Below are 72,089 nucleotides of genomic sequence, written 5' to 3'. Positions count from 1 at the left end.
GTTGCTTTTCAGTGGGGCGCAGGAAGCCGAGTTCAATCTCCATCCTGCTTTGTATGCATGCCCGCACTTCGCCGCCCATGCTTAGTGCACGAGGAAGGGACGATTTGTCATCCCGCTCAGGAAATTGTTCAGATTTAGTGAAATATGTTCGATATCCTGCTACCCCATTAACCTATCATTTTCACAGTAGCGTTAAGGGTTTTAAACTGAGGACTGATGTACGCATGTGTGTGATCAAGTCAAAGTGGTAATCAATGTAAAAGACATATTCCATTAAATATGTTGAAAAGTTATTATCACTGTAATCACTGTGAATAATCCATAGATTTAGTTTCTCTTAATGTGTGAAACGTTTATATAAGTGCAGAGTCAACAGTGTTGCAGCCGCTATAAATATTTATGAGGACATCAACAAATACAGAATTGTCAGTGTGACTGTGGGCCACTTTGACGCTCAATCTGACAGCTCAGTGTCGTAGGCGGCAATGCCGATTCAGTTCCGTGGGAACATTTAGCAAATTTTATCGTGAAATCTCACCTGCTGGATGATAAGTAGGAGGAAGAGATCAAGGCTGAGCGCCGTTTATCCTTTTTTTTTTTACATTTTTTGCAGTCCAATCCAATCCAAACCAATTGTATTTATGGAGCACATTTAAAAACAACTGCGTTTACTTCTCAAGCATGACAGTACAAGATGTCCTTTCCTCAAATTGCTGGGATTTATTTTTCCAGGTGAAGATATGGCCAGCAGAACACGATAAAAACAAGACTCATGGAGTTTTACCGCTGACACAACTCACTACCATGCCAGTGAAAGGAAATATGTGGCAGATGATAGTTAGCTCAAAAGAGGATTTGTTGTGTCTAGCATGTATATTGCTTTGTCACCATCAAGTTGAATGTATTTGAAAGGAAAACAAACACAATTCACTTCATTTATTATATGTACTAGGGCTGTGCACACATTGGTGGTAACTGCAGACAATCCCTCCCAAATTAATTTAGCACTAGCTAAGTTAGCTGGTATGACAGAACACGGATGGATTTAAAACTGACCGTTGGCCGAAGTACGGAAAGGGATCCTAGAGGTTAAAGTGAGCTATTTTAAACTAAAATGAGAAATGTTTCCAAAGGTTAGCTAGCGCATTGGCCGCGTAGTCTTGGTACACTCTGATATGTTTTCAAAAAAATTGGACAGGCTATGTGGCTTATTAAAGCACTTTAGCCAATGCGCTAAATACGCTAAACCCTTGCCGTTCTAACGAGCCATTTCTTGAATCTGTATCTTCAACCGTTAAGTCGTGAGAGGCTTTTGTTCAAGGGGTGCTTCTCTCATGCAATCTCAATGGAATGTGGGGCGCGTGACGGCTCCAAGTCAAAAATGTGTGTGCGCTCTTAAAGTGACAGTGACATATTTTTAGATTATGGTTAACTTCCACATTTCTTGACCGATTCCAGTCATTTAAATTTTAAACTGTTCAGCTCATTTACATTTTTTGAAATACATTTTCAGGGACAGTGAGATACTTTTAGTTGATGTTCATTATGGTTAACTTCCACATTTCTTGACCGATTCCAGTGGTTTAAATTTTAAACTGTTCAGCTCATTACCAAAGAGTCAGCAGTCCCATTCAAAATTTCCGCGGGAATTTTTCTAGTTTCCATTTAGCATTATAAATCCTTCATTTTTTCGACTATGACGTGTTTTTCTGCAAACGCACAATTAGTAACCCATTCGAGTTGATTCGGGATTCACTGCTTAAACGGTAAACAAATAGCGAATGTGGATTTTTTTTGTGCAAGTACAAGCTCTAATATGTGCCATATTAGTATTTTAACTGAATTTGACTCTACAGACCCTGGTGAACCAGATTAAAGCCTAGACCAAACATCCCAAAAATATAAAATACATAGCCACAACCCAGATGAGTTATAATTACTACAGTAATCCTCATACTTTTCATCTGATGCCATCATCTCTTTTTTTCTATACAATTTGCCAAACATGCTTTATGACCAAATCGCTGCAAATCGAATGGCCTTGCCATCAGCCTTGAAAGTGCATTTTATTATGTGCACTGCAGCAGTAAATACGACGGCTGATCGTAAGCACGGGAACATTGTCCCTTTTAAAATAAGATGAAGATAAAGTTTCATTTTCAAGTGACATCTTCACTCAACAAAAAAACATTTTATGAGATGAACTCAAATATCTAAAACTTCTTCCACATACACAATATCACCATTTCTCTCAAATATTGTTCACAGACCATTCTAAATCTGTGATAGTGAGCACTTCTCCTTTGCCGGGATAATCCATCCCACCTCACAGGTGTGCCATATCAAGATGCTGATTAGACACCATGATTAGTGCACAGGTGTGCCTTAGATCTGTGAGTTCATTTCATAAAAAATTGGAGAAAAAAGACAAGTGTTGCGTTTATATTTTTGTTGAGTATACATACTGTACACCAAAACACTCATGCATAGAAATAGAGAATTAAACTAATCCTACATCCTTCATAATTTATTAGGGCTAGGTTTAAAAATTGATTTTCCTTTTTCAGCCTGATGTTCATAAAACCATGAATTGGTTATTTTAATATCTCTTTTTTCCCATAAATGCACAATAAAAATAGAATGTTAAAGGCTATTTTTTTGGTATCTTACTGTTTTCTTTAAATTTATTGTTCACATGAATTTAAAAGTATTTTCTTACATTAATGAAAAATCGGACTCATTGCACTTTAAGACCATTCAGAATCTTTATTTACAATTATTGAATTATTTAACCAGTTATTGCCCCCGTAAAATTTAATTTATAATTTGTTTGTGGATTTTTTAATCATGTCCTTGATCTTTAAGAAGAATTGATGTTCAATAATTAATCATTATCGATTTAATTGAAGCAGATCGAACCGGAGGGGAAATCGAATCGAACGGAACTCTTGTGAATTGAAATCAAATCGATTGCGAAAATTACAATCGATACCAGCCTTTAATTTACTCACACTACATTGTTATGTTATATTAACAAAGTATTATAATTCGGGGTTCAATGATCTCCAAACTGAAACTCATCCGTTCTTCTTCTTTCCCTGTATTGCAGTTACAGTATCTACAGCTGGTTCAACAAAGACAGAAAATTAAAGATGGTGGAGGTCAAATGTAAAGTGTGTGTAGAGTGCTGAGACATTAGTCTCTGTCAGAGATAAGTTTGCAGGTGGTGTGTGCGAGAATTTAAGTGTTTGGATATGATCCAGCAGGCTGAGAACAAGCTCACCTCCCTCCTACAGACTTCAATGGGTCTTGACTGCTGATAGCAGGAAAGATGGATCGGTAGGATGGGTCGTATTTTTTGCTTAGGGACATTGTCCCTCACCCTTCTGATGGAAAAGATAAACATGACAAATAAGGCCACCACCACTTTTTCTTTTGCAGTTGACTCATTGAAAACTGACACAAAAATTTTTTTGTGTGTGTGCATTTTTCTCAACATTTTTTTTTTTTTTGTCTGTCAAACTCTACTTGAGGTAAAACACAATGACAATCAAATGTTCGACGGCAACGCTGACCACAAAAAAAAATCTGTCAACCGTGGCTCTTGCCAGCAAGCTTATTGCACATCAAATAGAAAGGAAGGGAAAAGGTTTTGAAATATTATTTCTGATGTACATAATCCTCCATGAAAGCAAACAAATCGTTTTAGCAAAACAAGACATCCACGGACATCTGTTTTGACTGATCAGCGCACCTTCCTGTTTCCTGACGTAGGTTTAGTTATAGGGCTTTAAGTATTAGACATATTTTGAAACAAGTATTTTATATGATGTAATCACAGCTGTGGTTTAAATTGTAGTATGAAACTTTGAATAAAATATGTGCACAGCAGTGAGCACAAACTGAGAAACAGCCAAAGATTGGGTTTGTTTCTAACACTCAAGTAGCTAGCAAGCAAGCCAAACTCACGTAGTGTAGACGAGGGTGGCCAGACGTCCGGATTTAGGCCGGACAGTCCTATTTTTCAGTGATGTGAACCCTAAGCCGGATGCTGGTTTGTCCGCCTAAAAATGACCCAACATCAGCCCCGCCCCCCGTTTGTCACAACTGGTCTGTATTGGCCAAGAGTGGCTTCAGTTAAAAATCTCCATTCGTCCATTCCGTTACAAGGCCGTCAAAATTTTCAACATCCTCATCATCCACAAACATTTTTCTTAACAGAATGTCACTGTCGACTCGTTACAATGATTCGAATTCGAAAATTTTATCGGCTAAAAGACCAAAACCCTTAATGGGTTAAAAACACGGTACTGTAAACTAAATAAATTGTCAAAAAGAAGTTTGACTTTTTATTGATATTTTTATACCATTTAGTGCACAAACATGATCTATAAACCATGCAAAACTTTATTGTTAATGAAAATACACCGCGAGTCTGATATGCAGTGTTCCCTCGTTTTCCGCTGGGGTTAGGTTCCAAAAAATATTAGCAATAAATGAAATCCGCGAAGTAGTTTTAGTAGCTTTGTTTTGCACTTATTGTAAATGTTTTAGGGCTCTAAAACCCCTCACCACACATAACCTTAAACACTTTTCTCATTTTCTCATATTTCTCTCTTGTTGAAACATTCTCAATGTTCAAACCTTCATCAATTTTATAAAATTGCCACATTACACAAAGGTGTTCCGGGCATGTCCTACCGGCGGGAGGCCCCGGGGACGACCCAGGACACGCTGGAGAGACTACATCTCTCGGCTGGCCTGGGAACGCCTTGGGATCCCGTCGGAGGAGCTGGGTGAAGTGGCTGGGGAGAGGGAAGTCTGGGCTTCCCTGCTAAAGCTGCTGCACCCGCGACCCGACCCCGGATAAGCGGAATTGAAGACGGAACCAACGGAAAGGCACATAACTGATGAAAAAAAAAAGTAGGCAAAATTGCACTAAAGAAATCAGCAAAACAGCGAGGCCGTGAAAGGTGAACTGGGTTATAGCGAGGGAACACTTTTTTTTTAATTATATTATTATTATTTTAAATATGTCCTCATTTTTTACCTTATGTAAGTGGCCACCCTAAAGTAGACAGATATACAGAAGGTAACAATACTATCATAAACTAATTGCTTTGTGATCTGTTTCTTCTTCGGTACAATAGTTTTGTTTTTTTGTTTTTTTTTCTTCTTCGGTTGTTGCTTGAGGTCTTTCCTGTGCTCTGCTGTTGATATAGCGCCTCCCTGATGGCGCAAGGCTGCAACTGTAGTTAAAATCCGTTGCTGCTGAGCTCAATCAACACAGCTGGAGCGCTGCGGCTGTGTTGAGCGATAATGCTCCCTCATGCCGGAGGCGGCAAACAAATTAGGTGGTGGCGGCCGCCTCTGAATTTTCTACATAGGAAAAACCCTGCTTTGCTCTTTTTAGTGGGTCATTGAGGTATGACCATATTACCCAAGTGTTGGCCTCTCGCAAGATCACAAGACCTTAGTGCAAATGTGTCAGGAGAAACAGGCAGCCTTTTCTTTTGGTTATGAAGCTATGCATTCTTTTTGGAGTATTTTTAATCAAAGAGAAAAAAGAGAAAGAGAGAGAGAGAAGCTTAATGAAAGTAGAGCATGGGCGACCATATTAAAGGCTTTTCCAGACCTATAAAGACAGAGCATCTGCATGACTTTGATCATACCAAAGCAACACAGAATTAATTGGTGAATTTCAAACTCGCTGTGATTATGAGAACATTTGATTTTTTGCCTGCTTGGATAACATTTCTGTACAGTACATGATGGTTGCTTAAGGTTGATCCTTTAAGATTGCGTTTTGAAAAAGGATGTTTGATACCACAATTTTTCAGACCAATAGCAATATGAGTACTCGACGTAACATAACATTTAAAAAAAAAATAAACACCTTCATTCATTAAATGCAGGTGATATGGAAACAACTGTAATGTCCTGGGTTCTTTTTTTTTTCCCAGGAGAGCTCAGTATTGTTCAGTTTGACATCATCATTGCTCTCCTTTTTAAAAAAAAAAAAAATTAAAAAAATTTTTGGGGGATTTTTTTTAAATATATATACATATATATATATACATATACACACATATATATATATATATATATATATATATGTATATATATATTTTTTTTTGTATGTGGGTGAGCATGTGCATGTGCGTGCGTGCGTGTGCGTGCGTGCGTGTGTGTTCACCTAAAGCCCATTAAAAAAAAATCCCATACTAATAATATAATATAATAATAAATTGTCAAATGCAGAAACATCAATGTAAGTTATCACGATGTAGTGGCTCTCGCTAACAGACAGTATTAAGTTCTGGGTTCTTTTTTCCCCCCATCGGAGTTAGTGCTTCCCTCCTTTTCACAACTGCTATTAGCTTTTGTTATGCTTTTGCAAAAGTGCCTACTGGTAGACAATCTGTGAATCTCAATTCATCCTCTAATTGGATCAGTCTGGTGGGAGCGCTTGGGCCAAAAATGCAATTGGAGGAGAAAGTTTGCATCTGCAGCACAATAATTGAGAGTTTTTCCCCAGGACTCCCGGGAGGTACAATGTTTTAAATCACGCTGTGGTTCGTCAATGATGACTAGAAAAGCGTTGCACCCTACGAGCCCAGCGACTTCGAGCCTCCTTTGTCATGTTTGCTTAATAGTCTTTTGAGTTCTTGCTGAATAAAAACGGAAGAAGATTGCATACAAATTGTGCTCAGTAGAGTAATGAAAGGCAACATTCCAATCATGGAATTATAAGAAATAAATCTAGAGTTGGTGAAAATGTTTTTGTTGATTAAACAGCTTTCCGTGGGCCTTGACTTCACATATGCAATTATGTTGCTATTCTACACAGCAAGAGAGAGAAAAAACACAATTGGCCAATAGCAATTATAATATAAGGTTCAGCAAATTTGCAGAACTTGCCTAATGGGCCATTGTCACGCTCTTTTGTTGTGTTCTAATGAACTTGTGCAAGTTATTTGCGCAAAATTTGACTGATGCAAAATTTCACAGGATATTAAACAGGAGCTCAGACTCAGCATTTTTCCCCAAAGGACATTGAAATGTCCTTGTCATGACTGACTTGTGCGACTGTAAAGAAGCCACACGGAATGAGAAATCACGTTGGAGGGTTTCCAAGCGTCTGTGGATTTTGAATTAGTTCTCCAAGCTCAAAAGGAATCACTTGCTGGAGCTTGCCAATTATTTCACTGCCGACACTTTTGCCACCATCACTTTGCAAACGGCAGGCTCACATATAACACATGCATACTTATGACATTCACATTGTTGTTGTTGTTTTTTTCAAATGACTGTTGAACTAGCATAGTTTGAAGCTCACCCATGACCCTAATGAGGACAATGTTTAACAATATGCCCCCTGAAACAGACGGTTCCGAATGTGCTTGTCTTTACAAGGTCCACACACCTTATTAGGCGTATTAACAGCAGTAATGAAAACTCCCAAAAGATCAAGTGTAACCCGACGGTCCAATATAGAGCGAGTGCACACGGCTATCTGCGGCTGTATTAACGTCAACTTAAAATAGAGCTGTAACAAACCATTCATAAAATGAGAACAGCCTTCGTTAAAACCACTTGATAGAGGGGATGCTTGCCTGAATTCATTAAATTCAGCGGCTGGTCCTTAAGAATACTGATGAACTTGAGCTTTTTAGTCAGACTTTGTTAGTGGGCACAGCAAACCGGAGTTTTAATCATGTCGCAATTAATTGAGCCCGTGGCGAATGTGTTTATCTACAGTATATTATGCGCTATAAACATTCTCTTTCCTATTTTGCGGAAAGATAAAATGTGGTGTTAATTGCAACCTCATCCCGATTGTTATTCATTTCCATATGTGTGTACGTAACTTTATCAGTTATGAGTGCAGCGAAGCAACTTTTGGTGAGTTGATTTTTTGCTTTCCAAAATCTTTTTCAACACAGTGAAAGCTTTTTGATATATGTGATCATTAGGATCCTAAATCTTGAATGCATGAATGACTCCATTGTAGCACGCTTTAAATCTATTGTACAAAAGTGCAACTTTAAAGTTCTTTCCAAAGCATGACGTTGCAATGTGTCTAATTGTCAACTTTGTGAACGCAGTTCTTGCACAGGAACATTTTCACTGGGTTCTATCTGAAATTTACAGGCCAATCGGTGGAGGCTGGTGTCTTTGGATCTCATTCTGCTTCGTCTGTCCTTCCTTCTTTTCCTCAGTCTCTCCTTTGGTCTCTTGAGGTCTCCCTGATTGGTTGGAATTTGGATGTTTCTGGGGTTGGTGAAGGACTCTGGTTGGTGGCCTGGTGGGTGGTGTCTGGTCGGTGCTGGATTTCACTTTCCTTTCTTTTCTTTGGTCCTTCCTCGGTTCTCCTGACAGCCTCGCGGCTCTGGCTGGGTTCTGAAGTGTTCAGTTTAGGTGAACAGTATGGGATTTTTTAATAGGTTTTAGGTGCACTAATGAATACACGCACGTGCACACACACACACACACACACACACGCACACACACACACACACACACACACGCACAAACACACACCCACATACAAAAAAATAAATAAATACAAAAAAAAAAAATAATTAAAAAAATAAAAAATAAAACGGAGAGCAATGATGATGACATGTCAAATGAACAATACTGAGCTCTCCAGAAGAAAATAAAAAGGTTTTAGGTGAACCAATGAATACACACTCACACGCACGCACACACGCACATACACATACTCACCCACATACAAAATAAAAAATTATTTAAAAAAAAAAAAATATATATATATATATATAAAAAAAAAGGAGAGAGTAATGATGATGACATGTCAAATCGGTAAAATTACCGAATGAACAATACTGAGCTCTCCAGAAAAAAAAAAAGAAAAGACATTTACAGGCCAACAAGTCCCGTCTCTACTGTTACAACTCGTAACATTCACCAGGAACGTAGTGTCAAAGCAGCTTCTGTTAAATCCAAGATCATGTATCCTGTGGTCTCAAGATGTCAATGTCAGATTTTCTCCACCACACCCCATCACTCCAATTTCTATACCACTTGTTCTTGTTTGGAATCCAGCCCAGCAATCGCAATCACATAGCACACCTATGGGAAATTTGGAGTCTTCCATGAACCTAAACATTGTATCGGTTTGACGGTTTACCTACCCTATTTTAAAAAGTCAGTGTAAGGAGCTCTTCTTTTCTTTTTTGAGCAGACTAGGCAGGGCATAATATGATTGGCTGTTTTCAAAGTTGAGTTAATTAGCTTTATTTAATCATTAACCCTTTTTTTTCCTTCTTGTGTGCAATCGGACAAGGAGAGAGAGAGTAAGACAAAATACGTCAATCGCAGACGCCTTTTTGCTCTGATTGTGCATTGTCCTAAAATCAAACAAACAAAGAAACAGTGCCAGCGGGTACTAGTTAGCCCAAAGGACAACATGAGTAACCCATCGCTCTGTTCTAAAAATTGCTCACCAGTGATAGGACACTATGACATACTAATAATTAAAAGTAGAGAGGTTCCTTTTTTCAGACTGAGACAATACAAATACTTAACTCTTGGGAAGTCACTGATACCCCACGCCTTAATTAAGGCTTGTATCAGTACTAGCCCATCCCTAATGAAAACACAGGAATGTTAACATGTATTAATTAATTAATTAATTAGTATAAACTTAACATGTGTCTTCTCTACTAAATATTCTATATTTTATTTAAAAATCAAATAGTGTGTCGATTGTGTGGGGGTTGTGTGTTTGGGGGCTGTGGGGGATGTTGATTTTATTTATATATAATAATAATTTAGATAATTTCAAAGTTGTAATTTTAATACTGTGATACCATAATATTATTGCTTACGGTCGTTTATAATCATCGGGATCTAATGTTGGCCTATGCCTAAATGCTTGTTTTTTGGAATGTGGAAAAACACCATCAACGAAGAGCTGAGCTGAAATTTAAACGCAGATCTGTGACATAGACATACCAGCTAACACCAACTCTATGACACTTTGTGTCATGTCAGTGTCATGTGGGATTTCATGTCAGCGTCATAGATAAATGCATTTTCTTGGCTGTTGTCATAAGAGTTGAATCCTGATTAAATCACTGTCATTATATTCACAAATATCTTATATTGCGCCTGACATTGCAGTTTTTCCAGTCATTGTGGTCTTGAGCGGTACACTGGTATTATTCCAGATTTTTTTTTTTTTTGTTAATCATACAAACCAACTTTAGTTCCACAGCATTTAGCACGAGGGAACAATAGCCAACATAGAGAAAAGCAGATAAGATAAGATGATTTGCCCAACACACGTGGTTGCTGTATGTTATCTGGTTGGTCCAGACCATATTTTCACTGTCTTAAATGATGGATGTCAGATTTCTACTCGTCTACTTAATAAATGAAAGCATAAGAAAGAGAGTTGCGGTGGATGATTATTTTGGGGCACTTTTATGGTCCTCGCCCTGCACGGCGCCTGCAAAGTATGATTTGTAGAGAGATTTGAAATGAGACTGGCTGGTGGAGCTGAGACTCGCTCATGATTTACACACACTGTTAAATCACAGGGACAGCAAGCACCCCGCCGCCTCAGTCACATTTTTGCCTTCATGTAGAAGCCCAATCTGAAGCAGAGCGTATGGCAGCAGCCTTGTGCCAGCTTTGCAACGTGAGCCTCTTGTCAGCAATGGTGGATGCCAGTACATGACGTCCACCCCGATCTTACTCCACAAGATACGACGAGAGCCCTCAGAGACAATGAGAAACATTTGTGACAATGGCGAGAGAGAATTTTAGCGAGACCAGGCCAATGTTTACACAACATTCATCGTATGGTTTTATTATTTTTTTCCCCCCATGCCTGAGGGCTCCAACAGATCTTTGTTTGAATTGAACCAATTTTGGTTTCTGTGTGTATGTCTGGTCTAGTTGAAGGTTTGGATTGAAATTGCAGCTTATTTTCTATACCACTTGATCTCATTAAGGTTGCAGATGTGCCAGAGTTTATGCCACCGATCGCGGGTCATGCTCTACATCAGGGGTGCTCAAGTTCGTTTTTGAGCACAGCTGAATCTAATGATCAGCTAATCAGCAAGCTTTGCAGAATCAATCCTGATCATGAATCAGGTGTGTTAGTGGAGAGGAACATGGAAAACAGGCTGGATAGGGGCTCTCGAGGGCCGAACTTGAGCAACAATGCTCTACATAGATAAATAAACAATCATCCACACTCACTCACACACAAGATATGTATGGACATTTAGAGAGTAGAGACTTTAATGAACCTAATATGCATGTTTTGGGGAAGTGGGAGAAAGTTGCAGTTACCCTCCAGTACTCCAACCAAAAGGGCTTAAAGTTAAAGTCAACCTTAGACATTTCTTGACAATATTGTTATATATGATCTCACTAGTCTAAACATGAAATTCTGATTCATATTACACTTGTGGAATAAGAGTTATGATGCAAAATCCAGCCATTTTTATCCATCTTAGAAGGCAGCCATTTTGCCACTTGCTATCAACTGAAGATGACATCAACGTTACTCCGGGCTCAGGCAATGACCAATCACACAATTGATTGTTACCTGAGACAGCTCAGCTTCAGAAAACAGGTGAGCCGTGATTGGTCATTGCCTGAGCCCTGAATAACATTGATGTCATCTTCATTCTACAGCAAGTGGCAAAATGGCCGCCCCCTGAGGTGGATAAAAACGGCTGGATTTTGCTCAACTCATATTCCACTTGCGCAATATTAACCAGAATACCATATTTAGTCCCGTGGGGCTGCATAGAACATATTATTGTCAAAATAAATGTGTGTGTGTGTGGGGGGAAACTTCCTCTTAAAGCTGAGAAACAAACTAGCTAGGTAGCTAGTAGCTACCAACTACTCAACCATGCTGAAAATGTCCATTTTCAAACTGGCGAAAGAAAGAAAAAAAACATGCGACTTGTGCGTGTGTGGGGGGCTATTTCTATATATATATATATATACATATATATATATATATATATATATATATATATATATATATATATACTGTATATATATAATCGCTAAATCGCCATGACAACTGTGTGATTGACATACATATGGCAAACAAACAAATAAGACAAAAAAACAGACGGGACCTGTGTAATATGATACAAAACAATGAGGTTTGTGAAATCTGCTGTGAAGCGGGACCCAAGGATCAAAAACTGGTCTGGTCACTGAAGACATTTAACATTTTCAATTTGATGTTTTACTGTTTTTGAATTTACTTATAGGCATATCAATGTGATATAATCATGAGTGTTTAAAAGAATACAGTGGGATGGTGATTTTGTGAACTTTATTTGATCTTCGTACCCTCAATGCTGTTGGAGGGGGAATGTGCATGATGTTGTCAGAGTCTCTTGTCATTAGGGACTGAAGGTCTGGGGTCAGATTTTGATTACTTCTGTTCCCCCAATCAAGAAGGGGAACTGTATAAAGATGTCTGTTTACCATCAACCTTTGTTCAATCTAGGAGATGACATGTCTGTCCTTTGTTCAATCAAGAGCCGGGAGGAGGAACCTTTTATCTTTTGAGTATAAATGAGTCGATGTTCTGTAAATTGTCACACTCATGGGGGGTCTACGTCGCATTCAGACGTGGATGTCCTAACGGTGTCTTTAGAGGCCTCTAAATAAATTCTTGCAAGAAAACTTCTTCATCAGATCCTGAATACAATTATTTTGGACACGCAAAGATTACACTTAAAATAGTAATCATACAATTCCTTCATCACCCTATATGGAGTCTCAAAACCCAATACAGGTCCACAATTTTGCTGTTGCAGGGCTCAATTGCTTCGTGTTTGGCGAAGACGCGCAAACAATATACATATTTTGTATCCCTTTAGTCATGTGCGGCAACATTGCTTGATGTGCTGCAATCCTAACTGTATTTTTTTTTTTCTAGATAAGCATAACACATTCATCACATGTTAATGGCCATAATGTTGAAAGGCTATTAAAGACATCAATAGATAATAACCTTTTAGTCATGCTTTGACAAGCATGATGTGTAACGTTGGGCACACATGCACACACAAAAGAGTCAACTGGTTAAATTGCACATCAGCAGGGAAAGAATGAAAACGCACAAATATGGGCATTGATTACATGTGCGCCGCACTTTAGGATCCCCACAGCTTCTGCAGTGCGTAAAATCAGTGAGGTTGGGAGCCAATCAGTAATGTTAACATAAAAACAGCAATAAACCCACAGGAACTTGTCAGCAAGTCAGCAGCTCCACTCTGAACTTGATAACAAAGTTCCAGCCCATTGTTTAACTCTCCAGCTGCAACTTTTACGGCTCTGGATGACTCTGTCCACTTTTATAGTTTATAATGTCATTATAGTTATTGCTCGAAGATGCAGTAGACAGCTGTTCTAACAGGAAGCGCAATCTCTTAAAAAGAAAAAGAAAAAAAGCCCAATCTCTTAAAAGAATATGCGGTCGGAGCTCAGCAAAGTTAAATGGCCACTATAGTCGTCCTGTTCAGACAGCTGATGTGATGGAGAGATTTATTATTTCATGTTTTAAAAGAGACTGCTTTTTTTTCTCCACACTTTTTGCACTCATCCTCTATGTAAAAGGTGTAAAGCTGTGCATAACAACTATTTTTTCTGTTGTAGGTGGGTGACCCCACCAGAGACCCAACTACAACATAGTTGGGTCTCTGGAGGGCCTGCCCACACATCAAGTGTGAAAGCAAACAATCAACCAAATCTTTTTTTATTTGCCTATTCCTGTGTGGCTAATTTACATAATAACCACCCACACACCAGACTCCAGCCATTGCGTGACCCCCACTCCCAAAGACCAAAGTATTCAAATAAACAGACTGAGGATTTAGTCCACTATGTTGTACTTTGTTTGTTTTTGTCTTTGCATCTTAATGTGCTTCATGCTTGAATTAAAATGCTTAACTAACAAATGTGTCCCTGCAACAGTTGGACCATTTTTCCAACGTCATCTTTGTCAAGATATTAATTTGTTTTTGTTTTTAAGAAGTTCATTTCCTTACACAAATTGAAGCAGCGAAAGTTCCCAAATTGCTTGGTTTGTCTTTTGCAAACTCAGTAGTTTTCTGCTTCATTTCTCCAGTGTACAATATTACGCGAGGCGCTAAACCAGACTAGGAAGGGAAACTTTTTAATGACGTCAACAAGAGTATGTGTAATTTTGATTAAGTAGACCTTAAAACAAAAATAATTCACATTCTTGAGTTACTGTTAGAATAAATGTACTACTTAAATAACAAATACAAACAATTCAATTACCCCCCCACCCCCCCTACCCCCCAAAAAAAGTAGAGAACACACTTTCTGGTATTATTGTTGGCATTAACCTTAAGACAACATTAAGGAAACAACATTTTATATTAAAAATGTATTTTCCACTTGATTGACATTGTCAGAGAAGTAATAATTGTCAACATGTTTATGGTTGTGGTATGCAGTGATGTGAAACGAACAGCTAATGTTTTGGTATCCATATTAGCTATACAACATAAGAGGCGTCGGATTTAATGTCGGCTTGTTAAAATGATTCATATAACATTATAAACAACATTAAAGCTCTATGAATAGTATCTGTGACTGCCTCCCTTTATATGTAATATGCTATCCATCCATAAAAGAATAAAAAAAAGTGTACATTAAAATGAATAGAAAAAGTTTCAAAGAGTTTATTCATTGTGAGTTGAAAGCTCGATAGTGTGTGTTTGATCTACAATAGATTCGCAAAGAAGTGGGTTATCTGTACAGCAGAGTGGAAATAGCGTTGATTAAAAACGAGCTCCAGCCTCCCACAGTAAGTCCCAATAGTATCACGTGATGGTATTCGTGGCAGCACTACTTACTCAGGATGTCATCAATGGAACAACAAAGCCTCCCTCGCACATCACACCGCCACACCAAGTCATGTTGAAACCGCGCTGAAGCCACAAAGCATCGCCATCTGAACATGGAGCACGATGGAGGAAACATTTACACCTACTGTAGAGCTCACGTTACATTTTCTTCACATTTGTCAATAAAACTTTTTTTGTTTAAATAATCTGGCACATTAGGGCACATTAATTCAACAGAAGCATTCACACTTGTGGAGGCAGAAACTGTGCGGACTCCTCTCTGCAAGTGACGTGGACACATTACAGTCATCTATTTTATATATGCTTGTGGATATTTATATTCATTCAGGGAATTGAATCCATTCCAACTGATCTGTTTGTTTGTCTTAGAAGATGTTTTCACCTCTCGTCTGAGATGGCTTCACAGTTAATTCATGATTTAACTGGAGGGCAAGTATTTTTTGACAGGTAGCTTTGAGGGTTTTTTTCCTTAAAAAAAATAAAAATAAAAAATTTAAACTCCTTTTAAGTTTACTTGTCTTATATTTCTCTGATATTTACATTTGTTTGATGTTCTGAAACATTAAAGTGGAGACTATGCAAATAAGTAAGAATCGGAAAAATGGGCAAATACTTTTTTTCCCACTGCACTGTACGTGAACCTGCGCACAGTGTGGAGGGAAATGAGATTCCTACAGCGGAGCCAGCCGTGGCTCCATGAACTGCAGCGGACTTGGTTCCTGGTTGTCCCTCTCATTTAGATTCAGATTCATTTATTAATCCCTAAAAGTGCAATCCATCCAGTCACAACCTGTCCAAAAAAAACATGAAAACAACAATGACCAAAAGATAGAAACAGGACGAGAAGCCTGGCCTGAGTTTCTGAGAAGGAAAAAATAAAAAATAAATAAGGAAGAGGGAGGGTGAAAATAAGACTCAAACTCAATCTTATTTGTGCAAAATAACCCATTTCTTGAGGCCATGATTTCTAAATAATCAACTTTATCTGCGGAGTGAATACCTCTCCATGATCGTATAATTAAAGTTACACTCACATCATATTAGAATGACATCAAGCTGATTCTGAGCATGTAAATATGACCTCTGTGCTCACGAATCTCTGATTAACTTAATAAGCACCATTTTTGCGTGCTCCTTTTAATTAATATTAATGCGAATGCTTAAATGAGCTGCATAAAATCCCTTTTCTTAATGTCAGCGCTCATCCGTGTCACCTCGACCTCATCTAGCTATGAAGTAACAGCGGGCATCCCTCGGCTGTCACTCACCGTGCTTCATCTTGATTTTCTACCTTCCTGTCACTAATTAGTTTACAGGGACACGGGTTCGCTGAGGAGGAGGACGAGGAGGGGAGCGATTCAATCTCACAAGGTCATTTAGGCGTCAAAGACAGAAGTTTTCACCGACAGCATACAGAAAGAAGGGAACTGATGAGCCGCAACATGCCGATGCTTAGCACTCGTTTGTCTCGCAGTGTTTCAAAATGTATGGTTTAACGAGATTAGAATTAATCCCCCTTGTGACCTGCACACACAAAGACGGAATTGGACAGTCACAACATGGCCATTGTAGAAGTACTGTGTGTGAGAACAAACGGTGGTCTTCCAGACCACCAGCTCTTCTTTGCCTTCATTTCAATCCATTGCATCTGGAATGCACTTATCTTTATGCCTGCTGGGTCCTATACAGACGCTACCCTACTTACAAACATTCGAGTTACGAACAACGGTACATACGAACATGTCTGCGCGCATGTCAAAAAATGTTCGGAAAGAGATGCTGTAAGTTCGATTTTTTATTGCGCACCTTTTTCCGAGTACTGTAGTGCTTCTTTCCGCCGCTAATACCGACGCTTGGCGCTGTGAGAGCTCACCCAGCATTGGAGGCTCAGCAACGTGTCGAGGAGGAGGAAGAAGAAGAAACGCTTGTCGCTCATAGATAAAGCCATCGCACTCTTCGAGCAGCAAGACCCAAATATTGAACGTTGCACAAAGGTTGCAAATCAATTGAATGATGCCATACAGTGCTACCGCATCATTTATGATGAAAAAAGAAGAAAACTGTGCAATCGTCGTTAGATCGCTTCTTTCGGCCAGTTTCTAGTAAATCCTCCAAGGAAGATACTCATCTTCTTCTCCGCGACCCTCAACTTCTTCCTACATTGAAGTTACGGAGGAGGAAGTAACTTTTGAAGCCCATTCCAGCGACGACGAAGAACCTCTCATGATATAAAATCCTCCTCTTCCTCCTCCTCTTCCTCCTCCTCCATCAAATCCTTAAGCATCGAGTACATCTTCCAAAAGTAAGTTAAACTTCATTTTATTTATCTTATTACGTACATGTACATACTGTGTGTGTCTCTCGCTCTCTCTCTCTAACATACGTAGTACAGTACTGTACGTATTCTCTTTAAACATAAATTATAATACAAAATATAGCACTGAAGCAACTTACGAACAAATTCCCCTTACGAACGATCGCTCGGAACGTAACTCGTTCGTAAGTTGGGGAGCGTCTGTATACCGTATGTATATACAACTACAGTACTCATTTTAAATTAGTTGTTGATCTCGGGAAAAATTGCAGAGAGCTGTCTGGAAGGGTCCCCAGGTTCGGCCAGATGAAGTTGGGGTTCAGCATCTAACACCTTAATTTAAATTCGGGAAAATTGAGTCTAAGTAAATTTAAGGTAAATTATTTTGGTGTCAAATTTTAATAATGTTTTTCTAATAGATCGATTTTGAACTATTTCCAATGAGCAATTTAGGACAAACCCTCTCTTTGATTGGTCAATCTGCTATGTGGTCAATTATATTAAGGTATCTATAATATATCTGAAGTTACTATCTTAATGTTGTCATGACTATCATCTAAAGTGTTTGGCAATATTGGAGTCCTCGTTTTTACCCTGTTCAAGCCCATGTCTGATTTTAGTGACTCTCTTCGATGACACTGTTTCGTTTTCATTTGCGGTACTCTTTCTTTGGTTAAACACTCCTTTGATGTTCAATTGGACTTTGATCGTATTGGAATCACACTTCCCGTGGTCTAAACACTCTTTGAGGTTCAACTGGAGTTCAACTGATTATACTGTATTACAATGCAGGATTTTATATTTCTAAAAACACATTTAGAAGTTCAAATATTTATATAAAAGAAAAAAAGACCTATTCAAGGATAAAGAAAAAAGCCAACACAGTGTGAGGAATTAAGAAGGCATGTGAGCACCCCGCAATCAAGAGTTTCTGGATTTTGTTTTTGTAAATCACATTTTTTAATAATGTCATTTTGAGTCAGCATCAACATAGCTCATCTTGATTTGGCAAACATTTCCCACAGATCAAAAACAAAAACATCAAAATATTTTTGATTGTGGCAGTATGCACAACTCCCTTAAGATCACCAGATTTATTCTTCAGTCCACGGGTCTAGCCCTAAGCACTATATATGACAACATATATGACAACCAGTGTTGGGTTTAACGCGTTTCAAAAGTAATGCGTTACAGTAATAAATTAGTTAGTTACTTAGTTATATTAGTTACTGACGCCAGTAACTCATTACAGTTTTGTGAACACAAAAAAATGGTTGCAAATTTTTCTTTTTCTTTTTTTTAATCTCAAAATCATGATTAAATAAATTAATCCCTGATTTAAAAATAAAAATAATAATAAATTGAGTAACTCATTACTCTACACAGATGGTAATATTGTAAAGAAACTAATTACTTTCAAATGCAAGTAACTAGTAATATGAAATATGTTACATTTTGGAAGTAACTCGCCCAACACTGATGACAACAAATGACAATATATGAAAACAACGATCTGGAGTATCACTCAATATTAACTGATAAGTAAATAGAAAGCCCAGTCAATGACGTAATGTCACGTTTTTTTTAGGAAGCAAGTTTAAGTGTAGTGGTTCACCTTTAATGATTCATGTATCACAAACAATACAGGAAACATAACACATGCACACATGAAGGTAAACTTGTTCTCCAAAAAAACATTTTGCAAAGCTTGTTCGTTTTTTTTTGTGTGGTTATTGTTATTGTTTTTTTTCTGTGTGTGTGTTTTTTTTTTAACTACATCACACAATCAGTTGCTAGTAGTGACGTCATCACACATCTACTGTAATTATTGTGGTCGCTTTCTGGGTTCCGTGTAAAAATCAATTCTCAATGTTATTTAAATATTTAAATAATAAGAGGTTCTGAGAGGTCTTGTCTAACTCCTGTTAGGGGAGCTTTCTATGTAATCGTGATGGCCTCCCACAATATGTGGAATGGATGATTAAACCCTCTTTTATATTAAAATGACATCTTTGGATGAGTGCTGTAAATTCCAACAGTCATAAAAAGTCTGAAATGATATATTTCAACAGTGTGTCCAACCCAAACAATTTTAAGCACCTAAAAACTGATATCCATTGAGGGTAAACGTTTAGCTGAATTGCATTCTGTGTTACAAAATGCCATCAGCGGCTCACATTACTCCAGTTGATTGTTCAACCATTCAGCACTCTAAAAAGCGACATTTTGCTTGTATATTGAATATGAATACTGCCTAAATGCGTTGTGTCTACTCGAGCAGCATTATCTGTGTGACGAGTGGAAAATCACATACATACATACATACATACATACATACATACATAGCCATGGTTTCTCCATTTAACTGCAAATTGTTTAGTGAGGAGAAGAGCTGTACAGACTAGCGGACAAGCTGTCTTTTATGCTATGCTGTGAAAATGAAAGATTTGAACTTGAAAGACAGTCCAATAATCACTGACCTTTAAGATTTATTTTTTCGTCCATTCCATTCCATTCCTCCTTAGAGAAAATATCTGGATGGTTTTCTTTTCAACTCCCACCTGTTTTGTTTTCTTGACTTTGAATTCTAATTTGAACATCATATATCAACAGCTACCAACTTTTAAAGATACATATTGTGTCCCCCCCCCCCAAAAAAAAAAAATTCAAACGTTCTCAGGTGTCTTAATATAATAGCATGTCTTTGACAAGTTCTGGTCAAAATATAGCAATTTGACACGCTGACCCTTATAGTTTACCGCTGGACCAATGATGAGCACAGATTTTGTTACCATGACGACATGAGGCTAGGGGCGTCTTCTACTTGAGTGAATAGAGCCCAGATGATAGAAATAGTGAGCACCATAAGGACAAAAAAATATTTTCACAAAACAAAAGATATCCCACAACTGCGTCGGCAACATCACCAAGCAATCAAGTGTGTGTTTGCTGATTAGACAATTGAACAAAATTCAATGCAGCTCTGCTTACATTTAGCTGTGGGGAATGTGGATGTTTCTGCATGTCAATGTTTCAGACAGTATGTGGTCCAATGGCCTGACTGAGCATATCATGGGTGAAGTAACTCAGTTTGTGGGCGGTTACATAATTTTGGGGCGTGAGTGCAAAATGTCTTATTCAGACAATAGGCAAAGGATTTGGGGCCACACCTCTTAATAAAGGCCACTTTTTTTTAGAATTCTATTATTTTAGGCCCACCGTCAGTGAAGGGCTTTTGGAATAGTTGTCAGCTGATGATCAGATTTTAGCATTGAATATTTAGAAATGTACCACTTTAGGAGGTAAAGACATCTAAGAAGTCAATTTTGAGCCAAAGCCTAATCTTGATGCTATTTTCAAGGAGACGGTTCAATTACACTCAACAAATGTCTTCCTGCTGAGAGTATTAACACATTTTTTAAATAAATGAAGCCACTTTTACAGAACACATAAACTGATGTTTCCTTTCACCAACAGCTATTTTTCTTGAAGCCTTTTGGGACTTTGCGGAGCGCCGTAAACAGATGACTGAGAATATCCCTGTAAGCGCGCCTTCTAAATCTTTTATGAGTCAACAGAGCTTTTTAGGAATCTGAAAATATTTACAACTTCCAACGTGAGACAAAGCATTGTATTTAGACATCTGAGAACCAACCGAATTGCCTGTTGCCTCAACGCAAAGTTGCAAGGACTCCTACGAGGGATCTGATTATGCAAATGATTACTTTGTCATTTCAAGTCATATAGACTTGATCTTCGAATAAATTCGCAGATTGTATTAGTCCTGTTGCATGATAATGATTAATATCACAGAGTAAGTTAACCATATTTGTAATGCCTTATGTGTGTTGCCAAAGTTACCCTAAAAAGTAACTTAGTTACTTTACTGATTACGTGATTTAAAATGCATCTTAGTTACTTAACTGATTACTTGATTTTAAAAGTAGCTCAGTTAGATTACAAGTTACTTTAACAGTTACATTCAGAAAAATACTGACAACCCTCCTTAAAGGTGCATTGTGCCGTTTAAAAAGGTAATATCAAAGCTTTTTCTACATCATGCATGCTCCACCAATGCTCAGATGAGTACGAAGAGTTCTGATTGTTTTACTCTGACTGCACCTATCAGCTTTTACCTTCCGTTTATAGTAGAGTGTGCGGACCCTCACACTCCACAGTTTCTTTGGGAAGGTGAGGGGCGGAGTTTTTCTTACCTCATTTGAAGTCAGGTCAACCTGGGCTGTCGCTTTAAGATCGTGTTCGCGCGCGCACCATGAACAAGCCTGACACAGATGTTGCAGTTACGCTGTGGGCCAGAGGTGGCAGTAGTGAGTAAAAAAAGTGACAAACTGCACACAAAAAACAAAAGAAAGTTTGTTTTTTATTAAAAATAAAATGAAGACAACCTTTTTGTGTTTTGTGTGGTTTCACTTACCATAAATGGTCTACTTGTTATTAAAATAAATAAATAACAGTATTTCTAGACTGCATTTAACATAAATATTTTGTTAAATCCATAAAATACAGTCTTTTTTAAATTGACATACTTAACTATTAATGGGTGGATGTTTTAATGGTTAATGGCGTAACTCAACATTAATAATGTACTTCTTGAAGCTTGAATGCATACTGTGCTGCGATCCATGTTTGTTTTTTTGTTTTGGCTTTTTTGACATAGTGCTATTGGTGCTACATAACCTTTTTGTGCAATAAACCTTCATATTTTTGTTTTTAGCTGGCACATACTCAAATAAGTGACAGTACTTCCAGCTTGAAAACACTGATCTAACTGACTCCTTCCTCCATTGCTGTTTAGAACACGTGAGCAGATGATGAAAACTCCCTCAGACGGGAATGTGAATAACCAACACCTTTCACCATTTTAAAGCTGTAAATACCAGTTTCCCAGTCTTACGTGTTTTATAATGTATTGTTGATTGTTAAGTGATTTTAGGGAGTACAAAAGTGTTAGGATTCAGGTGCGTGACAACAGTCTGATTAGTTGACTGGGAATTGTTGGATTAGTCATCACTTGAAATTGTGCACATTTTGGAGTAATGCATTACACGAATTACCGGCATCACTTTCAAGACATTGTGTGAGAAAACCAATTTGTTCTGCAGATTGAACTGGGTAATGGATATTTGCTAACATTCGGCAAATAGTTTCCAATATTTGATATGGCCATCTTGAAACTCTGCAAAATAACTTTCAACACTACTTGGCTTTCTTGTGCGTACTGAATCCAAATTTTTGGTTCAAGCATCCCTTGTCATGTGAACTGACCATCACACTTTGAAATTCACACGGAGCTTTAAATGTGGACCTTTCAGGGTATTTTAAAAATTTATTGCAACATCATCACAGAGAGTTTTGTTGATGCTAAAAAACATCTTTTTCTGCCTCGTCTTCCAAAATCTGCGATCGGTTAGCCCCAATACAAGGAACTCAATATTTGATGAGCATCTATTTCTGTTATTTTTCTGCCCTAACATGAGTTCCATGAAAAATAGATTTGTTTTCCCGGCTGTGCTGCCATCCCAGACTGCCCAAGGTCGAGCTGTGAATTTACTGCTGCCGTTTCTCTTTCTTGCTGGGCGCAGGGCACTACGTTATGTCAGTGTTAATGTGGGCCGGTGCACCCAATATCACTCACAGTTAAACATCAGGGAATGTGATGCACTTACAAAACAAGGATACCTGAATGACTGCGGTATTCATTCAATAGTATGTTGTGGCAGGGTCAGTGCACATGAGCACCTTTTTGAAGATGTTATTTTGGTCCGTCAGTCTATCAATCAATAGGTTGGTTCTTCAGTGTACGAGACATTTCTCTGCATTCACATTTAAAATTCACACGTGTCATCATAAAGTCATTTTAATATTTCATTATAGCTTCTCAATCACAGGGCCAACAAACCCTCCTTTGAGCCGCTTTCTTACAAGCCAATACTTAATTGTTCTATCCCAATGTTCTTTCAGATTCCGGAAGTGGGTCTGATTTGAAATTATTTTAATTGATAAAAATGGTAACTGAATTTATATTAGTTGATGATCTGATGTGGAGGCGTAAATGCCGTAGTCTAATGAGTTATTCATTCAGCAGATGCAAATCACATGCTTCGTAAGCATCAAGTGGACCCACACAATGCGGTGGTAATTGTTTGTTTTTTAATTACAAATTACACTTGTGACATTCAATCTCGAGAAGGAAAAAAAATGAGAGCATGTGCTTGTGTAATGCTTTTAAGTCTTCAAATAAGTGCTGAAACTATTTAAATGAATGTAGGTTAATTGCACACTGTTAATGAGTAAATGTGATTATTGGCTACTTGAGACATTTTTTTCAAACCTCTTTTCACTGACATTGTCAATTGCAGAATTATGTTTGTGGTCACCAGGTTTAATTATCATTCATGCAAATCCGTAATTGGAATACTATAGAGTGAATGTGTTCCTTTGTTTGCACATGCTGTAAACATATACTGCAAGTTTGCATTTACCACAATGTGTTGCTTTTTACAAAAGCAAATTGTCGTCACTGACATAATTATGCACAGATTTAATTGAAAGGTGAGAAATAATGTTCACATTTACTGACATACAGACGCACTGGCACCAGTTACAAAAAATACGTAAGAAATGAATAACAGGCTTCCCCCTATGTGTCAAAATGGCTACTAAAACTTGATTTATACCAATATTTATCAGAAATATGCCTTTTCACTGTTCATTTGTCCATTTATCTTAAAAATGACCAAAAATGAGCTTGCCGACTCCCGTTCTCATTAGCTCAAATATAGAACCAGCTACTTCACCCTTGGGAAGCCAGTGTGCTTTAAATAATGTGAGGAGCCACAAGTGAGAGAGGCTTAAAGATCAAATGTGTGAATTCTATAGAGAATCCTGTTTTTAAATCTAGTTCACACTTCCCAATTAGCTGCTTTATAATTGATCTCCCCGTGCTGTTTGTTGTGAATGGTCCAGTTTCTTTACTTCCCCAATGCGATATACAACACAATTTTATGAGGTAATGTGATTTGTGCTATTTTAAATGGTAGGCAGAAAAAAATGCTAGGAAATAACCGACGTTGAATTAATCCGCCATCCAACTGTTTATTACTTGGGCAGTAAAGCCCTTGAGATATTATTTTTTGTATTGTCTCATGTTACCGGTACTTGGGATTTTTCCTGAAAACTTTGGCCAAGTTCTGAATTATGTCGTTCAAAGCATTTGACTGGTGGTTCCAGTTGGATGGATGGATGGATGGATGGATGGATGGATGGATGGATGGATGGATTGGACCTATCTATCTAGTAGATCGATCGACCACATTTTTTTCATGTTTTATTATTATTTTATTTTTCATGTTTTATTATTATTATTTTTGTATTTATCTGGTGCTCTACCTCATGTTTGTAGCCACTGTCAGTCAAGTAAAAGTTTTAACTGTAGATGCTGTTCTTCTCAGTACACCCACTCAAAACACCGATGGGAGGAATGACATTGCAAAATCACCACTTCAGCAATGAATCGGAAAAAAATGCCTACTTTATTTTGCAGCACAGGTTAATTAAAGACCTGCTGAATTTGACTTCAAAACAAAACACACATTTATTTAACTGTTCCAATGGTTTTGAAATGGCGTGATGCAAACCCTGTTCGTACAGAAGAAGGGCAGTACTTTATCAAAAAGTCACATAGAAAAGACACTTATGTCATCATTTTGAACAGTTATTTTCACATTACTTGGATTCCCTCTTTGTTTGCTCAAGTTTTGATGTAAAGCCCTCGACTACTAAGAAGACTCAAGCAAAACAAATACACACCACATCACACATTAGAATGAAACAGCCAGTTCAAAAATATATACTCTTGTATTACAGTTTTTTCTTGTACCATTGGAAAGATACACACTCAACTGAATTCACAGGAGGAAAGCGCTTCAACAAAGTCACAAGATATAAATTGCAACATGACTGAACTGGAGATGCCGACTAACCATCTTGTGTGCATCAGCATTCGGCGTTTTCAGACGATTGTGCACATGACCTAAAAAGTGTCAAACATTGTGCCCTGCCAGCATCTTGAGGGTCCTGCAGAGCATTTTGTCACGTGTGCTCGCATGTCGTCACCTCGGGCAGGGGTGTCTGGTCCTGGATAACCACTTGGGGAGGGGTGGGGGTAGGGCGGGCATGGGCCAGTGAGTTTTTCTGCAGCTCAACCCCGAAAGCAGGAGGGGCGCTTTGTAACTGTCTCCTGTACTGGACAAAGCTGCAGGTCTTTATGATGATCGCCAGAATGTTCTTTCCTATTAGGATCCCCGACACCCTGGCGTCCCTGTACAAAAGCATGTTGCCGCCACGGATAAAGAGCGTGATTATGTTTATAGTCACCAGGCTCAGGATTGGGTACAGGAGCATCTTATGGGGCACGATGTTGATACCTTGCATGCTGATCTCGCTCAAAGACACACAAGGTAGCACGAGGAGGAGGATATAGCAGTAAAAGAACATCAAGCCCTCCGCCCACAGAGGGAGGCCCTTCTTCTGGGGCTCCCACAGGTTGGCCTGAATGTCCAGAATGTCAAGCAAGTCCACCACTACCCAGAAGAGACGATTGCGGATCTCCTCGCGCTTCTTGAAGGCACGCACGTACTCCATGTGGTCGATGGCCACCAGCACCACAAAGAGCACCGGAATGCAGATGGAGAGCAGCAGAGTTAGCGCCTTCCTGGCCAGAGCGTCGAGGCTCTTCCGGTCAGCCTTATAGTTCTGATACACAAAGTAGACCTTGATCTCCAGCACAAAGATGTAGAGGAACCAAAGGATCATGGCGTACCCTCGCTTGGCCGTGCGCACCTCGGCGCCCACCCACACGGCCACGTAGCGCAGGACGATCAGAAAGCAGATGTCTCCCACCATCACCATGATGCAGATGCCAATCTTGCGCGGGCCGTGGTTCTGCTCCACCAGGTAGGCATCAATCAGCGCCATGCTGCTCATGATGAGGATGGTGGACAGGCACACGTGAGGCTTGTTGGTGGGAGGTGGGGGGACCATCCTTGCTGAGTTCAGGAGGAGGAGCTAAGTCCTGAAGAGGAGTGTCCTCAGTTTGACCAATGAAGACGCAGATAAGATTGTAGTGTTGCCCAAATGATTTCTGCTTTAGCCAGAATCCAGGAAACAAGAGCTACGCAAATCGACTCAGTCACTCTTGTCTTGTGTCCAAGCCACCTGCCAGGTAGACAGAAGCCTTCATTTAGTTAATGACGCTCAACTAGTGTGCCAGAAAGTTAATGGATGTCAGCATGAGACACCCTCATTAAATGCAATGCAACACTTGAACAAATTACTTACATGTCCTACTATTAGGGACAAAACATTACATTGCAGATTCACTTTCAACATCTGTGTTTGCCTAATCTTCAGAGATAAAGATTCATGTCAGTCCTCACTTGAGTCCCCCTTTGTACTTTATCCTAATGACTGGTGCGCAGTCATCCATGAGACTGTGCAGAGAGATCACAAAGCCCATCTGTAATCCACGGGAAAAGAAAGACAAAAGGATCCTCTTCCACTCTGACAGATGTAAATCCAGCACTTATAGATTTTCCTCTTCTTTTTTCAAAGAGCAGTCCCAAAATATTGCCGTTGTAATCCACTTACAGTTCAGACTGCATCAGCAGGAAGCATCTTAATGGTCTCAATCTCAGCCACTGAGGAGAATGGAGGTTATTTATATGTTGTGCTTGTTGAGCGTGCAAAAGCCCAGAAAGTTATTCAGAGTGGAAAGAGCTTTGCAGTAAGTCTGGATTTGAAAATGGGGTTTTTCTCTCAAGGAGTTTTTCTCTCCATCATTCAGCATCAGTGAAGTCAAAAGTACCGGTAGTAATGTCAATCTTGTCTTTCTTACCGAGCCTTTTGACGCCTTCACGGGAGGAAAATGTGCACCAAATGTGCCGCAATCTTTCTCCAGTCAGTTGTGTCTCGCAGAATTTATCAGGCTCGGTTGTCACTGTAAAGGGATCCCCTGAGCCCCCCTTGCAAGATCCCGCAACCTTTTCACTCTGCTGTTCCGGCTTCTTTGCTGTGCCAGGGACACCGGGATCAACAGCGACAGTGTTTGAGTCACCCTCGGCACGCTTTCCCAGCCCCAGCGGCCGCTTTGATACTCCAAAACCTCTGGTCGTTTCCCTGTGCACTTTCCAGCTCTCTCTGCAAAGTCGTAGATGCTCCCTGACGCACGCTCCTGGGGGTTTTCTCTCCTGCTCGTGCTGCCACCCTCCTCTCCCCTCTCCCTCTGCTCAAGTAAAGGCACTTGCTCTGTGGAGGTGATGCTCGGCACACCACAGCTGCAGAGAGAGAGAGAGAGCGAGAGAGAGACTTTTCCATGGGGTGATGAAATGCGGGGGGAGGGAGGACTTTTGCGGCTTAGCTGAATGCACAACTTCTCAGTCTAGCTGTTTTTTTTCTCGCCCCCTCCTCTCCCTCAAATTCTGTCTAGTACTGGTATCCCATTTTCCCAGGCTGTTTCTCGTTTGAGTCTAACAAAAAAGCCCCGTAACCTCCATCATTGAGCAGCTGATTAAGGCACTGTGCATTCTTGTTGCAGAGGTAGCGAATGAGAAGTAATCCTAAGAGGCCGTAATGGGTGAGAAGAGATCCTTTCCAAAAGGAATACATAAATTTGTTTTCCCTGATAACAGCATCCGCAATCAAGGAAACCATGGAATGAATTAGGGAAGGAGGCAGCCAAGATGGGCTCTCTTGACACAGAGATCTCCTATTGATCTGGAGGAAGAGCAGTGTATCAGAAGACTATGGGACAGGAGAGTGAAAAGAAAGAAGATTAATGGGAGGAGGAATTGTGGAAAGATACAATTGTGGTGAGAGAATTAGAAAAGATAAAAAACAGAAGTCATTGAAGCTAACTTACATGATTTTCTTGCGTGGCTGGAAAGGTTTATATGGTCAAAGGATTTGTTGCATACACTTTATCTTTGCCTTAATTGATTTGATCAGGGGCTGGATTTCTTTGTTCACATTGACTTTAAATTGTCCTAGAAAGAAATTTATTTGCTTCTAAGTTTGTTGTCAAGACCACACCAACCGAGACCAAGACATTATCGAAGACAAGACCGAGACAAAACCACGACTGAAAAAAATAAAAACAAACTGTATATATCAAAGAAAAATCACACACACTGTAAAAATCGGCAGTGTGGCACCGGAGCACGGGGTGGCGCTACTTTGTTTTTGTGTGCATGTGTAGCGCTTTTTCAATTTGGGCGGTGAATGTTTTTTTGATTCTGTGGAAGCCTGTAATGTGTGGTGGCGCCGAGCTCATTGTTTTTTTTTTCTTCCTTCTTAATAAAGTAAATCCGTGGACTGCCAGTTCTTTCGTGCTCTCCCGTTTTTTATTTTTTTGCTGTCCCACTGCGCCATCCATGGCCAATAAGCCCGCAGACGTTACAACCAGGGCTGGGCGATAAATCGATTTTGTGAATTAATTTGAGTGTTTTGTTGTGGACGATTAAAAAAAAATATAACAATGTTTTTTCCCCCCTTTCGTTGTGCCGCGCCTGCGGCTTTCGTCCCCATAGGCTTCCGTAGCTTTAGCTCTGCCAGTCATGTCCTCACACACACTCCATACGAGAGGAACACAACAACAGCAAACAAACTACAGCTAAAAAAAAACAGTTTATGATGTTATCATGGAGGAGTTATTTACAGAAGGAAGCATAACAAGAAAGGGGCACAATAAGAGCGATCACCAAAGTGGACACGTTGCACCTCGCTAATGATGTCATGGTCTGTGTTTTGGTTTGTTTTATTGGTCATGTTTTCCTAGTGTGTCTCCCTTTGTCAATGTCTCGTCAAGTTTTATCATGTCCTCCTGTGCTCCTGGTGTTACCCAATCAGTTCCCCAAGCCACGTGTGTCTTGTGCAGGTGTCTCTCGTTGTCTCGTTACTGCGTGTATTTAGTTCCCTGCTTTCATTCAGTCCTTGTCGAGTCATTGTCGCTGTCACACCCATGCTATGTCCTGTCGTCATCATTTCCTTGCTTTGCAGTGTTCCTGTTTGGTTTATTGCTTTGACTTGTGTTTTTGGATATTGTTGATTTTGTTATTTTCGCCAAGTACCTTGTTAGCCTTTTTCTTAATTAAATCCCCTTTTTAACTGCATCCTTGCCTGGCTGCTTTTGCTCCCTGCATTTGGGTCCTCCACCAAACTCCACCCTTCTGACAAATGATATGCCACCCGTGTATACGATGAGGAAGACTCGATTTCACCACTTGCTGAAAACGGAAGAACCCAGTTATGTGCTACTGCTACCTCGCCGCAAGTATATTGCTTAAGTTGCCCCACGGCATTTGCTTAGGCAGTGGTTATTTTGCCGTGACAAATCAAATGCTAGTGATATTTTTGCTCTGAATGGTCCCAATATTGGTCACTCGCCGAAGTGAGGAAATCTTTAGCCTGCCGTAATTGAATATTTTATCCTGATTGCTTATAGATATTTACAAGCTTGTGTGAATAGCACAAATGTGCACGTTTATGTCGTAACATGTACGCTATCTCGTCAAGACGGACTCTCCTTGCAAGCACTTACCGGTATGAAAGACACGCTTACTTTCACTCGCCGTGCCCGTGACGCTTATCAGCCTCTTCGTCGTCTGCGTCATAAAATCCTTATGAAATGTTGTATAGTGGGCTGGTAATGCTGTTAAAAGCCTATTTTCAGTGACAAAACAAATTGAAAAGTAAAAGGAGATCTATAGAAGGGGTAAACTTGGCGAAGCGAACTAATCACGGTAAAATAGCCGATTTGCGGCAGGCACGGGAGAACATGAAAACCCCCAAGTAGGCCAAAGCCCGGACTCGATCTCACGCCGTCAGCATTGGGAGGCGGATGTGCTAACCATTCATCCACCATGTCAACCTTGTTGTAAAATCAATCCTTGTTCTGTAGCTGAGTGCATAAATGAATGTTAGCTGTAATGTTGCCTGTTTATCGGAGAAATGCGATGTGAAGACAATGCAGACTGCCCTTGCGCTAAATATTGTTCTTGTCTTTGCTCCGGTGACAATAAAGGGGCAGCTATTTGCTTCTTCTATAGAGATACCCGCTAAAATCCAACAATCTTTATAGTATTTACCTGTAATCCACATCTATACGTGTCTAAACACCGCTAATTATAGAGCAAATTACTGTACTTTGTTTTTACCCATAATGCACTTTGTTTTACCCATAATGCATTGCTGTATAGTTAAATACTGTAAAAAAAAAAAATTGCTGTAATTTTTTACTGTAGATTTAACAGAAATTTGTTAGTGTATACGTAATGTAACTAGACCAGAGGAACTTTGGTGGTTGACGTTTATTTGAGTGTAGAAGAGTGACAGGGACTAAGAATATGAAGATTTTTACTACATTGCAAATTGAAATAACAGCCCTGGTATGTTTCCGTTGAGGATATTATATTATGGCATGTTTAAGAACTTAACAAGAAAGTCTAATTTGCCTCCCCCCAAAAAAGAGTTATTTAATAGGAAAAATAAAATACCATAATATTTATGAACCTAAAAATACTTTGTATTGGCTGATTGATACCAAAATCTTAAGTATCACAAAGATATTTTAAACATGTTCATGACCTTGACGAGAAATCAACATTCGAAACTTTCGCAAATGTGCGCACCGTCTACGGGCTTTAGCAAACTGGCAATTGGCTAGAAGATCTTTATTAGTGTACAAATTATTTTTGCTGTCTCGTCAAACATTAGAATGATCACAGTATGTGTAGCCTACTCATCATCAATAGTCGCGATGAACATAAGGGTTTCTTTCAAGCCTCTGTTTGCAGTTGCGTTTTTATTGTTACCGTGTGTGGGTGATGCCTTCGGCGCCACACCTGTCGCGAATCGCATCAGTAGTTTTTTGGTGCAACATTGGCAGACAGCCGGTGTCGGACTATTCACTTGCACATCTCTCCATGTGTTCAGTTGAAGTTTGCGCCGCCTATGTATTTTTCTTCTGTGATTGAATATATATCCTGTTTTACGTCTCCGGTACATCACTGTTGCTTTGTTTTGCATTTTTGTTTTTTCCGTAGTTTGTTTCTTTCCCCCGCCGTGGCTCTGTCAACCTATACCTTTGTTTGAAGTTAGAATGAGTTATTTCTCTGTTTGCACTGACATCTGGATGGCACGTTTTTGCTTTCTTGTTAGTTCTTTGTTTTTGGTATCTTCAGTTTTTTTGTTTTGTTTTTTGTGTACTATTCACATCATACAGTACATGTTCTTTTCGGGGGGTTAAATCTTGTTTTCAAATGTTTTTCTGGATCTATACTATATTTTCGGGCCTGCCCACCAACCCGCCCCCCACCTAATAAATATTAACTGCCGCATTTCACCGGCCGCCATGCGCACTTCCTTCCCCCGGCGCCAAAGGTTTCTTCTTTTCTTATTAAGATTGATTTATATATTATTTAACACAAAAAGGAACAAATGTATTTAATCCTTCAGAATAACACTTACCTGAAGTATTTTGCATTCCGCTGAGGTTTCATGTGACATCATGCATGATGATGGTTTGACCTCTGAAAGTTCTGGTCATTTTTCATCTTTATAATTTGGAGTCATGTCTGTATTTCTTCTGAATGAATAGAGGGCAAAAATCCACAGACCAAATCTAAAATGTCTTTCCGTTAGAGTGGGTTGTGCTGTAGCTGCAGAGTGGAGATTAAGTCTCAAAAGTAGAAGTAATGCTAAAAAGAAAGAAATCTATTTTGTCCTTATTGTGTATGTGCAACGCGGGGCTGTCATAGAAATATTCTGACCTTCTGGTGTGTTATAATATTTGTGGCTGATATGAGTGTCCTAAAATGCCTTGCGGTAATAGAGGTTGTTTCACTCTGCAATGCAGAATGATAACACAACTAGTGTCGTTTCGCCAGCTGGGCCAATTAGTGATAATCCCTCCTTAGAGAAACCAAACTGCTTTCATGATGACAGTATGAAGTCATTTACTACTCGCTTCATGAATCGCACGTTCTGAGAGGTCACAAGTATCGCTTTTCTATGCAGTTTGGTGACACTCTTCATCAGTCTGTGACTTAACATCATTGCGAGCAGAAGACGCAGATTTTTAGTTATGCAGATGATCACCGCGGATGCAGTGACAGCCAACATCTGCCATCCTGGTGTCTTCTATCCTCGTGTCTTTATCATTAGAGCGCATGGAGGCCTCATGTCTAAGAAACTGGGACAAATCAAAGCATTTGCTACTTTCTGTTTTTTAATCGCTCTTTACTGAGTCATGATGAATAAGCAAACTAGGATTCGTGCCATTATATATATTTTGGTTTTATGAGTCCAATGACAGGCCCTGGCAGATATTATTCAGTCCAAATGTTAAAATAAGCTAATGTTAGAGAAGGAGGGGGAGTATTTAGGGGGGGGACTGCAGTCTAATAAATGATCACAGGTCATCCCAGCCACTAACAAGAATTTGTCCTTGAGCCAGACGTGTAACTGCTTCCTGTTCAACCATGTACACGGAGTCACTCGAGCTAACGGCATCATTTTAACGTCTAAATTGTAAATTTAAATGACTGGCTGGCTTGTCGGCACCACAGGGGAGCTATCCCTGTCACTATAATAGTTGGACTCTCATAACAGCAGCAGGAGAGATTGATACGCAACCGCCGAAGTCCACGTTTGTTATTCCTTCCACATTGCACCTTGTAATCTATGATTTATGTCTTCATTTACATGCCTTTTTTGATTTACAATAGAGGCCAACACAATGTTAACCTCTCCATTAAAAAGGGCAGTTAACCTGAGCTTCAAAGAAAAGTCTCATCTCTAAAATATCCAAATTTATGCACACTCAGCATTTACTATTTTGTCTTTCTTTACTTTGTGAAGGTTAAACCAAAGGCAGCTGAACTTCTTAAAAGAAGATTCCACTTTGGGTCAAAACAGTCACACCGCAAATAGAAAGGATATCCTTGAGAGGACAACAATGAGTCTTTAATGTGAAGTGAAGCAAGTTTTCCTTGGGAAAGTAGATATCTTTACACAAAAGGTATTCACGGCAATCGTAATTGTAAGAGCCGCACCATCAATTCATATTTGTAAGCCCATTCTATAGCCTTACATACTACTTCCCATATTATAGCCTCCGCTCTGTTTGACAGATACTGTCTGCTTTGAATCATGAGCTGTTCCTTTCTTTCATACGTCTCCTCTTTCTGACACCAGTTGATCTTGTCTCTCCAAAAATGAACACATGAGGCTAATTTAGATTTTTCTGTTCATAAATGTTACCTTGCTCAAATTTATATTCAGGACAGTGTCTGCTATCAATCTCTACCTTCTCCAAAGCTTTCTCAATTTTATTCCTCTACAAAGAAAGGATTCCCTTTAGCGGTCTTGTTTTTCACGTTCTTTGAAAAAAATGAAGATATCAAGACCCACAGGCAAGCCACAACCAAAGGTGGCTGCAAAGACAGCGGGCAAAGCATCTCCAGGCAAAAAAAAAAAAATCCAGTCTTCAGGCACTTAATGACCACATCATATTCTCATCCAAAACATTTTTGGTATTACCATATCTGTTACTCCACTTATAATTAAAAACACTCGTCTCAAAGTCATATTTCATCATTGAAATAAATGAAAATGTCATTAATTTGTTCCAGCCTCATTAAAAAACTGCTTTTTTTCCTCCAAAAGCAAAATAGCACTCTACAATACATACTTTATAAAACATAGAGTAATAAAATAGATTGTATAAAACCATTGCACATCATGGTTAATTCATTATAATCCCTGTTGTGTGTGTGTGATTAGGGCACCGGGAGACAGTACAATACACTATTAAGGACACAAACACACACAAAAAAAAAGTCACACAACTACTGTAAACTGCAGTAATGTTCACAATAACAACACATTTGTATTTACTTATTCTTAATCTTAAACATATTTGAGTATGTGATGTACAATTTTGTATTCTGTATGTATGAGGTGGACGATTTCATCCAAATAAACTTTAGGAGGTGCGCCTGTTCTCATCGCGCCCTCTCCAGCCCATCCGGCCGCCTTTTTACTGTCCTTGGCTAATGGACAGGGACACTACATCATCTATGTAGAGCTCAGCAAACAAACAACAAAATAGATAATAAAATAGAAGCCACATTCCCTACAACATAAAGCATCCACAAAAGACAGGCAGAGGACGCAAAGTAAGCACTCCTTACGGCAGCAATGCTGACTTCCCCTGCTGGTTTTCCACCATCTTCAATTCAATTCCCTGCCTCTTAAATGTGGTATTTGCCTTTCTGCAAATATTTGAACATGGTTCCTCAAAGGTTTAGCACACACCTTTTTCAAAATGTGGTTAGCAATTCAAGTCTGCATACTACACCTTGAACTCTGAAAATACGTTCTGTATGGTTTCCCCTCTTTTGCTGAAGGATCTCAATTGAGATGATTATTTTCCTGTTAATCAGTGGTCAAGTTCAAGTGCTCCTTTGTTCTGTACATGCAGCATATTTTCTTCCATTTCTTCACAAGAACGTTTGCATATAAAGTAAATGCTTGTCATTGGTAATCACAGAACATTACCATTTAATGTCCCATGAAAATCTTCATGTACAGTCTATTTGTAACATAATTGAGAAAGAAGTTAATGTACCCCAAAGTGATGGTAGGCGTTTATAATACTGTTTACATTTTAAAGTGAAATTGAAGTCTTCTAATGTTTCAATAACTTTTTCAATCCTGTTTATTTGGTCGAGGGGAAAGGGGCTCTTTATCTGATTGGGTAACACCGCCACAGAATTGACCCTCCTATTATTCGGAATTGTTTACAAACATTGTATCTGGATTTACGAGAGCACAGGTGTTTGATGTCACAAATCCATCAAGGCCACCTTCAAGCAAATGCGATTGGACCATTTGGTGACTTTGAGAAGAAAGAGGTGGAACATACAGCTGTGGAAAATAAGAGCGACACTACTAGAACGAATTTAATTTTTGACCCGATTGTCACAACAAAGTAACTTCCACATACAGATTGCTGTTGATAATGTTGAGGGTCTTCTGCCCAGATTTAGTTATAACTGTTTGGATTTAGTCATAACTGTTTTAATTTCCTCAGTAGATCTGGGTGAGTGTTTAAATGATGTTTGGGGGGGACCTCCTCTATTTCCACATCAATAGACCATTTGTCTGTGGTTGAAGTCAATATGTATTGAATGATATGCTGTAAAAGTCGTATCTACTTCCGGCTGTCGTCATGTGTATTGAATGCTGTAAAAGTAGGAGGGCTGGGGGCGGTTTCCTGAGGATTTGGGCGTTTTATGATACTGCCTTTCAAGATAGGCTCCCACCATTGCTGGGAGCTCGCTTGTGTCCAGAATATTCTGTAAAATAAATCCTTCGAAGGAACTGTTCACCGATCTCCAGTCTGTATTCAGAAAATCAACATTCTCTCTACCCGAACAACAACGAACACGCGGAAGACAAAGATGGTCTTCTAACAATAATTAGTTCAGCTGCTAAAGTTATTGAAGATTATTTCATAACCGGGATGTGTCCAAACTAGAAACATCATTCTGCTGTGTCCAATCTGTCCCTTTTACACAGATGTCAATACGCTGCTTTTAGTGAATCCACCGCAGGCAAATCTTTGTAGCATTATAACACTAACATGACATTCGACCTCTGTGCAATGACTTCTGTGATACATACGACTTTGTTTTTCCTCCAATTGCGTATATAACGGTAGCACTGATCAACAGCCGTATGTCAAAGTGAAAAGCGACAAATCAAAGATGAATGAGAATGACTGAGACGTTCGCTTCTGCTACTCAGCTCAACGGTTCAACAGCAAGACGATCCACTTGCTGTTGAACCAAAGTTCCACCCACTAGACCTGAATGAATCCTTTTGATTTTAAGCCTGAAATAACTTCAACAAAAGTCCAGTTTCCTCGATGACCGAGAATCTACAGAGAAAAAGATTTACACGTTTTTTTTCTTTCCACCAGTTCATGTTCATCATCAGAGTCCTCGAGCTGTGTTGTGCGAGTGTCATGTCGGGCCATTGAAAGATTCTCTACTGAAGGGTCTGATTTATAACCTCATTCTTCTTTGTATTTTCCAGCAGTGGATGCCCTGTGGCAGTGTGCAAGGTGACTCGTGTTTGTCGCGATATGGTCGTGTGGGGTTTGTTTCTCAGGTTCTCCTCACACATTACATGAGTTGTAAACACACGTTGATTTCTTTGTCCTCATTATGTGTTAAGATGATACATTTAGTGTCTCCTAGTGGTCACAGTTATGGAAAGAGAGATTCTCGATTGGATCAAAATGGCCTTAAAAATGTTTCAATTAACAGAACAGTTTAATGTTGTTATTTGGGATGAAAGTTACACAAAGCATTGTGGTGTTTAAATGGCTGTCGTGTTGTATGAACCAGAAGCTGAATAAGGTTTAAGCAAGGTGGTGACCTACTGGACAAGCACGTCACCAGTCTGAAGCTTTCGGAACCCTCTTAGCCCCACGTGCTAGCCCCTCTCGTTTCGGCATGGAATAAGCCCGCAATTACCACAGGTCCAACAATCCGTCAATGACGCACGCCCATTTTGTTGACGTTTAACGATTGATGAGAAACTTAGAAAAATTGACAGACTAAGCATTGGCTATTTCATATTAAATGCGGTTCGGCTTGAAATATTGATGATGACGGAAGGGTTTTCCAACTGAATGACTGACGTTTAGAATTTAATAACGCGCCCACCTCTGGCAATTACATGGTGGAATATATTCCAGGAACTGGAGGTTTGCGGCTCAAACATACGGGAATGCGTTGGCGTACTGTACGTACCATTTATTGTAACTTGAAAGATTATGACATCTTTTCAGCGCATTTAGCGGACGAGTCCACAGCATCGCTCAGATGAGAGAATTTCTTGATTATTCACCATTTTGAAGTCCAATTTCAGATATTTGCTTTTTATTTTTTAGTCATTTAAATTTGTATCAAGCAACATGTTAAGGATCAGTAATTATTGCATTGGCTACACTTAGGTTAGGTTAGGGTCCTAAAGTCCTTTGAAGATTATAAAATTGCATTCTACAGCAACCTCAGTATTGTCTACAACAACCATAACAAATGTGTGTAACTTTGGTAAAATATTGATATTTTATTGATAATATACATGTGTTTTAAACTGGTAAAATATCTTAGGGTCAAATTGACCCAAAAGACCGCCAATGTGTACAACATGTATACAGACGCTCCCCACCTTACGAACGAGTTACGTTCCGGACGATCGTTCGTAAGGTGAATTTGTTCGTAAGTTGCTTCAGTGCTATATTTTGTATTATAATTTATGTTTAAAGCCTATATAAGTATATTGAAGGTTTATATAAGTATGTTTAAGGCTTGTACAAGTAACCTGCATTGGTTTGTACTGAAAAAAACTTAATAAAATGGAGAGAATACGTACAGTACTGTACTACGTATGTTAGAGAGAGAGAGCGAGACACACACAGTATGTACATGTACGTAATAAGATAAATAAAATGAAGTTTAACTTACTTTTGGAAGATGTACTCGATGCTTAAGGAGATGATGGAGGAGGAGGAAGAGGAGGATTTTATATCATGAGGGATTCTTCGTCGTCGCTGGAATCGGCTTCAAAAGTTATTTCCTGCTTCATGGGGACCGGCGTTTCTTTCTCCTCCTCCTCGCCACGTTGCTCAGCCTCCAATGAGCTCTCACAGCGCCAATCGTCGGTATTAGCGGCGGAAAGAAGCACTACACGCAATACAAAATCTTACTTACAGCATTTCTTTCCAAACATTTTTCGACATACTGTACGCGCAGAAATGTTCGTATGTACCGTTGTTCGCAACTCGAATGTTCGTAAGTAGGGGAGCGTCTGTACAGGATTTTGAAAACATAACAATGTGTTAATTTTATATTTACCCAGTTGCACTCATTAAAAAAAAAATCATGTTGGTCAAATTGACCCTAAAGATAATAGCATTATTAAATCAGCCTATCTATAACATTAATTCATTTTTAATTTTAATATAATAATCAAATTTGGCAGGAAGATGGAGCACCAACTGTGCACTTTTACTTTGAAAATCAAAGGTCTTACAAACCCTGTGTGAGATGTACAGCAGTCATTCCCCCCAAACACACTAACCATGTAGCAGGTAGGACTTTTCTGTATTGATGCTTAGAGAGTAGAGTGGAGGAAACAGGCATCATCCTCGGACTTACAACATATACATTCTAATCTTTATATTCACAAGAGAGATCAATATGAAACAAATGAATTTCTGGTGCCACTACGCCGCAAATGTCGAGATTCATGAATTCCTTATTGGTGTTCGGCAGTCAGAAATCACGTGTCAGCAAATTGTGGGAAAGGAATGTGCAAGAATGGAGAATTTACATCACCAAAGACGATTTGTACATGAAGCATAACTGTGAAAATGGGACACATAAATCACATTAGCTGTAACACTCTGCCATCGATTACCGACAGGAAAACAAATGGGGGCGTTAAGGCTTCCCATCTTAAACAATCCCATAAGGCTTCTAACCACCAATTGGGGAACATGAAATAGATGAGCTAAGGTGCTCCCATGGGGCTATTACGTCCGACAAATAGATGGACTGCCCTCTTCCCCGTCAGGCTTCCAGGATTTCAGTTTCTGTCATTTGAGAGTTAACGCCAACAACATTTGAAATGTATATATCAGTGTGATTCAAATTATTCTATATTCAGCTGTTGGCAGATTGATCTTATTCCCTAAGGAAGAGAATAACTGGAATTTTATTTCCGCAGTCAAAGAAAATCAAAAGATTGAAGTTATCTTCACATACAGGAGTTGTGAAACTACCAAAGGATGTGGGGGGAAAAATTCATCAGAGGAAAACATTCACTCAGATTTTCATTGATTAATGTATAATAACTTTTACCGTCCACAGGAAAACCAAATGAAACAGTGCTCCTAATTATTACTCATAAGCACAGATTGTCTTCACAAAATGTATCAAATTGTTCAGTCGACAACATATCCTCTGAAAAAGAGCTTTTGATGTCCTGAATAAAATACAGCCACGTCGGCAGAAACAAAAGCATCCATACTAATTAACTGTTGCAAATGATGATTTATGCCAGTGCAAAAGTCCCTTTTTTTTTTTCCAAACCTCTTTGGTTTATCATCACTGCCACTAAGCAGTATAAGAGAGCTGATAATGATGAGAAGTTGTATGCATCAAAGTGGGCCTTGGAAAAAGTTCAATGTCAGACCCATTGAAAATGAATGGGGAAAAGTTGACATCTGATGTTAAATTGGGTGAATAAAGCTAAAGCATTCCCACAACAAAGGAAGTGCGAAAGAAACGTTGAAACTGACAGGAGATCAGTTCATGTGTTTTAGCCTTGTTCGGCTATTGAAGTTCACTTCAATTTGTGGGACTTCGTGCCTTACTGATGTGATACTGGTGTCTGCATTGTCAAAATGGTAGTGGCCTTTTTATTGAAAGTAAATCCCGAGATGATGGCAATAGTGAAATCAATGTCACTCATGGATGCCATGCTTTTGATGAGGTGATTAGGCTACGCCTTCTCCTGAAAGGCTTTTTGTTAACCTGTCTGCTCTCTGCACTGCTCACTTAAATATACTCAATGGTACAAAACAAACCCCACAGAATAGTGTATAAATAAAATGAAGCGTTTCCTTAACGTCTCCATGGATCTCCGTCTGGCCGGTGTTACGATGAAGATAAACAAGATTGTGTTGTCCAAGCAAACTAGCGCGTTCTTTTCGGCGCTGTGTAATGCAGTGATTTGTTTTACAGCCTTATTAGATTTGGCCTCATTGATGAATTTTCTGTTTACGCAGAGGCCTCCGTGCGGTTGTCCGGGCTGGACTCTATCGAACGCGGCACGATGATTTGGCCATTTGCCCATTTAAACGTATTTGAATGTAAATGTGCCGCATTAATCAAAGTGTCAACAGGCTAAATTAGAATGTGCGGGAACGATGTACCTATAATCCTCGGAACGGGCAAGTCATGTCGTCTGTTAGGACCGACAAGGATGTATGGTGGGATAGTGTTGAAATCTTATTCCTCACTTGGTTCTACTTAATTTAGCACAAAAAGCAGACAATCCGCCTTTCGTGACAAAACAACAAAGAAATCCTGCATGTCCGTGTTGTTCTTTGTATAATCTTGATAGAAATTCAAGATATCGCAGACTCACTTAGTTTGAGATCAAAGCACATTAGCAGCATGTGCCGCGGCGAGAGACGGGGCTCTGCAAACAGCTGCACTAATGTTGCACCATGACTGACAGTAGCCATTAATCACTCAGTGTACGGGCGATGGGCTTGTATAATCATTGAAGCTTACGCAAATATAATTCTAAAATCTATGGCCGGTAAAAGTGAGTTGCAGTAGACGGAGGACGGTTCGCGGGGTTGTAATCGAGAGCGTTAATTTAAGTGAAGCTCCTCGTTGGGAGCAGCTGGAGGGTTGTTAGAATTTAATCAAGTAATGAAAAATGAGTCCCTAAATTTAGCTTTTACTTAATGTTAGACATATTTAATTAATTTAAGTAAACGTGAGAATTAGCTTGAGTAGTAACGGGGGCAAAAAAAGTTCATATAACTGAGGTGAATACTCGATTAATAAAAAAAACTGTCAGACATTGATTGCTCTACCAGATGGTTCTGTGTTTTCTTTTCATAATTAATACAGTCATAATTAAGCTGCTGCGATTGGCTGGCGACCAGTCCGGGGTGCACCGCGCCGCCTGCCCAAACTTGATCAGGTTAGGCTCCAGCGCACCCGCGACCCAAATGAGGACAAGTCAGATAGGGAAATGGATGGATGGTGATTCAAATGCAAAATGGATGCGTATACAAGACCTGGTCTCATAATTGTTTTGATGCTGTTTTGAAGTAAAGAGGAGCCCTATGAAGGTTAAAAATCCACAAGGTCTTAATGTTTGTAATTTGACAAGATTTTGGTGGCAAAAATAGGTCTCGAAAGTCATACAAAATGCTCATTTCGTATGACGTCATGTAAGACCTCAGCGTTTATTGTCTCTCCATTTTCCAGTGGTTACAGATAAATGTAGACTGTCAGATTATATATATTTTGCTGTGAAAAGGAATTTATTGATATTATTATTAATTATTTATATCATTATTTATATAATACACTGCATTACATTGCTGCCATTGTCTTTTTTAGTTTTATTGCTTTTTTTTTCTCTCTCTCTCTGTCCATCCCCTCATTCTGTCCGACTGCATTTTCCAATTGACATCCATCACGATATTAATAACCACAGAGGGAGTACGTCAAACTCCCCCGTCGCACAGAGAAACTGTTTCGGCAACAAACGGTATACAGATCCTCCATTCTGCATGACCAAGCGGCTGGGACAGGTTAAAAAGAAAATGAATGTTACCTCGGAAAAGGATAATTACCATTTGAAATATTTTTTGTTGTGGAAAGTCCTCAGCCCTTCAAAACAGTCAAGTAGGTGTGATAGGTATATGTCTGCTTTGGAGCACAAAAAAATGTTGTGCACTACAAATTCTGTGTAGCAACAAGTGACCTAAAAAGAAGTGCTGTATCTACTAGATGGAATATCTATTTCAGTTTTGTGATGAAACACAAATTGTTTGTGTGCTTTTTAGAATGTGAAAGTGGAAATTTAAACAGTACATCAGACGAGCAAGTGCTGGCCTACCAAAGTTGGTCATAAAAAAAAAAAAAAGCCCTGCTTTGCCACCAGACATCATTAAGCAGAAAAAGATGCAAGCTATTTTGAGGGAGGGGGGGAAGAGTGCCTTAATATGAGAGTAGGCAGAAAGAAAAATTTTGTGACGTTTCAAAAAGCCTTGCACATATTTTTCTTGTCATTACAGTAAATGGTGTGAGGAACCAGTCCGCTTCAGCGATCAAATGCCAATACTACTATCAGGGTTAGTAACTGTGATCTGCCTTGTATCATGTCAAAAACTTTTTGCACTGCGGAGTGGGGAAAATCCACATTGACTAAAATAGCAAGCGGTGTGTTTAAAATCATCAAAACATCCTTAAAAGAAAGTTTGTTTTGCAAGATATTCTCTTCAACAGGATGTTTGTATTGCTGGGCCATGTACAAGAAAAATGTTAGCAGGGCAATTTGAACGCCTCCTTTACGCCTGGCAGAGTCGAGGGAGACGGGGGGGATTGTAAATGGGGATTGCCCCACATTTGTGGTTCCTAATGCTCGAAAACGATGCTGAAAGCATCCAGCATTCTACCCTTTCGCTTCTTCATGAATCTTGAATGCTAAAAAATGAATTCTGACTTTGACTTCACATAGTTTTTTTTATAGCAGTATTTTCAGAAATACTGAAGCGATGTCCTTAATTCAAGTTTCCCCAGGACCCTTTTTGTTGAATCAACTGGCTTTGAAGGGAAGTGAGGTTTCCTCTCAGCCATGCAGGGGAGACTCTGAGGCCCTTTGGCAGACTCCCAAGCTTTCACATCATGTTTTCAATGACCAAGACGGTGAAAAGTCCAAATAGAAAGCGGCATTATCCTGCCTCTTAGACTGTGAGCAAAGTGGTGTGTCTCTTGACTGCAACAGACGACAGAGAAGAGGACAGAACTATCTATTGAGGTTGTGTTTCCTTTTATTCTAAAAGTAACAGGATTGACTGAGCATCCTCGTGTTACCTGTAGAGATCCGCAGGGACTATGTTTACTTGCAGTCAACATTCGGGTTAAAGTAAAAATTTCAGTTCGGGATAACCCGTTTACATGTTTGAGTGGGTCACTCCTGACCTGCATACATATTCCGATCTAAACTGACGCACGGGCAACGCAAATAGACGTCATTTCCACTCTTACCTTTCTACGGTCAATTAAAGTCAATGTATTCAAGTAAGGCTTGTTTAGCGACTAGCAATGTAAGATGGCCGCCGCGCATACATGTAATTCAGACAAAGATTCCAGACCAAAGTTCCGTTCAAAGGAGGTAAATATTAATATACTTTTATATGAGCAAACGTCGTTCACATTTTTTAAAACGTGAATAAAAGCATATACGGGTTTTTACACATGTTTTATATGGCCTTTCAAAACACGGGTTTTAACTGCATATAAACAGTCAGTGAGGTGTGTTAGAGGCTAATTATTTATCCTCTTTTGCGTGTTCCAAAACATTGAAGATAGACTTCTTGTGAGAAAAACTCCTTGCAAAGATGATTTATTACAGAGAATCTCCGGTCACACAACACTGAACATCATGTAAAAGGTGGAATTCCAGGGTGCGTGTGTGCCCCCTCTTTTGCGGAATACAGCTTTTAAAGAATCCAAATCCGTAAGAGAACACCTATTCCTCCTCCCATCATGAATAAGTAAAACAGATTGGTTCTCACACAATATGTTACATAATATTATTTTCGTACACAGTCCGCAGCTGTGTTCATCTTTTTAGACAAAATATACTCTCAGGGTACTTTTCGTACTTTTTCCCAAAACAATATCTCACAAACAAATTGAACTGGATTTAGAGTGGCCGTGAGTGATGGTGCTCTCAGGGTATGTGTGTGGCAAAATCTGTTCTCACGAACAGAATGTGTGAGAAGGAATTTTTAGACAAAAACAAGGTTAAGGTCAAATTATACTGGGTTCAACACTATTTCACCTACTCTACACATCTATAAAACATTTCAACATGGTTAATATATGAAATAAAGAATTAAAAATGTTAATAATGTATAACAGGTGCCTCAAATATTTGGTTCTTGATGTACACTGTCTAAAACATGAGCGACCCTTCTCTGTTCTTCTACATGTGCGCTACACAACCTTCAGAATGATTTTAGCAGAACTACATTTCCATCTGGTCAGTCTCTCAGTGAATTAAAAGTGGCCCTTGTATTTTAATATCATTTTTAGTTTACACAATTAGTTATTATTTCAAATCTTTCCCTTGACAAGAAGCTTTAAAATCACTCGGCCCTACTTAAGATCATTTAAATTAATCAGCCTAGTTTTAAGCTTTGTTCAAATGCTGCATGTGAGAGGTTTTTGATCGAACAAGAGTATTTTACTGTCCTTCTCATGTTAAGCCCGAGATTGAAGTGAAATAATTATTTAATGCTTTCAGTGCCATAGCTGCTGCCTATGCTCGCTGATTATAAATGTGGTTTAAGGTTGTATTGGGTGAACAAAAAAAAAAGGTTCAATGCAAGGACGTGAGGGTAAACGCGGCATTGTATAACAGTTTATTGGCCATTTATTATTCCGAATTCTGATTATGTGGATTGTTTGTGTCCACATGAGCACAATCTCTAATCTCATTTAGAAAGGTGAACAGTTTATCACAGACTCATGCATAAGCAATTAGATGAAACATAATGACTTAAACATCAGCAAGGCTACTCAAGGGTAATTAATCAAGTTGTTTCAACGCACAGGAGCTGCATCTTAAGTTTTAGGTACGATTATTCTTATTCAAGTTAAAGACGCAATAAAGGCACACTGACTAGACAGGCATTCGGTGTGAAAGCACAGTGTGCGTTCTAACTTCTCCCCCTTCAGGATGTGCAGCTCAGCCTCTTTGACTGCAGCTCTCGTTTTAGTACAGACATGTCAGCCAAAGCTGAATCAATTTCTCCAGCGGCAGCTCAAGTCCGTTTACATTTTTCAATTCATTTACACTCATTATCTGGAAATAGCCGGAGGCAGAAGCAATCTTAGAATCTGTATTATTGAGCCCTCAAAATCATTTCTTGTCGCGCTGTTTCGGTTTTGCATTGATGTCATCGGCAATCAGGAGAATGGTTACCAGCAAACATGGAGTAATGGCTTGTCGGGATTGGTTGATGGTTATTTCGACAGTTGTGGTTATTACAAAAACTATGTTGCTTTCTGACTTGATTTTGTTTGTTTGTTTTACTTATTTTTTTATTATTATTAACAGATTACTTTGAGGTTCACGCTAACTAAAACACAAGAGATACAGGAATGCAATAGTCAGTTTGGACAAATAAAATTCCACAAAATTCTAGAAATTCAAATTAAGTCATTAAATCATCTGTACTCTTAATATTTTTGGTTAAACCTGACATTTTCATAGTAATTCCCCAGTGTAGGGGTCCTCGGTTTGTATGCATACAAACATGATAATACACAAATGAATAAATTCTGACCTTGAAGTTTGTAGGCCAGAAAACAATTAAGTTACAGTACCAGTTTTTTTTTTTTGTACCAAAAGGCACACTTGAAATCCTTAAATTTTATCAAAAATTGACAGAGCTCGTTGTAATTGGGAGCACCTTTTTATATGGATGCATGTTGACTTTTCAGGTTGTCGTCTTTAATTCAAATTCCTTTGTTTGCGTTCACCTTCTCACCGGCATCTAATCCCAAAGGTGTCTATGATTTCGTCATACTGTTTCCGTGTCTAAGAATTGCCGTTAACGTATTCCTACTAGCCTAATTCTGCTATAGACCTAACGCAAGCTGAGTTTTTCTGGCGGTATATTTCCAATGTTACAATGTGGGACTGGACCGACAGCAAAAAAGGTTAAATGGTCAGTGCATTGAACTCTGAAGATAGCATTTAGCATTAGCCAAAGCAAGACTCGTTGCGCTAACCAATAGAATAGTGCTAAATCTATCAAATAAACATATGGTACAATTAGAATAAAGGATTTAACACACAGTGCTTCGCAAAAGTAATGTGCTTTATAACCCAAAATGCCTTATGTAAAATAAATATAGAGACCCGTTCATTGACTTGTGCCTAACAATACGGTGCACCCAAAGGTCCAAATAAGTATGCTGTGTTGAAGAAAAGGATCTTTTCTTCCGTGTGTATGTTTTCTTTCGGGTAGTGTTGGTTATCCGAATGCAGGCTGGAGATCGATGAACAGTTGCTTCGAAGCTTTTATTTCTACAGAATATTATGGGCACAAGTGAGTTCCAGACAATGGCTGCAGCCTCTCACAAGTGCGAAGATTACAGCGGACTTACAACATTCTTATACTATCTTGAAGGCCCCAAAAAAAGCCCCCAGCAAACAGCCCACCCGGAGTTCACCGGACATGAGATACTTTGAAGAAATCATACTAACACATTGACTTCAACCACAGACAAATGGTCTATTGTTGTGGAAATAGAGGCGGCCCCCCAGACAAGCCGGCAGCTGGACAACACTCACAAAGACACATCCACAGATAAAAGTTCTACTGAGGAAATAAGGAAATTAAAACAGTTATGACTAAATCTGGGCAGAAGACCCTCTTCAGCCGGTAACTAAGCATGCCTTCTTATGCTGACATATTCTTATGCTTCGTGCAGTTTGTATCCTGGAAATATAAACCCAGGTGGTTATATTTGCATGACCCTCTGTTTCATGCAAATATACACCCAAGAGGCATTGAGCAGGCTGAGATGACATCAGAACAATCTGAATGGTTGCTTGCCATGCTCAGCTTTAAATACCATGACTCTATTGCCACTTCACTGCATTCCTTTGTCTCTCAGGGGCAAATCTTGGATTTGAATTTATAGTGGTCCTCAGCTCCCAATAAGAATATTAAGAATAAGGAACCTTGCCGTTAGTATGTTACCACATGAATAAAAACAATGATGACAGTGGGGTAGAACTGTTGTGCCTCATACAGCATATTAACATCTGCAGAGCTGATTGAGCTGGTTGAGGTTACTCTTAAGAACTCTTAAAACATCACCTGAAAAATAAGACACATTGGGCCCGTCCTAATTTGTCACGGTTTATGCGGTCCACGGAGGGACGAGGTTTCCCGCTATATCACTTTCTCAACCTTCGGTAAAGCATGGTAAATTCCACTCGGGGGGGAAAAGTTATAATTGAAAGAATAAAAGTGTTTGTGTCTCTGTTGACTGAAATTGTTTTCTTCACACATCTAGTAGATAATTGCTTGGACTGTCTCCTCACCGACACTGGCAATGGCCACCGTCACACTCTGTTAGCAGGATCATGTAATGGCTGTGTATGAGCTGATTGTGATACTGGCCAGTTAAGGCTGAACAGCAGATGGGCTGGAAACTGAAGTGATGGTCCTGGTTATTAGTTCACACAGAGGATAGCAATTGTTTGGTGTCCTGATCATGATTACAAATTCTGGACTCAAAGAGTAAACATTTGTTCAACGTGTGTTTCGCTGATGAAGAAGAATACACAACAAAAGACACGCTGCTTTTTATGATTGCTTTTCTGTTGCCCCTGATGCCTGAGTAGGCTACATAGTGGTTCCACGTGTGCCAGGCTGTTGTGCCAACTCTTTCAGCCTCCGCCTAAGGCTGGTATCTTTGAAACTTTCTTCATCTGTACCCAAGCCAGATTCTCTTTTCCTCTCCCCGCGGTTCTTTCTGCTGCAATCCATCTTTGCTTGGTCTTCTCTTATGCCTTGGACTCCATTTCCTGGAAGTCAACTTAACCTGCTCAGCACAGCCAGCCTCATTCTCGTAACCTGCCTTGATTCATTTTTCTATAAATCTTTAGACCCGCACTTTGTCTACAGATACTGCGTCCATTTTAAAAGGAAAGCTGGTCTTTGGCTTGTTAGTTTCTTATAAAAATGCCGAGGTAATAGACCAACTGAAAATATTTATTTAATTCAGATCAACTTAATATTTTTTGGAGTCAGTCAACTAAATATTAGAACCTGTAACGGGAACACTGTAACTGTAAATTAATGTACAGTGCAATTGTATAAGTTTAATTAGTCCTTAGCTAGATTTAATTATATTTTAATCAAATTTCTACAAAATTGAATAGAAATGCCTTTAATTCATTCTGATCGTCAATCACAGAGTTATTGTGGATGCTGCCTTGAGTAGGAATCGATCCCATGTCATCTACAACAGTCAACATTATCGGGTTCACCCTCGTCATTTCCGTGTCCAACTTTTTGTTTGACTTGTCCATTGTTCCATTTTCCCTGTTTACACGCTAAATGCAATTCCCAATCGCAGAGGCTCCCGCATCATGTCTTTCGCAGCACAGCAGTGAAGAAGAAGTTCATGTTTCATTGTTGTATTTAGAAGAGTCATTGCAGAACTGCCACAGAGCTGAGAGAGTGCGGCCAACAGAGAGTTTCTCCAAAGCCTTCTTGCATTTTATGTCCACACGAATTCTAATTCAATACTAGCACATGCCTATTTGGGCAGAACTAAGCACTTGGCTACATGCGCAGTCTTTGAAACAATCTCTCCCGCAGCTCCGTCTCTCTAGTTCTTCCTCTCCTTTCTGCTGAATATTAGGAGCAAAAGAATATTAGAAGCCAAAGTGTGCAGTTTGTTAGACCCACTGCCTCTGATCATATATTTACTATTGTCTTCATTAGTGTCACGTGTGAGGTGGGCTGACTTTGGGTGTGGTCCGACCTCAGAACTGTTTTGATTGTATTATGTCATTCTAGCACTATTTTACAAGGATAATTTGTACGTTTAATGGCTATTACAATGGCCACATCCGCTATGGTGGATAAATAGTCCAATAAACAGCTCATATGTAAAAAAAATAAAATAATTTAAAAAAACTAACAATAGTATGGAAGGGTATTGCATTCACTTGAAAAAAAAAAAAAGAAGCCCCGTTTTTCTGACTAATTTTTTGGGGGAGTGTTTTTTTGAATATTTTTTTCCCTGTTTTTTTATTTTTTTTATTTTTATTTTTTTATGTTCTTTTAAATATTTATTTTCCTCTGTTTTTCAGAATATCTTTTTCAGCCTGTTTTTTCTGAATATTTTTTGGGACAGAAAAAAATCTGTAAAACTAAAAAAAATATTCAGAAAGAAAAAAAATAATACTCAAAAAAACAAAGCAACCCCCAAAAATTAGTCAGAAAAACAGTTGTTGTTTTTTTCCCCAAGTGAATGCAATACGCTTCTGTACAATAGCACCACTGCACTAAAATGAGGTTATCTGATTTACTATTTCCTTGTAGTTATAATTACAAAGGCTTGCCAGATCAAATCTATCCCTTAAACATGAATATAGGTTGCTGTGCGTTCCTAGCCAATATAATAATTTGTCCTGGGAAAAAAATATACTGTGAGAGCACTAAAGGCAAGCAGAATATCTATCTGACTGCCAAACCATTATGAGCAGATATGATGCCCCGTAATGTCTTGCAGCAGCGGGAGGGAGACTTCTCATGTGACCCCCATCGTCAACACAGCAATCCCACGCATTTGTTTCCCTAGCAACACATCCTCGACAAACTGCAATATTAAAGAGAATGGGTTCCCGGGCCAGATTGTGCTACATTACCATAAACCTGTTGCAGAGAAGTATGCACATACTTTGCACATGGGCCCCGTTTGGCACAGGACGAAGATTACCATATTTTGAAGGTGTTTTGGCTGGTTGAGTCTATAATCCCTGAGCATGAGTCTTCTTGAATAAACTCCGAGTGCACATTCATGACACCCGGCCCACTCCGGTGGGAATAGGCTGTTTCCTGTATCTAGGCCTAAGCCTCTTTCATGTGCTCCCATATCCACCCGCCATAGTAAACGGGCCATTGCCGCTATCTGGCTTGCTACTGTATGTTGCTGTGTTTACCCGATTGCTCACAGCTCAGTCATTTCAGATAATCTGAGTCACTGTGATCATCCACCTGCCTTTCTTTTCATGCGTAGGTATTTATATAGACGCTCGCTCAGAAATGAAAAGTTAGTCAAGCTTTCTTTGGAGTTTGCTTATAGCGGAACAAGTTGGGAGTCAATTTAAGCAAGAATCCAAAACATGTTAATGATACCTGGATGAGGCAGAGTAGCTAGACATCAGATGATTTACAGTATCTGAACTTCTTGTCACTATTTTGTATTCTACAGTTTTTGTTTTGCGATTGATTCCCCTTCTACAACAATCACACACTGCAAAAACTGAAATCTTAGGTGCGTTAGGTATTGTTAAAGCTTGCTTCACCAATGCCCAGATGAGTACGAAGAGCTCTGACTGTTTTACTCTGACTGCACCGGTCAGCTTTTATTTTCCCTTTATAGTAGAATGTGCGGACCCTGCACACTCCACAGTTTCTTTGGGGAAGGGAGGGGCGGAGTTTTTCTTACCTCATTTGAAGTCATGTCTATGTTTGTCAACTGTGGCTGTCGCTTTAAGATCGCGCACCATGAACGAGCCTGGCACCGATGCTGCAGTTACGCTTTGGGCCAGAGGTGGCAGTCATGATCAAAAAAGTGACAAACTGCACAAAGTTCCTTTAAATTTAACCTAACTTTGCTTATTTTGCTCTATTTCTACTTCGAATAAGACAAGATCGTTCTGCTTATTTTAAGATACTTATTACTTAATTATCTTATTTGATCAAGCAGTCTTAGCCTTGAGTGTTAACAGCCTGTTTTAAGTACTGTGAGGCTTAAAGCAAACATTTTCCACATTTTAGGATGACTAACCAACATCATACATTAAATTTTCTTATTTATTTTTATTTATTTATTTATTTATTTATATAGGCTGTAATCCGCCCAGCCTTTACCCCTGACCTAAACATGTGGCAAACCACATGAAAAGAAAACTCAAACCTTCCAACACATTTGATGGCTGCTCTACTGTTCAGTAAAGAAGATGATTGGGAAAAATGTGCTCCAGTCTGTTTGTGTTATTTTAGTTAATCTTGATCTTTTTCAGAATGTCTCTGCCGGTTCGTGCCAATATAAAGATATAATTAAGTAAGATATGTCATGATTACATCATCAGTTCTGTTGATTTTAGACTGGTTTAAAGTTCAATCCATTGGGTGAATTTATTTTTATTTATTTTTCTTATTTTAAGATTTTGCATAATCTAATAATAATAAGATAAATAGGAAAAAATACACGTCTGAAAACAATCAAACAAAAGTGCAATAAAGCACTTTATTGCAACCAGTGAATATAGTACTGCCTCAGTGGTCTAGTGGTTTCAGTCCCTGGCTGTGTTATATCAAATTAAATTAAAAATGGGACCTGTTATCTCCCTGCTTGAAACTCGCGCAATCACCCACTAGTGGCACCAGACATGCCTCTAAAAAACAGGTGTATGCAGATGATTTGGAAATCTTCTTCTTTAGTCATCTATTGGGCAGTTGGCAAACCAACCATTTGGTGCATCACCACCACCTACTGGCCATGATTTGAAAATGACATCGCCATAGAAAGTTGACGAGCAGTCAAATATTAAGAGGCTTAATTTGGCTACATGTTTCATTAATGAAAAAAAAGATAGACTAAGATGCAAATGTGTTACTATTCACTTAACCGATGAGATGCTGCCAAGTTGTAATGCCTGCGGACGCGTATTGAAATGGAAAGATGTTATGACATAAACAGGTATAGTCTTACTTTTCCTACACCTTAACGTGTGATGTTAGTGGATGGAGATTGCTAAACTTTATATGTTTTATTTATTCACTTGTCTCTATACTCTACAACAATAATATGAACAAATCTATGGCTTTATCACTTCCTACATATCACTTAGTTTCATGAAACAAGATATGCAAAAGTGGACTGCAACTATTAAGCATCCAATTTATCATTATAATCTGCGCCTTAGTTTGTGTCTTACTAATTTACGGTGTAGTATATATTATACAAGTATTTAGTAAGTTCAATAAACTGTCTCATATTAATTCATGCTTCATTTGCTTTTATCTTCGTATCTTATAATGCATAATAGATCAGATTTTTTGTATTTTGTTGTGATAAATATTAATTGTTTGTTGATTAAAAAAAACTTGAAAAAGATCTATGCATATCAAGAGTAACATGAGGACATTTCTTGTCTTTTATTGTTTGCACGATGTTCTGTGCTTGTTTAACTCTAAAAACTAAAACTAAAAGATGATCAGTCAGTCTCACGCCTACGTTGCAATACACTTGTCCTGATTTTTTGCACTCGAAAGCTCCTATCGCACCCAACTTAATATAAAATCTGCTCCCTCTGTTTGGTTCGTCTTACTTCATTTCCATATCTTCTCATCTTTTAGAAAAGAGCATACCTTTTTTTCCCTCCCCTTCGCTGTTTAAATCAAACATTCATCCATCGTCTGCGCTGTTGGCTTGGCGACGGGTTTCTCATCTGATACGCTGCAAAGATACATGGCCCCTGCAGTGATTTCATCTGACATGTTGTTTGACTTGCCCCCTAATCACAAAAAAAATCTATCTATCTATTGCGATTCTATTCATTCTATATAAATGTTGTATTTTAATTTGGCTTTGTCACAATTGGGAGCAGCATAAAGAAAGCAGTGTGCCGCAATACAGTACACTTATAAATCAGTTAGCCTGTTCCATCTGTGAATCTCTGTGGGAAGGTGAATGGCAATTACTTTGTCTCTTCGTGTTCCCTCTGAAGCCCTGAGAAACGTTGAGGTGCTCCTAATGTCTAAAATGGATAAAAAGATTTTGTTGCTTTGTTATGGAGTGTATTATTTGTTGATGTTTTGTGTCATGTGTTCTATGAATTGCTTTGTTATAGCAGCAGCTGTTGTGAAAGTATTATATAAAAGTTGTGTTATCTTCAAGAATGCCACTTTGCGAGTGTATTAAAGTGTACTGTGGGTAATAGTTTTTTTTATGGCTTTAGCCCATGAACCCATTTATTACAGTTTTGTCAGTCGTTCTAGTACATTTCTCAAATCATCTTCGACATTGAAACTGATTTGCATATTCACTGTTTTTTGTGTGTTTTTTTTTAACCCTGGAGAACCCAAGAAACCTTTTTTTCTTTGGAAAATTATGAATTATACATTAAATGACTGCTATTAGTTCACTGAACACCAAAATATGTTTTTTCAATTTTAACCCTTTTTTTTTTAACTAGCTCAGAGTTGATCATTTATCAAAATATAAATATATATAAAACATACTCCTAGGCATTCTGCAACATGATATGAAATCGATTAACAAAAAAAAACACAATTTTACCATCGGATGGTTTGCTGGGAAGATGGTTTTGTTGATTGATTTTCAGCTCAACAAAACAGCATCTTGTCACCACCACTCTGGCTCATGTAAGTGAAATATTCATCCACTAGATGGCCCCATGCAGGGGTCAGAAGTGGCACTCTGGACTTTTGAAGTTAAATTTGTAAAAAAATAAAAAATAAAAATGTCTTTGTTGTTTGAGTAGCAGAATTTATAGGGGCCAAATTTGACCCCGTGGGTTCTCCAGGGCTTTAATATACATTTTTAAAATATTTTCATCTTTTTTCAAATAATCAAAAAGGGGAACTTCAAGCTCACGAAAATGAGCTGAGATTTAGCAAATCGATGATGCATCAACCTTAATTATTACTGAGAAGTGTCTCAAAGCAACTGAGAAAAAAAGTCAAAAGCATTGATACTGGTGTCACGATACTGGCCCTGTAAATTACTTGGTATCAGATGGACACCGAAATATTCATTATGGCACACCACTACTACACAGCAACGTGACTGACATAATAATAATAATCAAGCGACACAACGAATCAATAATGACATTTGTTGCCCACACTTTTATCAATTTTATTGATTCGTTGTTGCAACCATACAACTTGTTCAACCATTTAAAAAAAAAAAAAGGCATGTAAAGAACTGTCTATATGCTGTGGGGCCGAGACAATTCAAACGAGACCCATCACAATGCATTTGGACATAAGCAATTGATCATGTCAGAAACAGCACAGAATTGGACATAAATGAGTGTAGTAAAGCATTTGCAACTTCAAGTATGAAGAAGTAAGAATCTATGCTGCTTTGAATATCAAACCACCTTTTGTTGTGGCCCTTTCTTTATTCAAAAAGCCAAAGAAAAAGCCAAACATGCCAAATTAATCTTTTGATGCTCGTTCCAGTGAGGTCTGAGAACAGATATGACTACATATCATCTGCTGTGATGCATTAACCACCATATTAGACCTCGGTTCAATTCTTTGTCCTGAAGATCAGAGTACGATCAAAGCGGGGGTGGACCGTTTGAGACGTCTTTTTGATGTCATCCCTAGAGGGCATATTTGTGTATTAAATGGGGATTGCTATAATATGCTGTGACATTTTAACCAGCATATCAAGACAACAATAACGTTCACTCTCAATTCCTACAAGAATTGTGTTATCTCATTGATTTTTCTCGACGACAAAGCCTTCCTCACTTACCGAGTTCTCAAGTTGTCACGCGGCTTTTAGCGAAGCCTAAATAGACTTTGTTGTTCTCAACAGAGTTTCCTGTGTGAATGCCGAGTGTGCGTTCCTAATTGACTTTCTTTTTTGTACTCAAGCGAAGCTCACTCAACACAAGGTCACCATTTAGTTCAGTGACCTGTTTGGAAGAAGATTCATTGGGAAAAAAATTGAATGACAGTGTTCTGACGTAACAACTCATTTGCTAATCCTCTTTTACCCTCATTCTCTGTTCTTGCGCAGTGAAATAAATCTCTTTCTCAAGTCTTCCCGCACTTCTGGTTAATGTCATGCCATTTGTTTTATCAATGCTCACATTACGTATATATTTTTTTCCCCAATACATTTTGACACGTCTTATTAGACAACTATGCTTGTTTTTGTTTGTGTAGATTATTAACAAAGGCGTTCACAGGAATGAGAGAGTTTGCACGATGAATATAGAGCAGTTTAAAACCTTTAAGGGCACAGCCCAAATAATGCATGCCAACTCCTATATATGCATACATTAACATTTTAATGACTTCTTCTCTTATGTGCCAGTCATGTGGTTCATTAGACAAGTGCTTAGTCAGTATCTTTATCAAACACAAGATGCTCAAGAAGAAGGAGGATACAATTATCTTGGGAGTCCATTAAACTAAAATAGCTTCAATATATATTTCTAACACACATTGTTTGAGTTGCAAAAAAAAAAAAAACTGCACAGTTGCTACCTTGATCCAGGAAAATATAAATAGTTTCCTTCTTTTCACGCAGAGTGAACATTAATTTGATTATGAACAGAGAAGCAAATGCAAATTGAACGTCATCTTAATTGTTTTCATATACAAATATAAAGCACTTTAACTATTCAATTGGAAACACTACTTTACTCTTGTGTGTGCTGAATTAATGTTGCTTTAAATTGTTAGTTGCGAGCGCTTGACAGACACTGAAAATATAAACATGGTGCTTGCGAAAGGTCAGTGTCTCCCACAGAGGTTTTTACGACCTGACAATAATTATGGAGTTCTTTGCTGAATGAATTCTGAGACATCTTCGAGTTGTGGGTCCATATTTGGACCAACAACCTTAAGACATCAAATATACAAGTTAATTGACCCCACCATAGCGCAGCATCAGTGAAGAAAGAAGCCTTATTAATTTTCTTCTTGTAGATGTATCAACCTTTACACTCAAAGCCAGATCTCATGGGATTATGACTGAATAATGATGTTTGATTGTATGTGGCCTTTCTAACATTTTTTTTTATAATTTGCCAATTAAGTAGACCTATGTGCAGATTATTGTGAACTCCCGCTGTGAAACCAGCCACCAAACAAAGTCAAATTAAAATACCCCATAGCAACTACTCTGATGGTTGCTTAGCTAACATAGAGGGTTGAGAAAGCAGTGGTGAACCAAAACTGCCTCCTCAAGGAGAGATTTTTCTGCTAATCTCCTGTGATTGTCACTCCTGGTAGTTAAATTCACTTAAAATGCTGAATCAAAATGATTCATCATAATCAGTTTGATAATAGTGCTTATTATTCAAAAAGCGCACGTCAATTCTTCAGATTAGATCTGGTTATTATACACAGATTAAACAGTAGATTTTTTATTTATCTATTATTAGTATGGGATTTTTTTTTTTTTAATGGGCTTTAGGTGAACTGATGAATACACACACGCTCGCACACACACACACACACACACACACACGCACATACACATACTCACCCACATACAAAAAAAAATGTGTGTGTGTATATATATATATATATATATATATATATATATATATATATATTTATTTATTTATTTATTTTTGAATTTTTGTTTATTTATTTATTTTTTTTAAAAGGAGAGCAATGATGATGTCAAATCGAATGAACAATACTGAGCTCTCCTTAGAAAAGGTAGAAAAGAAAAAAATAAAAATAAATAAAAAAAAGGTTAGATCTGGTTATTATACACAGATTAAACAGTAGATTTTTTTGCTCATAATCTTACGCAATGCCAAAATATGGCTTGGTCATTTATGTGTTTTAAAAATTTGTTTGCCTTTTTTTGCAATACTTGCCCAAAGTAACCATCACCGTAAGTTATCCTCCTCCAAGCAGCAATTTAGGGAAACGCTGGATATAAAAGTATACTAAGTAGGTATTCTTCTTCAGGTTGCTGTTGTTACCTAAAGGTTATCAATATGCTATTAAATAATCCCGTTTAGTGATCAAATATGCATGTGGTATTTTTTTAATGTCAGTATGAACATTTGCTGTTGTTTAAACGTGATGTAACCCCCCCTAAATTTTGTTTAGAGAATGTATTTTATTCTGTCTATTTTGATTCATATTAGTGTTACAAAATGCTTAAAGGAGAAGTCAACCCCCTCCAAAGTTTCTTGACAATAATATGTGCTATGCAGCCCTACTACTCTAAATACAGTATTCTGGTTAACATTGCATTAGTAGAATATGAGTTAAGCAGCAAAATCCAGCAGTTTTTATCAATATCAGAAGGCGGCCATTTTGCCACTTTCTGTTGAGTGAAAATGACATCACAGTTGCTCAGGTCTCAGGTAACCACCAATCACAGCTCAGCTTCAGAAAACAGGTAAGCTGTGATTGGTTGTTGCCTGAGCAAATGTGATGTCATCTTCAGTCGACAGCAAGTGGCAAAATGGCAGCATTTAACATGTCTTTAATAAAAATATAATACGTATAGATTTAATGATGCCTACATTTTTTTTACTTTGACCGTATTCATATAGTAATGAATGTGTGTGTGTGTGTAAATTGTGTTCAAATCTACAGTTAACCAGCATCTTAGTTCAGATTGAATCCCACTGTACTTAACTTCCACTCCAATAGTGAAACGCAAATTTATATCCCAGGTCACAACACTCTCACCCCAGATAACAAGTATCATCAGGATGCTGTGCATACGCGAATGCAGTTCTCTTCCCCCTAAACTGACTGTCAGTGCAAAGGCAAAGAAACAGACAGGCAGACTGAGACTTACATGAAATTAGGACCAGCCCAGAATCCAGTAGCCTCAATTTGATCCACTTGATTTAATTTAGTGTGCGCATGGTGGCAGTCATCACCAAAATGCTCTGAACTATAATTCACAGGGACAATCCTGCCCTGCCCTTTGTGTCAAATGTACTGGAGGGAGAAATAAGTCTTAAAAGACTTAGCAAAGTCTCCATCACTCTCCTGATAAATGTCACTCTTCTAAAACTTTAAATAGACCGTTTCCACACAATCTACTTAGACGGATTGATCTGAAATAAGTCTCAGCGGGCACGGTAGTTTCTTTCCTATTCAGCTCTTTCATGTGACATGCCCACCTAAATATTTTAGAGTTATGGGAGCACCAGGCAGACACTAAACCAATGATTTATTATACTGGGAACAGTAATCCCAAAGGTACAAAAGTTTACAGAATTCTAAGGAGAAAAAAAAAAGAAGCTGTCGACTGTTAAAGATGATGACTCTTTTATGCTCTTGAAACAAGGACTCTATGAGTCACCATTCATCAGGCCATTAAATGTTATTAAATAATCATCAGGTAATAATAAGCTCATTATGTGTGTTTATCGATCCTTGGCCTCTTTCTGCATCAGTCATTCTTGATGAACAATGAACCAGCTGCAACAAGGAGAATCTTGTTTTTCTGTGTGTGTTGCTAATGTTATACTGTCATTTGTGAGCTTCTGTCATTTCATAGCTCTTTGTATGATTTCATTAGTTTAAACTACTTGGTTTTAATTATTTTACCCTAAGTAAAGAGCGTAGTGAAATATTTGCATACAGGTTAGTTCCTATTTGGCTTTTCCAAGTAAATGAATAAATGTTCTCTCGTCCTCGCTTATTTAACCCATTACCCCCCATGCCTAGTCTTGTTGAAAACCCAATTGTATGTAACAGTGTTCTATAATGGCTTTGTTATAATCGGCTTATTTGTTTTATTTGTTGACATTTCTGATGTGATGTTGATATTCAGCATACAATGCATTGCTTCTGTTCACATTCGCGTATCGTTCATAAAATTTATGGCAGTTAAAGTATTAATCTTTCATTATTTAAAGCACGCGGAAAATTTAACTCATTCACTCCTAGCCATTTTCACAGAAGCAATCCCCTTCACTCCCGGCTGTTTTACTGGATTTTGGCTCTGAGAGGCTGCATCAAAGCCTACTGTATGCTCTAGCATTAAAAAAAAAAAAAAAAACGTTTAAAAAAAACATTTTAAAAAAACATTTAAATACGTCTTTGGGACACTTTTACATATTTAAAATGTACACGTTTAAAATTACACATTTAAAATAAAATGTATTTGTATGTTTTTGGGAGCAAATTAGTTAATTTTGGATCACTACTGGTCGAAAAATGAAACTGCACACACCCTTCTTCGCATACAGAATGCGCACGATGTCACATCTGCAGACAGATGGCGGGAAATTCAAACTCGAATCAAGTCTGAAAACTATTGGCCAGAGGCTTGCAGGAATACCCATTGGGAACAGCTGATATGTTAATCTACTAATTAGAAGGTGTTTCATAAATGGTCATATAAAAAGACTATTTTAAAGATATTTTGGGGCAAATTGTTACAAAGAGCAGCTTTAAAATTGCTCTATTTTTATCTTTTATATTCTTTGTATAAACTGAGGGAGACTATCAGAATTTTATTTCTCTGTTGTTTTGTTATTTGCACAGTCAAAACTTATCTTGAATCTAGAATAATAGTATAACAGTACCTCAGCTTTGTTTTTCATTGTGGAAAAACATGCATGAGAAGTTATTTGTAGACTCTAAATTGTCCTTAGGTAGGAATTTGAATGTGAATAGTTGGTGGTCTGTATGTGCTCTGCAGTCCTGGGTGTACACAGCCTGTTGCCTAAAGTCAGCTGGGATAAAGACCCCAATAAAGATAAGGCTATGGACCAAGAATGTGTGTATAAATACTGTGCCATATACTTTGGTATTAATACTGTAATAATGGTTGCATGTTTGAAAATATGGAGCTATTTAAAGCTTGAAGGGTGCTCTGTCTTTATTGGCACAATATCTTTACAAGATATTATTGAGTAATATTTTTTCCTGGAAAATGGCCTCTGTGTCACTGTTTCCTTCCTGTTATTGAGCCGAGACAGAGAAATATTTACAATCAAGACAAATTTAAATTAGGTATATTATCTTTCACAGCATCCTTGGGAACCGCAACCCCGCAGTTGGAAATCACTGTGATCAAGCATTTATATACGGTCTTATATGTGCACTTAAATAGATCCTGTAAGATTTTCTTCTTTTTGTCTGCTGCAATATCACCATAGCAACAGCTGCAAGGCAGGAGTTCAGGTGAACTTTCGTTTGTGTTAGTTTAAACATTTCTTCTTCGAGATATACTGTGTGAACAACAACATACATTTTCTCAGGAATTGCAGGGCGCAACATGTTGACAAATTGCTTTTCATATTTCCTCCGTTCAGAAATGTGATTTATCTGCTAGCGAGGACTTGTATGCTTTCTTAAAGCACTGTAGGTGTTTCATTCAATAAAATTGTGGAAGTTATGGTTTGCCTTAGAAGGCTTTTATAAGTGTGAACGTAATATAAATGTATAATCCCCTCATCATATCATTACATAACAATTTATCATGTATTTTATTTGATTACTTTTTTCCATAGTTCACATAGGAGTACTATTGGTCCATTTATGTCAAAAATGCATTTGGTTAAAAAAAGTATAATAATAAATGATGTCTCTAAAAATTGAAGGGAAAAAAAGCAAATTTGATACAGATTATTTGCTAAATAAAAACAACAAATCCATTTAGCAAGAAACATTAAGTATACATATTTATTTGCTTAAGTTGGCCACTAAAAAATGAATTGGCGGGCCAGATCTGGCCCCCAAGCCTTGAGTTTGACAATTTGTGTTAAAGTGTATGTTGTCTAAATTCCTTGTATATACTATCATGATCCTCAGCATCCTCTGTATTTATTTTCCTTCAAATATACAGGAGCTTTTAATTTGAAAAAAAAGGTCCTCTAATGATTTGTAGGTTTAATGTACTCAAGAACATTAAACTCATTTCACATCACTTGTTGGGGGGGAAAAAGTAGAAGAGGATAAATGTGTCGTCGTCTATAAATTAAACAAAGGACACAAACACTTACGCTTAAATCTCCAGTGATATGTTTTTCCCGGGAAATTGTCTGCTCCTAAGCTATTGTTTATCAAGTTTTATGGCTCATTTTGGTGTTCCCTGGCCTCCTATATTGCAAAACAACCTCAATCAATTGTCTTTGTCAGGCTGACAGCCTGAGAATGAAACCTTGCTTCAGCAAATCCCTTCCAACAACGCAGCATCTTGTGACAGCATGTAATACAGCAGGATGGTGACAGCCACATCGCGACACAACTCCTGAAGGAATAAGCCGTTGATTATCGCTTGTGGAAAAGCTTTTCTTTTAACTTTCTTATCAGTATGAAGGATGACCTTCAGAGGGGAAAGAAGGATGGACGGCAGAACCATACGAATAAATTATAGGCTGCCGCCCTTGTCAAATGCTTCCTGCAATGGTAACAATGAACTCTGATTGTCTCACACACATAGAAAGGAAACAAAACTACAACCAACAATTACGCTTCCCTCCAAAAGTCTAAAAATTCAATTTGTTTCTGTTAATTGAAGCAATTTGGTTTTGACATCAAGATAGCATGAGACAAGAGATTGAGTGGTTTGGGTTGCATTTCCTGCCTTGAGATATGTGTGACCTGACTTGTGAATTTCTGATAGAGATTTTTTTTTTTTTTTGCTTTGTCTTTCGAGCACACAATTGAGATACAATATTCCATCCATCCATATTGAATAATGGCTACATTGAGGATTACTACACAAATTAAATAGTAAATGTGACTCCATTTAGAGTAAATTTGACTTTAGAGTGGTACTAAATAGACTTAGTTTTAGAATAAGCTAATATTTACACTTGGAAGAGGGTAAAAATAAAGAATGGGAGAAAAAAATAAAAGTCTCTCAAGGGTTAAGGAACGAACTCATGACCTTCAGCTTGAGAGGCTACCTGATACAAGCGATCTACTAACACAGTAGGAGCTGCGTGGATCAGGGAGTAAATCGTCTGTCTCCCAAGCTGAAGGTTGTGAGTTGGTTCCTAAACCCTTGAGTGACTTTTATGTATTTATTTTTCAATTCTTTATTTTACTCTCTTCCAAGTGTAAATATTACTCTAAAACTGAGTCTATTTGGTCCCACTCTAAATAGAGTCAAATTTACTCAACAGAATTTACTGTATATACTCTTAGTCATAATACATTTGCAAGTAAGCTCGACTATCCTAAACCAATAACATAAAGCGCAAGAACTCATTTTGTGCATTTTTGTTCACAAAAAACAACTGGCTCAAAATTTTGATATTATTAAGGTAGTATGTTTGTCCTGCATATAATTCCAAATCTAAAAATAAATAAATAAATACTTGGCCTACTTTCATTGTAGTAGAGGGCAGTAAAAGACAGAGTAAGCACAACTCAGAGCCATATATAGAGAGAGTTTGGCCAACTCAGGGTTTTTCAGCAGGATAACAAAATGGCGTCCATATGTCATGTGACTAGCAGTTGACCAATCACGCTGTGATCACATGACATATGGATGCCATCTTGTCACCCTGCTGAAACTGAGTTGGCCAAACTCTCTCTATATACGGCTCTGGAACAACTAAGCCATGTTTGCCATCTAGTGGTGAATGGTGATATTACAACTTAATACTACTCTTGACCCCTGCATACATGATTCGGCACCCATAGCTTTGTGGATTTTTGTTTTTGTTTTGTTTTTTTCTGTGACTTTATATACACAGTTGTTATCGCGCGGACTCAACTCACCAGCGTGAACCCTCGTGATCTTGTGGTCTGGCGGGTGCAGATTTCCGGACATTGGAGAAACATTTTTCTTTCTTTCTCTCTCTTTTTTTTTTTTTTTAAACTTTTTTTTGGGGGGGCGGGGAGTCAGCGGAATCAATTTAGGGGCCACTCTTAGCGTTATTGGGGGCCACCAGTTTCCGTCCCTGTCGCAGTGATTCATACCAATGGCTTTAACAGTGAAGGGTGATTTTTCTGGCGTGAATTCAAGCTCCAGCTGTAGAAAGTTTTATTTTTGGCTTAAAAAAAAATATTTTCTTAATTGAATTTTCTTAATTTCAACATCATAAAATAAGGTAAAACTCAACTTTATTTACACAGCACTGCACAACAGCCACAGCTGTAAGAAAGAGCTGTATATAAATAGCAAAAAAACAATGACCAAAATAATCAAATATAGGTACTTAAAATGTCGTCAGCCATCTTTGTCTTTATAGTTTAAATAGGCAAAACCCAAATCTATAACTGACCATAGATATGGTCAGTGTCAGTCACACCATTCACTCCTTTTGATTACATCAAAAATCTGTGGATTTTGAAAAATGATATTTTGTAAGATGTTTGTCAGATTCAAGTGTTGATTTGTTTTACTGTCGTGATGTTGGCCAACCCAAATGTTTAAATTGTGAAAAACAAAAATAGAGGAAGCCCAATTAGAAGTTGAGGTTGTTGTTGTTTTTAATGAAAATCTTTGAGGTAAATGACATCAGAGCTTTAGCAAGGGCAGAGTAAACAGGAAAAGCATCTGAGTAATTACTCCTTCCCTGTCAGCCTCCTGACACGCTGGGTCATGGTTCATCCTGGAGTTTTAGAGGAACCGTTTGTTCTAATAAGTTATCCGCATCTCAGTGACTGTCCGTCACCTCCAGATCTTTCATTGATTTTCCGCAAAAAAAAATCTTTCTCTGTGTCAGGTTCTCACACCTCTCCCGATCACAAGAGAAGATGGCCCTGTTTTTAAAGAGCAATAAATAATGCTTCTAATGGCCCCCACAGGTCTAAATGACTGCCATCCATCCAAAGGGAAGCCGACATTGTTGTTGATCAATACCAATGAGTTCAGGATCACCTTGGCAGGTGCTGACATTCCTCGCTTTCGGAACGTTATGCTCCACTTAGGAATCTAATCAGGCTGTGTGGAAGGAAGCATTAAGTAAAAAGAGAGCGTTTCTTAAGAATGTCTTAAAGCCAGAATGACACTCATTTGGCTATTCAGAGGTACATTTTCAAGCAAAGACAACACTGTAGTCAAGTCAAAACCCAACAAAGCTGACACATAATAATGTCGAAAAGCCTCAAGGATGGCAATGCTTTGATGGCAAACCTCTGAGATTTAAGTGAGACGATACTTTGCGACGCTGCTGACGTGCACGTCGTCCTTCAAGATCACAAATTGTGCCGTATGATGTTGACGCCTCCCAAGATCAATGTGTGTTGGCTGGCTGCGAAACATTTCATTGCCATAGACGAGGCCTGTGACTCTCGTAGCACTTTTCCCATCACAGTTGCCAACTATTCATTGTTAGGAACGTTTCACTCTCCTGTGAATGTGCTGACCCGAAGAGGGATTAAGCGGATTCTTGAATTTACAGGCAATGTCTTGCAATCTAAAGGCCAGCAAATGCGTTGTAAAATGGAAATAACCCACTGTCAATAATAATAACAACATCCTGCTAAAGTGATGATTTCACTCACTCTAAAAACAGTTGGGTTAAAAATAACTACTTTGTTCTATTTGACCCAACTTTGAAATATTGGTCAGATCCTTTACTTGGGTCCAAAAAATTGGGTCATTTTGTGTAAAACAGCCCATAAAGTGGATCGGTCATTTTTTCTTTTCTCTTTTAATCCATAATTGGGTTACTATTGACCGAACTGTTTTTAGAGTGCATGACTGGAGACATTGCCCAGAAGTAGTAGAGTAGCCAAAATTTGTACTCAAGTTAGAGTACAATTACTTTAGAATAATATGTAAAAGGATTTACAAATTATTACTTCAGGAAAAGATACAGTACTTAATGCCTGGCTCCATTTTATTGGTCAAATGGCATCTAACATGGCCACTGGAAACGTTGGTTTGCGGATTGGAGTTATGTGACAGATGTCACCCTGACAAACCAAAACAGATTGCACAAAATTATAACATGTAGCTAAAACTAAAGGTAGTGAGCGGAATGTATTTTAATGTAATCGAGTAAAAGTAGCCTTTCTTCTCAAACCCAATTTTTCTCGTAAAACTAAAAAGCATAAAACTACTCTAACAAGTACAATTTAGCCCCAAAATTACTTAAGTGAATTTAACGTGTATACCAACATCTGACATAAATTAAATAACTGTCCTCATAGGTGGGAATCAACCTGATAAAGACTTATATGGCAAAACGTGTCTGTTTTTTTTAATAATGGCTTTTTGTTATAAAGATCAGATGGGATGAGATCAGATATCTCACAATAGGTACATTTTCATCATTTCCGCATAAATAGTGGATAAAGGAATAAAAAAAAAAAATAGCATGCAAGGAGGCCAAGGATTTGTACCCATTATGCTCAAGCACATTAAAATGATATACAGTCCATTCACATACACAGTACAAAAGGAAGACAGTTTACACAGTGCTTCTTACAAAGACACCATAAATATTAGAATTGAATTTTCATCCGAGAAAACATTCACGCAACAAGCACCATTGCACAAAATAAATAAAAAAAACTAAACTACTGTCCGAGCATGAACTCTCCAGTGTACCGGTTGTATACTCTGACAGCTGCAGGCGGAAAGGAGCAGCAGAATTTCACCTTCACACATTGCGGGTTCAAAAGTCTGTTGCTGCAGGAACTGTTCAGTGCTGTCAGAGTGTCCTCAAGGGTTTGCATAGAGTTGTCCAGCATGGATAACACCTTAGCCATTATCCTCCCGTCCCACGCTGTGACAGTTAATGTGCAGCCCAGGCCAGAATTGGCCCTCTTCACCTGTTTGTCCTGCATCCTTTTTGTCCATCGCAGGTACGCCCCCTGCCAGGAGACCACTCCATAGAAAAAGACCACTGCGTCATAAAGGTTCTGTAAGTGTCCCCTGGAAACCGAAACCTTACAGGAAGATTCTGTTTTGATCTTTCCTGTAGAGAGCAATTTTTGTTGTCCTGTTTATTTATGAGGACATCCAAGTACTTGTAGATTGAGACTCTCTCATTGTCGGAATAAAAAAAATTCCTTGGTGTTTTCTCGAGAATGATAATGTTCCTTGATTGACTATGGGGGAAATGAACAAGCAATACATTAATTGCAATGTTTTAAACATCTTAATCGGACTTCCTTATTACACTAAAATAGAATTTTCACATATCTATCCTTTATGTTGTGGTTTTTAATTTACTTTTTTTTTTTAGCAAATTTCACTTTTACTCCTCTACTTTTCCAAAATATAATGTATATCCCGATAACGGCAATATCGTGATATTGTGATAATAAAACTGCCACAATATCGTCGTTGTCATGTCACAATATTAACTCTTTCACTGCCACTGACGTTTAAAAACGTCAAGTAAAAACCTACGCTTCACTGCCAATGACGTCAAAAGACGTCATCCAATGTTTTTTTTTTTTTTTTTTTTTTGAAACGGGTAGAGGAAACCCTTCCGCATGTCTGGTGAAAGTTTCCAGTCTGTCTGTTGTGCCTAATGACTATTTTTGGCCCCTAGAGGGCAGCGATGACTCTCTTTTAACAAGATCGGGTGGGCGTCAGTAGAGGCGGAGCTAGAGCGTCGAGCAGGAGATGAGAATGGAAGACAAAGGAAAAATGGCGGCCGGTCGCGAGGAGCTCACGCCCAAGACATTTTTTTCAAAGACCAAAAGCATCGCTGAAAAGACACATTGTTGACGACGATGATCATCATCGATGATGAAGATGAGGGTGGTGACTCCGTGGTTGAGAAGCATTGACGCGGCAGTAGAAGATGTTAGATGGAGCTAGATGGAGGAGGGAACGGGCAATGGCGAGCGTTTGCAAGCAGCTCTACACTTACAAGACGAAAGGCATCGACCAACGCTAAAATAGTACATTGATGACAACGATGATCATCATCGATGATGATGAAGGTGAATCCGAGCTTGACGGCGAAATTGGAACCGCTGACGCGGCGGCTATGACGGTGTCGTAACGCGGAACCCAACCGAGCACGCACAGGCGGACGTTCGATCGGACGACGGAGAGTGCCCCGAGTCCAATGCATATTCATCGGAGGAAGTGTGTACAGTCTGCTACTTGCTTTTTATTCCCCGGAAAAAAAGGCCGTCAAGAAAGTGTAACGTTTGCACGCAAAACGGACCAATGTGAAAGTGAAAGTAAACTGTTGTGCGAGTCCTGGCGTCTCCTTGCACGCAGGAGAGCGTTACAAAAGGAAAAACTGTATTTGAAACATCCACATAATTGTAAGTAGTACCACAGTTGCACACATTTGTAAATAGTTTGCGAAATTGTTTTGTCAAATTGTTACACTGTTGAATGGAAATAAACGTATTTTGCAATCAAAAAACACTTTTTCATTGTTGGTGAAAGCGTTTTACAGAAGTAAAGCACTATTTAGGTGTTTGTGGCATCATTCATGGACAAAAAGAAGTGTACAATTCACTAGAGTGCATGAAATAACATCGTTTCACAAAAAGCTCTTTTTCTCCGTTTTTTGTTTCAAAAGAGAGAATTTCGGTGAAAGTAACCATTTTCTATTGTTGATTACTGAAGAACGGAATAAGGTAGAAACAAACTTTTTTTTTTGATGAAAGCTGAGAGTCCAATCTTTCATTTGGTAGTATGTGTGTTTCCATAGTCCAAACACAACATTTTCTGTGGACCTTGAAAGATCACTCAAAATGCTTAAATCGGCTGGCAGTGGGGACAACCCGTTTCTGAAAACGTCTGGCAGTGAAAGAGTTAAAAGCAGCACATATGTTAAAAAAAAAAGTCCGGTTTATTTCTATTTGTACAGTTCTAGCACCCTCTGGTGGCTAGTTTTTTTTTAGTGCAGTTTAATTTTCACAAGGCATGTTTTGGCCCTTCTATGTTTAAAATCCTTGCTAATGGTCAGATGAAGGGGCTCGTAATATGCTTGTAAACCGAGTCCAAATGTGGAGGAACTCAATGAGTGCATATATTAGCAAGTAAGTGCCTCAATAATAAGTGTTATTAGAGATTGTAGGTTGTTTATATGAATTGCTGTTATGTACAAAAGCACAATATTGTGGGGTTTTATTTTAGTATGAGCTCTTTTTTTCTCTTTTTTTTTACAGAATTGTGACCTTTTTATATTGCCAACCTCCCCACAATATCGTGATATTTATCATATCATGATCTTCGTATCGTGATGTTATCATATCGTGATGTTTGGATATCGTTACATCCCTAGGTAATTACGAAGCATTTTATGTGGGTGAGCCCTTTCCTCAAGTAACATTCCACAAGGTGACATTAAAGTTATTTGTGTTGAGATACTTGTACTTTTACTCACGTATCGCTTTCAGTCAATGGTGCAGTGCAGGATATATGAGCTATACCCATTTCTTTTTCAGTCAGCGTTGCGTATACCGTTTCAGTATTATCTGTGAGCCAGATTCAACATTTTTTACTCAAAGATGGTGAAGCCATGGCATACCCTCCTCTACCTCTAATTGCTTGCACTGATTAGATTGGCTAACTTTAAGCATGAGGACTGATGAGCCGAGCAGAGGCAGAGTAGGGCGGGTCATGCTTGGGAAAATAATTCAGATAGCTGTAACGGTTCCCCGGAGTTTTAGCTCAATGGGAGCGCTTTGCGTTTATACACCAGAGATGTGATCAAAGTGTGGATGAGATTCTATTATTTCTGGACTACATAAAATAAAATAAAATTAAATTAAAAAAAAACTAAAAAATTTAGAGAATGCCTACTTTTTATACAAGACTGGCTGATGCCACGTGGTTCTTCTTGAGACTTTTAGCAGGAAAGAAAGTTTTGTTGATATAGACAGTTACAGTAAACCCACAATTTTATGGCTTCTCACTGTTTGCGCTGTGAGTGAGAGTTGAGAGAGGCTGGTGCCAGCCTAACCTCCATCGTAGAGGTATTTTGTACAAACATTCTGTACCTTTGCCCAAGTATGCTGTTTTATAAATGTGTAAATAATAGATAGTGAACTCCCATGGTATGCAAGTCAGTGGAACATAAATTATTAGCTTGTTTGTTTGATAAAACTTGTTGTCGTTCTTTTGATGATCTCCGCACTGACCTATTCTTGAATAATGAATGGGGAGCTACTCCTGATTAATTAGGGTAGCATCTTCCCTTCCAATAGGGCGATAAACACCTGCTGTTGTGAGGTGATGAAACCTCCAATTAAGGACAAGCAATGTTGGAACTGTTTTGGTCTCTTTGAACAAGAATATTATCAATTATCGCTTGTATCCAGCCTGAGGTTCTGTTAAAAGTGGCTAAAGAATACATTTAAATGTCCGATTGCTCTTCTGATAACACGTAACACCTTTGTTTCATTTGTAATATATATTTTGATACAGATATCTATGGAGTTTGTGTATACAAAATTTCTCAACGTATGTACATAATTTGTGTTAAGGCAAGTATGAACAGCCATATTAATAAAAAAAAATAAAAATAAAAAGACTGAGTTGCAAAAGTAAAGAGCATCTTGATGAAGGTCGATAAGCGATTAAGTCTCGCTTTCACGGAGCAGGTTTCAAGAGAACGTGAAAGGACATCAAAAAGATGGCAAGATTAGTGATATCCATTTGCAGTTTTGTCACTGGTGGTTGTTGCTGGAGGTGTGAAAAAAGGGACATGGGCACTGACGTTGGTGTTTATGATGTTCATTCCATGGAAAACTCATTGCTAAACATGCCCTTGGGTCAAGGTTCTCATGAAAGGTGCTACATACAGTAAATAAAAATATTATTATTATTATGACCTGAGCAGCAGGAAAAATCTGACCTAGAAAAAAAATGACAGTTAATAATATAATAACAGTAAACACAATAAAACACTAAAACAGAAGTGTCCAAACTATGGCCTAGGGGCCATTAGTGGCCCACCATCCATTTATTTTCTTTTATAAACTGTAGAGCTTTCCTAAAGATGCAAATGAATTAGGTCTGTCAAAATTAAAGCATTAACTATTGAGATTAATTTCAATTCTTAAAAAATCAGTGAACTCAGTTTTATTTACTTCCTGTTACGGCCTATAACCTGCAGCCAAACTTAGTCGCTTTTGCGAAGACGGCCAAACATGGACTATAGGTAGTTTTGCTTTCAGTTTTACTTGACACTTTTTGGAGAAATGTCAAGTAATTTGTGCACGTTACAAAGCAAAATTTAAACAGCATATTAGTTGTGCGTCTTTGGTGTATCATCGCAGGCAAAATACCCTGCATGCATTCTTAAAGGGATACTTGACTCATTGAGCCATTTTCAGCAAAAGTTAATATTTTGTCCAGAATGAATTTGATAACTTCATTATTTTTCATATACAATTAATACCTTTAAAAACATTTTTTTCTACTTTGCTGTCGACTGAAGATGGCATCACCTGTGCTGAGGAAGTAGGTAACGATCAATCATGGCTCAGTTTGCTGACTAAACACAGAAAACCGGCGAGCCATTGAATCCAGTTACAGCAAATACAGTGAAAATGGCAGGGGGGGGGCAAAACTGATCCCTGTGGAACACCATACATCAGTGGGACAGGGTGTGACTCACAACAACCAAGTCTAAAACAAAAAGTCCTGCCTGCCAAGCAGTCCCCTGTATCGAACCCTGCAGAGCAGGTCCAACAGAACAAGACACATATAGACTCTGATGTCATTATCCAGGATGATGTCATTAAAAACTCCTAACAGGACTGACTGAAAAACCTCCATGACGTTCTGTTTGTCGAAGAAAGATTTCAACTGAACTCCCTCCCCGTTACCTGACCCTCCCCTCTGTCTTGTGCGCACCTGCTCCTAGTAAGTGTGTCTCTCCTCACCTGCACCTGATTGTCCCTGATTACCACACGCATTTCACCAGTTCGTTGTATTCAGTTGTGATGTGCCTCGAGTCTTTGCATTTGGGTCCAACCTCTCGTGCTGTTCTTGACATCACCATGAGAAAGGAAGTGCGAGAGGGCCATTCAGCACTGCATGCAGCTTTAATTAATATAGCTTGTCAATGTTTTATTGATGAATCTTCTGTCAGTATGAGTATTCGCCCCGTAGAGTACGGTAATAAAACCTGGGGCTCAGATGCATAAGGGCCATCTGGGAACATTTTTTTTTTTTTTTTTTTTTGCATAATGCCTCACGCACTATGTTGGCATATGGCAGCTGTCAGGGGGAAGATTTTTAACATCTCAGTTTTATATGACGGTGATGTATAGAGAGGTTTTGATTTATAAACTTCTCAACAAAATCCCAGTATTTGAGAGGATGCCACATCCTGCTAGACGAATAACAGATTGATCTCTGTATGCCACTCGGTTTGTTTCCATATGGAGTCATGGATAATCACTGTAATTACCTTGAATGTTTGCACTCTGGACCATTTGCCCTGCCAGATGTCATTTGCTGAAGCATCTGCTGGGTATCACGCATGTGCTGGCTTGCTCCACGTTCACCCTTTTGGCCACCCACAAGCAGGCATTTGCCCATTAAGGTTACTCATGAAAAGTAAAGGCAGCAGTGCCACTACCTGCTCGCCTGGCTTATTTATTAATTTACCCAGTGGTCCTCTCAATAAATGCCATGCCTTCATAACTTAATCAGCTTCTCACCCAGCCGCCATTGCACTGACATGACTTCATCCTTAATAAACAGAAGTAGCTTCATCTCGCCTAGCTGCATGAATCAAGGTCCCACAGCAAATAAACTTTGACTAGGAATGTCATAATGCAACCTTAATATTGTGAAGTATTGCTTTGCTGACCTTTATATAAGAAGATTTAAAGGGGTGAAAAGCACTTATCTAATATCCAAAGAACTGCAGAATCCTGTGGATTCAACTTGTTCTATGCAATCCACATGGAGAGGAAATGAAGACATATTGCAATAACCTGACCAGCCTGAGGATTAGTTTAAAAAAATAATAATAATTCTATCTGGGAATGGGCCAATACAAACTGTTTTAATAAGGACAGGTCCTTATAGAAAAACTTGGAAGGTGAGTCAACTGACGCTGTACCACATTGATTACAAGCCAATCAGATCAATAAGTCGGCTCCTCACTGTGTTTGCTTGACAAGCAGGCAGTGTCTCTGGATGAGGACACTCGTGAGACACGAGAAAACACTCTTTCCTTTATGAAAAGCCTTCTTTTCCTTTTAATGAAGAAATATTGTCCAGTGGGGCTTGGATGCAGGTCTGCCTTACAGTTCAGACCAAATGCAAAATGTCACTTTGGCCCACATTTCTCGCATGTATTTTTTTTTTCTTTTTGTTTTTCTTATTTTGTTTTTGTTTTTCCTGAAAGAGCTCAGTATTGTTCATTCGGTAATCTTACCGATTCTACATGTCATCATCATTCCTCTCTCTCTTTTTCTTTTTTTTTTTTTGTATTTGTGTGAGTATGTGCATGTGTGTGTGTGCTCATTAATTCACCTAAAACCTATTAAAAATCCCATACCGCTCACCTAAACC

The 72,089-nt window shown here is 38.5% G+C and overlaps 1 protein-coding gene across 1 annotated transcript; it reads right to left on the bottom strand.

The window, feature by feature from the left end:
- Positions 1-24,762: 24,762 nt before the first annotated feature.
- On the bottom strand, positions 24,763-27,566 carry LOC144061543 (transmembrane protein 121). The gene is made up of 2 exons (XM_077582097.1): positions 26,587-27,566; positions 24,763-26,463 (listed from the first exon to the last, which is right to left on the bottom strand). The coding sequence occupies exon 2, from the start codon at positions 26,287-26,289 to the stop codon at positions 25,339-25,341; it is 951 nt and encodes a 316-aa protein (XP_077438223.1). The 5' UTR covers positions 26,290-26,463; positions 26,587-27,566; the 3' UTR covers positions 24,763-25,338.
- Between the last annotated feature and the right edge of the window lie 44,523 nt (positions 27,567-72,089).

The sequence above is a fragment of the Vanacampus margaritifer genome, chromosome 12 (genome assembly GCF_051991255.1).
Source record: "Vanacampus margaritifer isolate UIUO_Vmar chromosome 12, RoL_Vmar_1.0, whole genome shotgun sequence".
Lineage (NCBI taxonomy): Eukaryota > Metazoa > Chordata > Actinopteri > Syngnathiformes > Syngnathidae > Vanacampus > Vanacampus margaritifer.
Note: the sequence above shows the minus strand (reverse complement) of the source record. Positions and strands in the feature narration are given on the sequence as shown.

Bases quoted from the DNA above. Each gene is read 5' to 3' on its own strand.
- LOC144061543 (XM_077582097.1), bottom strand. From the start codon at position 26,289: ATGGTCCCCCCACCTCCCACCAACAAGCCTCACGTGTGCCTGTCCACC.